The sequence below is a fragment of the Myotis daubentonii genome, chromosome 7 (assembly GCF_963259705.1).
Source record: "Myotis daubentonii chromosome 7, mMyoDau2.1, whole genome shotgun sequence".
In the NCBI taxonomy this organism is placed as follows: Eukaryota; Metazoa; Chordata; class Mammalia; order Chiroptera; family Vespertilionidae; genus Myotis; species Myotis daubentonii.
This window is the reverse complement of record NC_081846.1, coordinates 84,309,154-84,372,513: the sequence shown is the minus strand read 5'-3', so window position 1 is coordinate 84,372,513 and position 63,360 is coordinate 84,309,154. Positions and strand designations below refer to the sequence as shown.

The following is a 63,360-nucleotide window of genomic DNA, read 5'->3' as shown; positions in this document are numbered from 1 at the left end:
GTACTGTGCACAACTGTGAGTCTGGGACCCGCTCTCCACCTCTCCCATCCCCGCCCCACAAGGCAAATGTGGGTCTCCCAGGGTGAGGGAGGAGCTGGCATCTGTTAGGGCCTGGCCTGGGCGTTAAACACAAACCAGAGAATTCTGCCAGATGCAGGTTCCCCATCCCATTCAATCCCAGGGTGAGGTCAGGCCGGGTGCAGAATGCCAGGCAAGCTGTTACCTCCTTCCTCCAGCCAGCTCTGCCCCGCCCCCGCCCCGCTGCCAGGCACTGTGCTAGGGCCTTCAGTTCTCCCCTCATGTCATCCTCCCCAAGAGCCCTGCCCCCCTCCCCCCTCCCCCCCCCCCCCTTCCCCCTGCGTGCCAGGCACTGTGCTAGGGCCTTCAGTTCTCCCCTCATGTCATCCTCCCCAAGAGCCCTGGGAAGCAGAGGTTAACTTGCTTGAAGATGAACCAACCGAGGCCCACAGAGCGAAGGCAGCTGCCTCAGTGTCCCCAGCTGGATTCGAACGCGGGGTACCATGTCCTGCCCAAGTCACTCCAGGAGAGCCCCGAGGTTGGGGTGGTGAGAGCAAAGCAACACGTAGATGATGGGTCCCGGCTGCAGAAGATGGACTAGGACGTGTGGGGACAGGAAAGAAGGGGAATGGTCGCAGGAATTCACTCATCCGCGGGAGGAGTTCCCAGGCCCGCGGAGCCGCTCGGTTAGCCGGGACCAGGGGGTCCGCTGCAGCAGGATTCGCGCGGACTCAATCCCTTCAGGGGAAAAGCAAGAGGGCGCAGCTCACCAGACTCGCTGCCCCGCTGCCTGCAAACGCCGCCCTTGCGGGCCCCTCCGCGCGTGCTCGCGGGTCAGCAGCAGCCCTTCCCGAGGCACCAGGTGCCAGCGCGGGGCGGGCGGCGAGCCCCTTCACCTGCGGGTGCACTTCACAGAAAGACGCGGACCCCGCCTGCGCTCCAGGGGCGCGGTGGCCGCCTTTCTGCGCGCCCCACAGTCCGCCGCCGACTCTCCCCTTGGCCAGGCGCCTCCCCCCAGCGACCTCTTCCCAGCCCCCACCCCAGCGGCGCGGGCAGCCAGTTCCAGCGGTTCTCAACCTGTGGGTCGCGACCCCTTTGGGGGTCGAAGGACCCTTTCACAGGGGTCGCCTAAGACCATCGGAAAACACATGTATAATTACATATTGTTTTTGTGATGAATCACTATGCTTTAATTGTGTTCAATTTGTAACAATGAAATTGGGGGTCACCACAACATGAGGAACTGTATGAAAGGGTCGCGGCATTAGGAAGGTTGAGAACCACTGCGAGCGGACAAACAGCCGCTCCAGGCAGTGGGTAGCCGGCACCGCAGGAGGAGGCCGTGGGAGGGCACCTGGCCACCTGGCACCGCGGAGCCCCGGTCCCTGCCCCAGAGCAGCAGCCGGGGCGGTGAGCGCGAGGCTGAGCGCAGAGCCCGCGGGGGCGCAGCGGGGGCGCAGCGGGCCTGCAGGTGGCGGTGAGGGGCCCCCCTCCCGGTCCGGGGCTGCGGCCGCCCGGTCCGATGCGGGGGATCCCGGCAGCAGCCGGTGTCCAAGCGGCGCGCAGGAGGGATGCTCCCAGCCGCTCCCGGGGCGGGTTGGGGGTTGGAGGCGGTAGTGGGGGCGTCTGGAGAAGCTGCCAAGAGAAGCCAGGGCTGGGCCTGTCGCACGGCCTCCCCGCCTCCCGGTGCGGAGGACCCCCTAACGGCGCTGGTCTCCTGATCTCCGGAGGAGGCTCACAGTCGCATAGGAACTCCAGCCCCACCGCCGTGGGCCCTCGGAGGGGCCTGGGCACGGTTAGAGCTCAGGAAAGAGGGGGGCCGGGCCCCTCCCGGACGGACGGGCTCTGCTTTCCAGGAACCGGTGTAAACCTGAGACAGGCGACCCTGCGCTGGGACATATAACACAGGACGCTCCCAGCCGCGCCGTCCTGCGCCTCCCTCGCAGCGCTTCTGCCTGGCGAGGGCTGGGACCTCGAGGAGTTCACCCTCCGGCTCCGGGCAGAAAGGAGGCGGCTCCTGGCAGAAAGGAGGCGGCTCCTGGCAGTGAGGCGGGGCCTGGGAGCGGAGTGTTTGCGGTCTCGGCCATCCTCGCCCTGCCCGTCATACCCCACCCGCCCCCCTGGCGGGGGCTAAGGTTCCCACTGTATGTCTTCCAGGTCTTCTCCCCATTCAGTCTGGAGTTACTTTTTTTGTTAATCTTTAGACAAAGGTGGAAGCCAGTTAGACTTTTTAAAAAATAGTTCAATCATAACTACCTCAGCCTAAAGCTGCAGGACTTCTGTACCTGGGAGTGGAAGGGAAACAAAGAACACAGAGCCCAAACTGCCCCTTCTCCTGTCGGGGCAGCAGACGGCACACTGCCTTCCTGCTAACACCCTAGGAACAGCCCAAGGCTGAGCAGCGCTTGGGGGAGCCTGGGGCCCTGCAGTCCCAGGGGCAGCGCCCAGAGAGGGCCTTTCTGGAACGGCCCGGGCTGCCCGTGAAGGTGGAGGGGCTTTCTCCATTTGAGCAGCCACCGCTGGCCTCAGGCAATCTTTGGGGATCTGGCCCCCCGCAGTGCAGGAAGCCGCAGCTTTCCCAATTTTCCCAATACTGTAGTAAGAGTGCACCGATGGACCTTGGGCCTTAGCAGGGCTGTGTTGAGATAGTGGTGGCTCAAGGCAATTCCCTAACCTGGTAATCCTTTTACTGTTTACCCAACTTTACCCTTGATTGATGTGACTGTATGCATTGCTAAAGGGCAAATGTATATTCAAGTAAATAAAAGCAGATGGGACCCAGTTTCAGTGTGCTCTTCACGAAAGAGACACGCTGGCCCCCAGTGCCTTCTAAATTCATATCTCTTGTCTAGCATTTTCATTTGTGCGTCCGCCCCTCCTTCAGATCCTGAACCCCGCAATGCAGGTGGTGGCACCGCCAGAAGGACACTCCAGGAACGGCCTTCTCCCTTCCTCACCCATCACAGAGTAGGTACTTCCTGCATACTGCATATGGCAGTTCTTACACACGCAGACTTGATAGCACATTCACGGGCATAAAAAGCAGCATGCCAGGGAGCCAAGATAAAAATACAGGTGTAATTGTCAAGTGATTGACAAAAACATCAGAAACAGTGAGCTATCCAGGGACCACAGAGCTGGGGAAGTGTGGTCAGAGCAGCCCTTACACTCCGAAGTGTAGGGGGGAATGTGGATACTGGACGAGGTGGATGGAGGGCTGCACTGGCAGCAGGGTGAACGGCTGGGGTCCAGGCAGCAGGAGAACAACATGCAGGTAAATGCTAAGGACCAAGGTTTGGCCTTGATCATGGAGAAAACGGAATTTTGGATGGTTTTGAGCAAATTGACATGATGAAGACAATGCTTTAGAGGGAAATGGTGACTAGCCTTTGAAATGGTTTCACAGTTTTCTCCTTATTTGATTGGACAAACATCATAACAAGAGCAAATATAAAAAATGTAAGAGCATTCACAACACAACAGCCAGGTGTGTGGCACGCTTTTATTCCCTTGTCTTTGCTTCTAACCATACACGTTTTTCATGCCTGATACCAGTTTTTCAGTTTGCAGATTTCTCTCAACACTTTTCGCGTTGCTGCCTATTCTCCCCTTGGGTGCAGTTTGCATATCATATTGTTTATTAGGTGCAAGAACGTGAGCAACTTAGGCATTTCGGGACCCAGTTTCCTCATTTTAAAAATGAGGGCAATCACAACTGTTAGATTATTATAAAGCAGGGTTGACTGGTGTGAATGGATGATGATTATTGCTATTCTTTTGAACTTCTAGCTTAAACCTTAGAGTCAGTTCTCTTGTGATCTTTTGATGTGGATCATGTTTCTACCGTTTTAATCTCTCAAATATGTGTAACAAGAAAACACTTTCACTCACTTTATTCACTGATCTTGTCCACACCCTTTTTAGGCATCATAATGTAAGGTCCCAAGACCCCCGGTGAGAGTCCGACGGAGGGGGCGACGACCCCAAGTCAAACGCAGAGACCGAAACTTGATGCAAAAGCAAGAGGTTCTTTATTACAAGCGCAGCGCAGGGGCTCTCAGGCAGACAGACAGCAACACAAGGGAAGTGCTGGCTGACTGGAGCCCTGAGCAATTGCAGGGCATGAGTTTATAAAGGCAAAAACCACACGCAGGTGGCCGGTAAAACAGGGAACTAGGTTAACAGTTAACAGTTGACTCATCTCCTAGGGGGCAGACCTGTGTTAGTAGTTGACTCCTTTCCTAAGGGGCAGGGTGGTCTGTCTTTACACATACCGATCCCAGGAAGAGATAAGATAGCTATGCTATGACCAGACCAGGGCACCAGAGCTTACCGGAAAGGTCAGTTAAAACACAGGAGGAGGGGGGGTTTTCTCTTTGTTCTTACAATAACCAGGGCTTACTGGAAAAGTTAGTTAAGAGGGGGAAGGGAGGTTTCAGCGGCCTTACATTCCCCCCTTTTCTTTGAACTTCCGTCTCAATCATGAGACGGACTGCACTTTTATTTCACCGTCGCTAGGGGCCCATAGTGAGCACACAGAACTATCAACTGAACTATTTTATACACTCAACAAATGGTCAGGTGGAAGGGAAAGAAACCATTTTAGCTTTAACAACTTCTATTGAAATAGGATTTTTCTTCTTAAAATTCCTCCATGGCTATTAAAAAGCCAAATCAAGATAAATTTATTTACTGTCCTGATGTTTGCATAAACACAACAAGAATGGTAACTGACTACCTTTGCTGGAATTTCATGGTTGAACCTTAATGTGCCCCGTAGGGCCAGGAAGCCAAGCCATCCAGCTGCCATCAAGCCTGCCTGCAGTATCTGCTGAGTTAGGTGAATCCCTCACCTGTAGCAACTCTACCTGAGCCCACGCTCCAGGCTTTAAGGCCCATCTCAGTAGCCCTCCTACTCGTTGCGGCCCAGAGTGTGTGGGGGTTCTGCAGGGATGCAGAGGCATCCTTATTGCTCCCCTTCTACTCTTACCAACCGCCAGTGATGGTAGGGCATGGGCCTGACGCTCCAGCGCCAGCCATCTTCAGGGCTCCCAAGCAGGATACCAGGCTTTCTTCGTGGCATTCTTAGTGGCTTCAAGTCTTTAGAGCTCAGGCAGGGCTCTTTAAAACATGATACTCCAGTCAAAGTTTTCCGTTAATAAAACCATTATTAGGAACCAGTCTCATTGGATCTATGCAAAGAAATGTACTTATTTAGCATTGCCAGATTTCGGAGGAATTACATAAGGAGAAAAACATACTGATCTACTCTAAGATTTTCTGACTTTCCTTGCTAATTCCTTTTCATGGGTTTAAAACAAAACAGTAATTGTTGGTATAAAACCTTCTTTCTATGCATAACCATGCCTCAGACTTTCTAGTCTAAATAGGCTTTTTCCAGCTTCACTACCCCTGACATGGGCATGGTGACCCAGGCCTGCAAGACAGTATTACAGGCTGTCAACTGTTAGCTGTCTCTCAACAGAGACCAAAACCTGATGGGCACCCTTCTCTGCCCAGTTGGGCACCTGCCCCCTTGGCAGCTAGGCACCCTTTACTTTTGGGGGTCACCCCACACAGCTCCCTTCCAGGACAGCCAACATACATTCAAACCTGCAAAAGAATCAAAGGTTAATATAACATAAACATAATATTGGCATCATGCCGCTTCAGGTAGCCAAATCTACCACTAAACATGTGATTCTATAAATGGTCCTTGTCTCTTTGGAGCCATGTCCATGAAGATGCAGGCATTATCTAAGTGTATTACACAGTATTGTGGGGGCTCCTGGTGACAGGAGCGATCGCGAGTCATGTTACCGGCATCAGGCAGGTCAAGCACTCCGTAGCTTGAGCTTGAGCTTGAGCAGGTTGGGTTGATTTCGATCGATCGATGCTCCATTTGGTGATGAAGTCTTTCCGGATGGACCCAGGTTGTGATGCCGCCTACCTTGAGAGCGGTGGGGGTCGTCAGCCCCACAATGTAGGGATCCTTCCAACGTGCCTCTAGGGTCTCCCGGCGGTGCCTTCTGATGTAGACCCAATCTCCTGGTCTGTGCTGATGAGGAGTTGGGGTTGGGCTGGTCTCATAGATGGCGCAGAGGCGTGGCCAAATGTCCTCGTGCGCCCTCTGGAGCCCTCTCAAGGAAAGAGATAGTTAAAGAAAAAGCGACCCAGTCCTCGCCAGTCTCTGAGTCAGATTCCTCCTCTCTTGGAGAACTTCAAAGTCCTGATGGCTTCTAGGTAACCCTGTTTATCAGTTACAGCGCTCTGCTTTCTTGCCTTTCTATCAGTTCCCTTTGTGGCAGAGCAGCAACCAGGCCTCTTTCAAGGGAGTGCGCTAGTAGGGGTACCAGCCCCTCCTTTGCTAGCAGCAACAGGTACCAAACCCTTTCAGTACATTTGACCAGCTTCATTCCTGCCCACCGTTACAGATTCTAAGGCCCATTGTTTTCCTTTAACCAGCAAGCTAAATGACACTGGCCTGTATTATTTAATTCAGCACAGGCAGGGGGAAGGGCCCATGGAATCCCTGCCCTGAGGAACTGTGAGCCCCACCCTTAAATGTCCCAATCAGACTAGAAAAGCCACAAATACCTTTTAAATCTACCCCAGAATTCCAAAATCCCAACCTAGCATAGAATATACTTCCACATTTACATGAACAAATAATTATACCCAAGTAGACATACAAACATTAAATAAACATTTATACTTACATCCTTTCAGTGAACAAATACTTTTACAGTCTTGGGATCTTGAGCAGACAGGAACAGATGGGGAGGGCTCCCTTTCTCACATCCACCATTAGTGACCAGTCCCAGCTCACTGGTTTATTATTCATTTAATATATATATTTTTTCCTTTTATTATATCAAGGCCATGCTTTTCAGGTAGCTAGAACTTTTAGCCTTAATTCTTAGGTGATTAGCAATACATTTTAAGAGACACAGAAAAAAGAAAAATCTTTCTTGGGTAACCTAGGTAAAACTTAGGAAAACATTTTCAACACTTAAAAACAGTTCTCAACATAATAGGATTTAGTCTTGACCATGGAATCAATTACTTTTAATTTGTTTATGATATTATGTATAACTGTGGTTCTACTGCTATCATACCACTGAAATTATACCAAGACCGTGATTGCTAATTTATTAAGTATTAAATAAATCCGCGAGGCTAGCACACTTTTTGCCCCATCCGCATTTCCGCAGTAAAACTCCGCCTTAAAACTCCACCTCTGAAATTCTATCCTCCCTTAGTAAGCAGACACTCTTTTTGTGATTGGCTAAGTCAGAGGGTGGGCGGGGCCTTCGGTGTTTCAAGATGGCGGCCCCCAGGGGAGCGGCAGGCCATGCGGCCAACATGGCGGCTGCCAAGTCAGGCAGCTCAAAGTGGCGGCTCTCTACACTGTTCTTTGACAGAGCAAACCAAAACCCCTAAAAGATAGATGACCAACATTATATTTTAGACAAAGAGAAATCTCATTAGCTGTTTATACCTTTTATAATTATCTTAAAGTATATCAATCAAATTTAAACTGTTTTTTGTATTAAAAAAATTTTCTGTTGAGATCATAAAATTAATCCTCCTTTTTAAATCAGACCAATGAGTAACATATTTTGAATTCCTAATCATTTAAGAGAAAACACATTTTATTTTTTCAAAAACAAGTTATACATTAGATATTTAATTAATTTCTCCCGATGCAATTTGCACTTTAAACTTTCAGAGCTTACAAGTCAAATATTAGCAGTTCTTTGATTAACTACACTTTTATATTTTTAAGAATAAATTTTAAAATCTAATAATTAACTTTAAACCATGTTTATTTCTGCACGGGGAAACTGAGAAGCGAACTTGTAGGTATTAACAAAATGACTACTGGCGGAAAGCTGATTTCAAAGGAGCCACCCTCTGGCCGCTTGACCTTTTCTGGGAAGGTCTCTAGCAAAAGGTGTAGCCATTGAAATGCAAATTAACATTCCTAAAGATGGCTGCTGGCGGGAATTGGATTACCTACATGCTAGGGGAAGGGCGTGTCTACCCCTCCTTCCATTAAAAAAAGTATGTAGCTTTAAACTTTTTCAATGGCAAGAAAAGAGACTTTTACATTTAAGGATACATTTCAAATAAAATATAAGGCATTTTCAATTAATAGATTAACTTCTATCATCTAGACTTCATACTAGGCATACTCAGATCAACATTTCAGCATTATAAATCTCAATACTTTATATGATTTGAACTTAAAAGTTTTAAGTTTCCAGCCAATAAGCCTGGCATAACTGCTAAATTTCAAAATGGTCACAATTTTCCTGCTGGGGAAGTCAAGAAATTTCAAAAGAGCTACTTTAGATCGCCTTGGGAAACCAGCCTGTATTTCTTTCTCAGGTTCATCTTTGCCATTTTTAAGACCACAACAGTCTCGGGTTTTTATTCTGTACACAGCAAAAAGTCAAGTCCAGCTCAAAACTATGTGCACTCATTTTTAAACTGGCCTTTTCCCTTTACATGTGCACAGAAATCCCAGATGCATTTATAAATTTGTAAATGCTTTTCAATTACAAGAAGGATTTTAATTTTAGAATACTTGGGGAGGGGGTGACCTGTTTCCACAGACCCTCACTCAGGCGGCCGCCCGACCGCCACACAAAGGAGGGGTGAGAGCAGTCCCCCTCCCTTTACATTTATATACTTTCACCAGATATTCATTCAGAGTTTAAACAATCCATTCAACTCTTAACAACTTCCCCATTCCTGAGGGAGCTCTAAAGCCTCCCCCAATCTCCTTGAAATTATTAATCCAGCAAGTCCACAAAATAAAACGGAAACACAAACAACTAAAGGGCCCAAAGAAATACAGCCTTCCAACTCCATGGAAGCAAAAAACAAAGACAAAAAACAAAACAAACCGAAAGCCAGACGTTGGCTGCGCGCCAACCAGCAGGAGCGACCCGCCTTTTCTCAGATTGAGGGGTTCCTACAGACCTTCCGACTCCGCGGAAGCAAAATTTCCCCTCTTCAGATGGAGGATCGGGGCGCCCCCCGACTCCTCCTGCCTGTCTCAGATTAAGGGGGTGGGGAGTCCAAGAGGAGGAGTAGAAGACAAAAACAAAGAACAAACAACGACGCGACAAGACACCGGATCCACAAGAATTTACCCAGATACAGAATGCCCGCTGAGGGATGATATCCCTCCCTGATGCTAGTCCGGCCGGACACGGGAGTGCCCGTTGCCGGACAGCCCGAACCAGAAGTGACCAAGACCTCCTCTTGGTCACCACCCGTCCCTGGGGCGTCCCCCAGGGTGACAGTTTTTCTGGCCGAAGTCCCTTCGACCAGAGGAGCCGACTCCTTACGGAGCCGACAACCTGTCTTCCCGAAAAACCAAAACTGAGAACGAACAAAAGACAAGACAAACACTGAACGACTCCGGAGTCTGCTTACCTCCAAGACCGATGTCGGCGCTTGAGGGGTGGTCGCCCCAAATCCCGGACGAGCCCCCAAATGTAAGGTTCCAAGACCCCCGGTGAGTCCGACGAGGGGGCGACGACCCCAAGTCAAACGCAGAGACCGAAACTTGATGCAAAAGCAAGAGGTTCTTTATTACAAGCGCAGCGCAGGGGCTCTCAGGCAGACAGACAGCAACACAAGGGAAGTGCTGGCTGACTGGAGCCCTGAGCAATTGCAGGACATGAGTTTATAAAGGCAAAAACCACACGCAGGTGGCCGGTAAAACAGGGAACTAGGTTAACAGTTGACTCATCTCCTAGGGGGCAGACCTGTGTTAGTAGTTGACTCCTTTCCTAAGGGGCAGGGTGGTCTGTCTTTACACATACCGATCCCAGGAAGAGATAAGATAGCTATGCTATGACCAGACCAGGGCACCAGAGCTTACCGGAAAGGTCAGTTAAAACACAGGAGGAGGGGGGGTTTTCTCTTTGTTCTTACAATAACCAGGGCTTACTGGAAAAGTTAGTTAAGAGGGGGAAGGGAGGTTTCAGCGGCCTTACAATTCCCCTTTGCGGATACAGAAACGAGAGGTTTGTAGACTCGCCTTGTGACTGATAGCTGGTCTCCGCTCTTCTGGCCTCCTGTCTCCATTGTTCAGACACGAGCTGCCCTCCACGCACGGCTCGGGTTCAGTCTATTATTCTCCTCTATTGTCCCCATTATAAGTCTTCTTGGGCTTCTCTACCCTCCTTCAGACTCTGCCGCTGCTCACCACACTCCAGCCACCCTGGGCTCGGCTCCCTGAACAGGGCGAGCCCATTTCACACTCAGGGTGCTGGTGCTGGCCTTTGCTGTTTCTTCCCTCTGAAAGGCACGCATCCACGTCCTTCCTTCTGCTCTCGCTCCAGCGCCACCATCTGAGGCCTCCCCTGATCATTGGGCCTGCAGTCCATCACTCTGTCCGAAGGTCTTGTCTATCCCCTATCCTGCTTTGTCTGTCTTCATAGCACTTCGCAGGAGTGGCACCGTGTTAGTTATGCAATTCCTTTTTGTTGCCTGCCTTCCCCATTCAGATGCAAGCCCTTCGCAGGCAGGGGGTCTATTCACCGCTGTCTGCACCCTTCCATCCAGTTCCAGCCAGGCACATAGAAGGTGACTCAGTGAATTTGAATAAGTAGCAGAGGCGTTCTTGGGAGAGGTGAGCCCTGGGCTCTGAGCGCCCTGCATAATCCAGCATGGCATGCCAAGAGCACAGGCCCCGACTGCTTACTACCCAGGCAATTTCTCAAAGTTGTGTTTGCAGCAGGCCACCTTAAAGGATGAGTAACACCCAGCCAGTGTGGCTCAGCAGTTGAGTGTTGGCCCAGGAACCAGGAGGTCACCGGGTTCGATTCTGAATAGGACATATGCCCAGGTTGTGGGCTCGATCCCCAGGAGGGGCTGTGCCGGAGGCAGCCGATCAATGATTCTCTCTCATCATTGATGTTTCTATCTCTCTCTCCCTCTCCCTTCCTCTCTGAAATCAATACACAGTGGGGCCTTGACTTACGAGTTTAATTCGTTCTGAGACCGAGCTCTTTAAGGAGCTCGTTAACTCAAATTACTCTGTTAGGAGAAACCAAGATGGCGGCATAGGTAAATACCGGAGTTTGCTGCCTCGAACAACCACTTCAAAAATACAACTAAAAGACGGAACGGACATCATCCAGAACCACAGGAAGGCTGGCTGAGTGGAAGTTCTACAACTAGGAGGAAAGGGAAAAGCATACCGAGACTCTGAGGAGGCGCAGGGCTGAAGTAAAATACTAAGGTGCGGAGTGCATGCAGAGCGGGCTGGTGGCTGAGGGTGTGGTTGTCATTTTCAATCGGGAGGGAGTCTCAGGCTCTGAGCTCCAGTTCCGGGCGAGTCTCTAGGGACCCAGACTCAAACGGGAGAAGCGGGGGACTGTCTGGCATCACTCAGAACCCTAGGGCAACTTTCTCTCTGTGGGGCTTGCAGCAATTACTGGGACACTGAGAAGCAGAGCCTCTGAGGACAAGACTGAGAGCAGCCATAATTGCTAACCCCGCCCTGTTGATCCTGTGGGACCTGCCCCGCCCAAGCCCTGCAGGGAGGCTTTTGCTGGATAGCCTCAGGAAAAGGCTAGATTAGCACCTCCCTAGATATCCAGGAGCCAGGAAGCCCAGAGGTCAGAGTGGGACCATCCAGTTTGCAGCTTCGTGGAACCATAAAAGACACACTCAGGGGGCAGACTCAGTGAGCACCAAAGCCCCATCGAAGCAAGTCTAGCTCCAGAGGGGTGTCTCCAGCACAGAAGTCCTCCCACTGCAGACACAGCTGATTCTCACAGCCAATTGGCCTGGAGGTCAGTTCCTCCCAGTGATAACTACAACAATCAAGTCTTAATTACAACAAGACTGTGCACAAAGCCCACAAGGGGGTGCACCAAGAGTGTCTACCGCAGGTAATTGGGACACTTAGCACAGAAAGGCACTCTATCGACACAGCGAAGCATAAAAAATACCAAGACAAAGAAACAGGACACAAACTACAGAATTGGAGGAAAGCAAACTGCTGGATATAGAGTTCAAAACCACACTTTTAAGGTCTTTAAAGAACTGTCTAGAAGCCGCCAATAAATTTAATAAGGCCCCTGAAAAGACTGGTGAGACCGCCGATAAATGTAGTGAGATCCTCAAGAAGACTGGTGAAACCCTCGATGTTGTGATAAAGAACCAACTAGAAATTAAGCATAGACTGACTGAAATAAAGAATATTATACAGACTCCCAACAGCAGACCAGAGGATCGCAAGAATCAAGTCAAAGATTTGAAATATGAAGAAGCAAAAAAAACACCCAACCGGAAAAGCAAAATGAAAAAAGAATCCAAAAATACGAAGATAGTGTAAGGAGCCTCTGGGACAGCTTCAAGCGTACCAACATCTGAATTATAGGGGTGCCAGAATAAGAGAGAGAGCAAGATATTGAAAACCTATTTGAAGAAATAATGACAGAAAACTTCCCCTACCTGGTCAAAGAAATAGACTTACAAGTCCAGGAAGCGCAGAGAACCCCAAACAAAAGGAATCCAAAGAGGACCACACCAAGACACATCATAATTAAAATGCCAAGAGCAAAAGACAAAGAGAGAATCCTAAAAGCAGCAAGAGAAAGAAAATCAGTTACCTACAAGGGAGTACCCATACGACTGTCAGCTGATTTCTCAACAGAAACTTTGCAGGCCAGAAGGGAGTGGCAAGAAATATTCAAAGTGATGAATACCAAGAACCTACAACCAAGATTACTTTATCCAGCAAAGCTATCATTCAGAATTGAAGGTCAGATAAAGAGCTTCACAGATAAGGAAAAGCTAAAGGAGTTCATCACCACCAAACCAGGACTATATGAAATGCTGAAAGGTATCCTTTAAGAAGAGGAAGAAGAAGAAAAAGGTAAAGATACAAATTATGAACAACAAATACACATCTATCAACAAGTGAATCTAAAAATCAAGTGAATAAATAATCTGATGAACAGTATGAACTGGTGATTGTAATAGAATCAGGGACATAGAAAGGGAATGGACTGACTATTCTTGGGAGGAGGAAGAGATAGGGGGGTGAGGGAAGAGATTGGACAATAATCGTCCACCTATGGATGAGGACAGTGGGTGGGGAGAGAGGGCGGAGGGTGGGGTGGGAACTGGGTGGAGGGGAGTTATGGTGGGAAAAAAGAGTAATTAATGTAATAATCTGAACAATAAAGATTTAATTAAAAACAAAATTACTCTGTTAACTCAATGCAAAAAATCAGCCGAGAGACAGCTGGTATCTCAAGAAACTCATTACTAGGGACACTTGTAAGTCAAGGCCCCACTGTATATATATATATACGTGTGATAGTGTGTTTTGTGTTAGTGTGTGTGTGTGTTTTTTTTTTTAAAAAGGATGAGTAACCTCTCCCCTGGGCCTCTGGCTGGCTGCTGTTTAACTTGACTATTAGCAGGATTCTTTTTCCCTTTTGGGATGATTTCCTTGATGCATGTTCTCCCAAATTTAATAACTGAGGTAAAATGTAGGGACAGTGTGATTGCTTCCTTTGCATGGTTCCAAATTGTACCTCAGACAGATTTGATGGATGCATTGTTCTGTTGGCACTGGCTTTGGAGAAATGAGACTGACAACCTCACCAAATCAATTTTTATCATTAGAAAAAAATGTTTAATTGGTGTATTATGATGTATTTTAATTGGTTTAATTTGCATTTTTTCAGTGATTAAAAAGGTTGTATGTAATTTATTATCTATGTATCCTTGTGTATAACCTTTTTTTAAAAAAATATATTTTATTGATTTTTTACAGAGAGGAAGGGAGAGGGATAGAGAGTTAGAAAGATCGATGAGAGAGAAACATCGATCAGCTGCCTCCTGCACACTCCCTACTGGGGATGTGCCTGCAACCAAGGTACATGCCCTTGACTGGAATCGAACCTGGGACCCTTGAGTCCGCAGGCTGACGCTCTATCTACTGAGCCAAACCAGTTAGGGCTGTGTATAACTTTTTTATCCCCTTTTAATTACTTTATACAAGAATCCGGGTACTGATGTTATGCATATTGATCAGTTTTCATATCACTGGAGAGCAGATTCTCATCAGTGTTGTTGTCACCTACTTCTCTGACACTCCATTATTGCATTATTTCTATTACATGTTGTTGAGTAACTTTTTCTTTTTTTTTTTTTTAAATATATTTTATTGATTTTTTACAGAGAGGAAGGGAGAGGGATAGAGAGTTAGAAACATCGATGAGGGAGAAGCATCGATCAGCTGCCTCCTGCACGCCCCCTATTGGGGATGTGCCCACAACCAAGGTACATGCCCTTGACCGGAATCGAACCTGGGACCCTTGAGTCCGCAGGCCGATGCTCTATCCACTGAGCCAAACCGATTAGGGCAGTAACTTTTTCTTTGATATAGTAGAACATATGGATCTTGTCTCCATCGATGTCCTTAATTTACTCAGTAATTACACATTGCTTTCCTTCCCTTTATTTCTGTTTTTAAAGTTTATGAATAGGTTTCCAATTTAACTTCGATTCTTCTGGAGTCGCTGTGTGATGTGCCGGGAGGTGGTCACTGGGCTCCTGGTCGGCACCCACCCCGTGTGATCCCACCCGGGGAGGCAGCCTGACCACTGAGCACATGGCAGGGCGGGCGGAGGCGGGAAGATGCTGCTCTGACCCCGGGAGCTGTCATCCACCAGAGGACAGTGTGTCTGAGAACCAGACGCAGTGCGTGTGCCAACAGCGATTAGAAGTATCAACGAAGGTTTCTGGTCCCGCTGGGGAGCAGTCCCCTCGAATGAGAGCACCAGAGAAGCCCTCTTGAGGAGGGCAGCTTTCTACCCCGATAGTAGAGGAGAGGATTTTCACGGAGAGGTGGGGCGAGAGGAGGAGGGGGTGTGTTTGGGGAGGAAAAGAGCAAGCAAAGGCTTGGAGGCCAAAGAAGAAAAGATCAAAGACACCAGCAGAGAATGATCAGGACGTGCCCAACGTTGACTGAACCACCATTCATTCACTTCTGGCTTGTCTGGTTTTGCTTTGTACTAGTAAAGAAGACATGGGTAGCCCTGACAGTGTGGCTCAATTGGTTGAGCATCATCCCATGCACCGGGAGAAGGTCACCAGTTCAAATCCAGGTCAGGACACATGCCTGGGTTATAGGCTTGCCCTCTAGTAGGGAGTGTGCAGGAGGCAGCCAATCAATGTTCTCTCTCTCTCTCTCTCTCTCTCTCTCTCTCTCTCTCTTTCTCTCTCCCCCCCCCCCCCCCTTCCTTCCTCTGAAATCTATGAAAACATTTTAAAAAAGAAAACCTGGGTAGCTCTTGCAACTTGGCCACCGACATGCCATCCAGACTGAGGAAGACCCGCAAACTTTGGGGCCACATGAGCCACAGCCACGGCCACATCGGCAAGCACAGGAAGCACCCGGGGGGCCGCGGGAATGCTGGCGGCCTGCATCATCACAGGATCAACTTTGACAAATATCACCCAGGTGACTGTGGGAAAGGTGGAATGAGGCATCACCACCTAAAGAGGAATCAGAGCTTCTGCCCAACTGTCAACCTTGATAAACGGTGGACCCCGGTCAGTGAGCAGACACGGGTGAATGCTGCCAGAAGCAAGACTGGAGTTGCTCCCACCATTGATGTGGTGCACGATCGGGCTACTACAAAGTTCTGGGGAAGGGAGAGCTCCCAAAGCAGCCTGTCATTGTGAAGGCCAAGTTCTTCAGCAGAAGAGCCGAGGAGGAGATAAAGGGTGTTGGTGGGGCCTGTGTCCTGGTAGCTTGAAGCTACATGGAGGGGAGTTCATTAAAATGTCCAAGTACTTTTGTAAAAAAAAGAAAACCTGGGTAGAACATTTCTATCTTTAGTCAGCTGACCTTCCTATTTCTCTTTGGTACTCAACGTATCTCCCACGTACGGTTTTTTGTTTTGTTTGTTTTGTTTTTATTAAAAAGCATTTATTCTTAGATATTATTTCCCTTCTTTTCTTACAGATGATTTTTCATATCATTTTATCAGACTCTTTTTCTGTTGGTTCATCGAGTCTCAAACCAAGTGTTACCTCCTTTAAGAAGCTGGTCCTGATTGCACCTCTGCCCGATCCCCAGACTCAGCTGATAGCCTTGCTCTGGCTGCCGCTCATACCAGTCCCGGGACAGGGACACACGGTCTCTCCGCTAGACGGCAGGGTCGTGGGGATATGGCCGAGCTTCTCCCCTTTTCTTCCTCCCAGTTCCTGGTGTGCCTCAGTAAACCTGCACGCATGCATGATGAGTGAAGTGAGGGAGATAGCCAAGAGCCAGGTCACTGAAGGTGGAGAACAGCTGAGAGCGTTTCAGGATACTAGGGAGGATATCAGATCATAGAAAGTGAGGAGCAGGGATCTGCTAATCACAAAGCCACGCAGAAGTGAAGACACAGCAAAAGAGGAAGGAAATACAGAGTCTCAAAAAAAAAAAACAACCCTGAAAAAACAAACATGTTTGCAGTCAGGGAGGCAGTGAGGACACGGCTGAGAAGAGCTGCTGTGTCACAGCTTACACAGCGCCGCCTCCGGAGGGGCTAACGCACCAGTTCTGTGACTTTGATGTTCACCAGCCGCCTGGAGGGCTTGCAGAAGTGCCGGTGCTGGGCCCGTTCCCCGTTAGGTCTTTGCCTCTCTACGGAGCTCCCAGGCGATCTGCTGCTGCCACACTTCGAGAACCACCCGTCTACCATAGGTTCCCAGCCAGTCTCCATCCACTCCCCCCTTTCTTACACACCCTACTGACCCTTACTGCATGGCAGGCATTGTTCTAAGCACTTTATCTAAATTAATACATTTCATTTCACAACCTTATGAGATACTTGTGGCAACTCCATTCTACACATGAAGGAAGAAGCAAGAGAAATGGAACTGTGCTCGGTAAGCGCCAAGCCTGTGGGCTGTGAGAGCAGTTTTAAATGCCATCAAGCAGTCAGACTAGGCCTGTCAGCTGTTTTTTCCCCTTTTTTCTGGGCTTTACAGAAAGTCTGGTCTCTGGATACTCTCACTTTGAGCAAACTTAACTTTTACCTTTAAAAATACAGTTAGTGTGCTAGATTATTTTCTTCTGTGAATTATTTCTTTCTGTCTCTAAGGGTTACAAAGAGAGCAGTGCACCCCTGTTCCTTCAGCATCTCAGGTACTTCCTGAGCAATGACGATGCTCCCTGTGCCAGCTGAGCAAAGGGGACTCAGGAGCCTGACAGGCTTGGATGCAGAGGCAGCTCAGCCCACGGCCAGCACCGCGCCTCGGGTCAGGACCGGCACTGCACTGCACAGGGGTCTTCTTGCCTCCTTGCCCTGCCCTCCCTAGTACGGGAGGGCCACCTTCTCACATTCTGCTCCAAACAGGAGCTGACAGGTAACAAGGGAACTCCTTTCCTTTCTTTCCCCTTCGCCCTCCATTCTCCCCCTTTCTCTCCGCACTTCCTTCTTAAGCAATCAGAGTTGACACCCAGATCCCCCTTTAAGACAGAAGGACTTGTTCCCTTGCCTGCTGGGGAGACTGACACAAACAGTCCTCCACCCCCAGCTTCTTTTGGAATTACCTCCTCTTAAGGGAACCCCTTGCCCAAGGTCGCAACCCCTTCGAGAAGCAGCCATCAGCCATGATCAACACGGAGTATCGTCCTGGCCCCCTTTTCCTGAGGGGTCATCTCAGCTTTGGAACCCCACAGTGGGCTTAGCTGAGACTTTTATTGAGACTACATCAGAACTCAGCTTCTACTTCAGCCCAAACCTCTCATCTTGTTCCCTCCTAAGTCACACCCCAATAAACTTCCTGCACACTAGTCTCCATCTCAGCACCTGTGTCCTGGGGAGCCCCACCTGCAACAGCCTGAGGAGGTGGGATGCAGATGACACAATTTGATGGACAGAAGAAATGCACATTCGATAGGTTGACAGCAATACAAGATGATTACTAATGAAGAGTCATAAGTTACCATTCAGAAACCACATCCAACAGTCACAGGAAAACATCAGTGGGGCAAGTAGGGAGGGAGACTTCCTGGAAGAGGAGCAGGGACTCACTGATAGATGTGATTGGAGAAGGCGGGGAAACAACGCCGGGAGCTCCAGGTAGAAGGAGTTGCTCAAGTGGTTTGAGAATGAACATCCCTACTTTGTGAAACAGGAGTTTTGTGTGGGCAACGCAGACACTGTTGGAGGGTGGGAGGGAGCTATGGCTGTGGTGTGGATCAGCTAGGTTGTGGTTGGATATTAGATTTGGGAGAGCTTTGAAGGTCCGCTGAGACATCCAATATCCACAAATGGTGAGGGACAACTGGGCATAGTGGAGCAGAAGAGGGACACAAGGAAGTACATGTAAGTATAGGTGACCCTAAGGAATTGTTGGGGCCAGTGGGGTGGAGATTTCATAGTAATACTTGATGCCAATCATTGAAAACCCTACTGATTTTACTTATTTTAACAAAACCCAGTAGTTTTCACTTTGCTGTAAAGAACAGTGACCTGCCCTAGCTGGTTTGTGTCAGAGGATAGAGCTTTGGCCTGAGGATCAAAGAGCCCCGGGTTTGATTCCAGTCAAGGGCATGTACCTTGGTTGCAGGCTCCTCCCCAGCCCTGCCCTGGTCAGGGCGCACGCAGGAGGCAACCAATGGATGTGATTCTCTCACATCGATGTTTCTCTCTGTCTTTCCCTCTCTCTCCATTCTCCCTAAAAATCAATGGGAAAACATCCTCGGGTGAGGATTAACAAACAAACAAAATAACAGTGACCCAAGTTTCACCACATGTGCAGTGGTTTTATGAACTTTGACCGACTGTCCCATTGCACTTGCCCTTTCCCCTCCTGGGCATTGGCACGTTACGGACGGAGCTTGAGAGAAGGTGCCAGGACATGTGCCACCATCCTGCCCCCGCGGGGTTTGAGTGTTTGGAAGTATTATCTTACCAGCAGTTTATCGGATGGGTTAGCATTGGGACCAAATTGGAGGAAGGACACTAGTTGGGTAGCAAGTTCACTGATGCAAATGGGGGGTGAAGGGTGCTTGGACGCAGGTGGGAGCCACGCGTGTAGCACTTCTTTTCATAGCTGGATAACATTCCATTGACACATATAAACTACATTTGCTTAACCATTTATCTGCCCAGCTGCTCCGCCTTTGCCCAGCTGCTCCCTCCCACCTCTGCCCAGCTGCTCCCGCCTCTGCCCAGCTGCTCCACCTCTGCCCAGCTGCTCCACCTCTGTCCAGCTGCTCCTGCCTCTGCCCATGCTGCTCCACCTCTGTCCAGCTGCTCCTGCCTCTGCCCATGCTGCTCCTGCCTCTGCCCAGCTGCTCCACCTCTGTCCAGCTGCTCCAGCCTCTGCCCAGCTGCTCCCGCCTCTGCCCATGCTGCACCCGCCTCTGCCCATGCTGCACCTGGTGCCTAAACACCTTGTTTCCTCCCCTCTTCACCCAGTTGCTCCAGGTAAAGCATCCTGCAAGGCTCAGCGCTGATGTCTCACCTCCCCAGAGCGGTCCTCCATCCTTTAGTCCTTGGAGATGGTTATGCTCTCTTTTTAGCGCACTGTTCCCCCTATTTGTTTCATCTCCCTCTCACAGTAAGCTTCTAGAATGGAGGTGGAATCACCCCGAGCCTCCTGTTCTTTGTTTTGTTGTTAATCCTCACCTGAGGATAGAGAGTGGGAGGGAGAGAGAGAGGGAGGGGGAGAGAGGGAGGGGGAGAGAGCGAGAGCGAAAGAAACATCGATGTGAGAGACACATTGACTGGTTGCCTCCCACATGCACCCTGACTGGGAGTGGGGCATGAACCACAACCCAGGGGAATCCAACCCGCCCCCCTTCAGTAGCAGGCCGAGGCTCTAACCACTGCACCACCGCCAGGGCGTGTCCTGCCCTTAGTACATGCTCAGATGGGGTGTTGCTTTCCCTCAATCAGAGCCGCCAGGCAGCCATGCTTACTGCGCACCAGCCTCTGCCCTCGCCCAGCACCCGGAACCGGTTTGGGTCAGGTTCCCAGGGGCCTGCGCCTGGGACACCGCACCCCTCCCGGGGAAGCAGGAGCCCCCAGCCCTGGAGCTGCCCCACCGACGGGACCGTGGTCTCCAGGCCTCCGGCCGCCTCTGAGCGACCACGGACCCTCTGATGCCTTCCCCTCCTCTTCGTAACATCCGGACACGACCGTCCGGGGCGGGCTGAGGGAGGCTCCAAGTTCAAGTGTGGAACGCAGGGCGCCTGAGCCTGGTCTCCGGGTCAGAAATCCCCGTGGCCTCCCCGGGCCTGCTCTGAGGACCGGCCTGGCAGCCTCGGTCCCCGCTCTCGCCCTCCGCGGTCCTTCCCTCCAGGTGGGGCGAGGACCCCGGGAGCCCTCCTCTGCCAGCACAAGACCCATCCACCCCCAGCCCCGGACCCGATGTGGAGGCGCCCCTGGCCGCACGCCCTCTGCTGGGAGACTCAGGAACCACAGAGACAGACTCCAGACAGGGAAGCCCTGGAAAGCGCCCTTTCCTTCTTTCCCGACGCCCGCCCCCGCCCGCTCCCCTGCATTCAGGTAACAGCGTCAGCAGCTGTCATCTCTGAGAGCTGACGTCCCGATTCTGTGCTGAGTGTTCCCAGGGCATCAGTGCATGTCATCCTGCAGATCCCAGTACTTGCTCCCTTTCTACAGACGAGGAAACTGAGGCACAGCGAGGGAAGCAACTGCTCAAAGCCTCACAGGGGTGGCGGAGGCAGGATTCACACCAGCCCCGCCAGGCCTGGACCCGCTGCCCTGGAAGGTCCGGTGACGGCCCGCCCTGCCTCTCCGCGCGGACGCCCCTCTGGAGGCTGAGTGAGGCCGAGGGCCCACGTCTTCCTGCCCCCACCCCCACCCCCGACCCAGACCGGCTTCTCCTGGAAGGTGGGGCTTGACTTGGTCTTCTTTGGACACATCCCTGCCCTGCTCCAGATCAACCATTGCCCTGGGACAAAACCAACCACCGAATTCCAGTGGGAAGGAGCAGTGTCCTTCCATCAATCAACCCCCAGGCTTAGCAACAGCCGGACTATTTCTCTGTGCATCTGCATCTATCCCACTTGGAAAACAGCACAATTGTTTCGGCACCTCTGTGCCTCCCTAGACTGTAACAGGCTCCTGAGGGGCTCAGGCGTGTGTCCCCTGCACCCTTCCCAACAGGCGTTCCCTCATGGAGACTCAGGGTTACCCGCGCGCACTGCGTCCTTCCCTCCAGACACCCAGTGACAGTAGCCCCGGGAACAGCATTCACCCACGTGGTCACTGCGTAGGGAGGTGCTGCGGGGCTGGAGCACTCTCTGAACCCTGGGTCTGATCTTCAGGATCCTGGGGCACCCAGACGGTCACAACTCCTGTCTGTGCTCCGAAGGCCCACGCTGGCTCAGGACTTGGGGTGGGTCCCTGTCCCTGATACTGCTGGGCAACCAACGTCTCATGCAGGAAGTACATAGTAACAGGCAGCGAACAGGTGGGCACCTGGTGCCAGGCCCTGCCCTAAGCACTTTATGTTGGCGCATCCATTGGCACCACCTTGTAAAGCCGGTTTATTGCTGTTTTACTCCTTTAACAAGCCCAGAAAAGGAGGCGGCACAGCTGGAATTTGAATCCAGTCACTCTGGTTCCAGAGTGTTCATTTAAGCGCTACATACAGCTCAATAAATAACCCGCTTCTGGGTACCTTGAATTCCGCTCTTACAATAACCTGGCCTGTTAAGATGAAAATAAGTTAGATATAGCGATGACTTACTGTTTGCAGCCCGGACGACCAAAGGTTTCCTTTGCATGTGGTCTGCTGGCTCCCGCCCAAGCTCCTGGCCAACGCCTCAAGCCTGCCTGTCAATAGCCGCACACCTGCCTCAGCACAGGCACCCGAGGCGCCTCCTCCTCGCACAGGTAAGTCTTGCAGGTGTTGCCCAGACCTCCTATCTGACTCCCTCAGCCTGAATCCTGGCCAGCAGGCTCAAGCCTGGGTGCCCCACCTGGACCATCCTGCCAGCAGAACCTCACACAGGACTCTCAGGAAGTACCTGAAATCAGGTACTTTATTATAGCAGGAACCACCTTTATCACAGTAAGTACTACCTTTCTATCTTCTCTCACACTGAGATAAGGTAACCAGTCTGGGACAAACAGATATCTAGAACCCAAATCCTGGCAGACCCAGCATGGTTAACAAAGCATCTTAATAAATGAAACAAAACTGATGCAATTATTTAATGACCTGGGAAAATAACGTTATAAAATAAGCTGGTCACAAATAGTGGGTAGAGAATTTCACTTTTGATAAAAACATTTAATGTATATAAAACACTGGAAGGATATATAACAAAATATTCAGTCTTTATTTATGTTCAGTGATTAAATATTCTTCCCTTTACTTTGTATGTATTTTTGAAACGTGATTATTTCTGAAAAGAAAAACAAGCTACTGGATAGAGAAGCCGCTGTTAAATGTCAGGAGTCCAGCAGTCCAGGCCTGCGCCCGTGAGGCCCGCGACGGGACAGCGGTCAGGCCGGCCGCAGGACCCCACTCCTCCCGGCCCCTCTGGGCGCTCTCCATCCAGCGGTTTCCTCTCCACCTGACGTCCTCAGTGTCCTTGTATTCCACAGGAGTCTACAATATCAACAGGCACAACAGCAAGCGATGCCAGCCACTTTGGTTTTAAATTGGAATAACCATTGGCAGTTATGGAGCATAGAAATAAAACATAACACACAGATCAGGAGTCCCACAGCAGAAAACCACATGTGACTAAACTCCTGCCCTCTCTGACCCCTGCTCATATTTCATGGATCTGGAAAAAGCAATTTTTTTTCTCCAAAAGATGCTTTACCTGCTCAGCAGTCGAGTTGGAAGAGCTCACTAAACCCCAAACAAGCCCCACCGGAAACAAGGCTGAATGGGTGTTGTCACTCTGTCACCATTTGTTTTAAAAGGTCTTTGCTAATCACATGGAGCAGCAGACACCACACCTGCATCGGTGTAAACAGGGCCAGAAATCTCAGCTCTCCCCCAACTCCAAACGGGCAAATTTTACTCAAAGCACACCACCTCATGTTTCTTGCTCTTAAAACAAAATGGGGAAAGGCTGTTTTAAAATCTGGCGTATATAAAAACCCTGCCACCTTTAGTTGAAGGTGCTTCTTAGGTACTTCAAAAGCTCTGTCCTTTCACACGGCAGCAGTTTCAGGAGGGATCAGGAACTACCGTTAAGGTCTAAGAAACAACAAAACAAAAAACCCAGACAGTTTCCTGCACTGTCACCCCAAACCGCCTCCAGTGTACTGGTGACCTGCCCGTTTCAGCAGTTGCTATAGCAATTCATGTCACAAAAATATTCAGACACCAGAAGAAAAGGTACAAAAAGAATTAAAACAATGACAGATGAGATTAAAAAAAAAAACTTGACCTCAAAATACCCTTTAATCACAACAAAGACCAAAAAACCCCCTTTGCGTTGTCCTTGGGAAATCAAGAAAAAATGAACTTGTTTTTGTTTTATGACTCAACATAAACAAGACTTGCTGGAAATAGTGCTCATTGCTTGCACTCCATGCCAATTTACACTCTTGTTAGATCAGTCCCAATCCTACAGTCAGAAGTCCTGGTCAGAGCAAGAAAATCCACTCCTCTCAGGACTAAGCCCCCGAAGGTGGAAGGACGTCTTCAGTGAGAGAACTGCCTGCCGCCGGAAGACTTCTTGCTAATGTGCTTGAAGATTTTGGACTTCTCCACTTTCTTGGGCTTCTGGTAGCCGAACCCACCGCCGCCGCCTCTCTTCTTCAGCTTGCCGTCATTGCTGTTCACGTCTGCAGGTGCACGTTAAGGAAATCAAGCAACACAAAGATAGCACTCCAACCTGACAACGCCACGGGGGACCAAGCAGCACACACCCTGCTGTCCCTCCACCTCACCCTCCCTGAACCACGGAAACGTGTGACATGAGCCTACACAACACATCTGCCGGACATCAGGAGTGCCCTGTGACTGTGGACTAAAATTAGGGGAATCAGTGTAAGTCCAGTATATTAGTCATTCATTATTTTCTCCACACAACAGAACTCAAGACAATTACCTGTAAGAAATACAGAGGGAAATCAGCAAGTTTACAGGAACACAAAATATACTTCCTGTGTCAAAACAAATGACTTTCACCTCCACTGGGGCTGACTCAGGAATGCTTGACCAAGTGAAGATTCAACATGCCGGCGCTTACTCAACGCCCACAGGGATGCAACCCAAATCCGGCTTTCTCCTCTAGGAGCTACGGTCCAGCGTTGATGAACAGGCCTGCTTTAGCTGCTGTTTCTTCTGATGAAAATGTGATTATAAATTACAACAGAAGCAACTGAGATACCCCCTGTGCCTTTTATCTTGCGTAGCACTTAACTTTTCCTCTCTTTTGCTGATCCTGCAACTTCCTTGTATGAAATCCTTTAATGGCTCTAAGGATAGAAGCTCTTTGAAAGGTTCTGTCTTCTCCCTTCGGCTTGAGGGCATCCTAACCTCCAGACCTCACACAGCTAACCGGAACCTGTACAGCAGCCGAGCCTGCAATCCCCCGCCTCTCCCCAGACTGCACAGCTCCCTCGGGCTCTGCCAGTGAAATTCCTTTGACTTTTCTAAAGGCCCAAGGCATAACTGCCATGTTTCTGTCAATCTCACTCGCGTCACTATCCCTGCCTGACATGCAGTGACCAGGCTGAGCACCGTGCCTCCATTCCCAGCCAGAGCACCCACCCACCCAGGGCTACGCCCACATGCCCCATAATTCCTGCGCCAACTCATCACAACAAAGAAAAGGATACTCAGATCAACAAAAGGGGGCACCTTGAAGCCAAATGACAGAGCAACGTGAGGCAAATTTAAGTTGTTAACGTTAAAGATTTGTTTCAGAGAATGGGAGTCATACGCTCGAATGTACGACTTATATGCTTCCTGGGCTGACTTATGAAGGAAGTAGTTCTTTTCGATCAATTTTTCAAGCTGAAATGGAAAGAAACATTGGTTTTAATAAAACAGCAGATTTCACATATATTAGAAAAACCACCCTACAAAAACATTTGTGCCAATGCACTTGTTCCCAGCTTGGCAACATTTGCAAAATCATGCCACAGTAAGAATAATGACAAAGTTCCCGTGTGGCCTGGCCTGAGACGACGCAGAGCAGATGTGTGGTAACCTGCCCAGCGAGAAACCAGACTGACCACGGTGCACACTTCCCAGTGATAAGGGACCCCAGGAGGCAATGCCCACCAGCAGGACACGCAGAGGCAATGCTGGGACGAGCTGGGGCTGCCGGAAGAAAGCATACCTGGGACTGAATGTCAGAAATTTTGGACCAGGAAAACTCAAACTCACTTAACGGGACCTAGAAAACAAAAGCGTGAAGGTCAGTGAACTAGGATGGCTCACCACTCACATGTATAGATGAAGAGAAAGTGGGAAGTCCTACAAACAATGGAGGAAAGGTGAGGGATTTTACAGGCATGCGTCATCGAAGCCCTCTCTCTAAACAGGCTCCAGGGGATGGAAAGGCCTGGAGCTCTAGGCAGAGGACCCCAGCTCTCTATGCCAGAGCGGCCCCATCGCCACCCCGCCCTCTGACTGAGGGTGGGACACCAGGTCACGATGACCTCAAGCTCCCAGGGAAGGCCCTCTTAGTAGCCGTCACTGACTAGGTAAGTGGAAGGGGGCCAGACCTGTGCTGGGTGATGGGAAAATGCAGCTGCCAGCACAGCTGTGGGGACATGGAGGTCAGGGCTGGCTTCCCAGAAGACACAGCTAGCTGAAGCCAGAGGCAGTCTAGAGAACCAGGAAAGGGCATTCCAGAGAGAAAGTGCCAAGTCTAGTGGCAATTCTGGAAAGCTGCGTGGAGTTGTGGAATGAGGAAAATCCACCTGGCAAGACTGCAGGGGGCTGACAAGGAGGCAAATGCAGGGACGAGCAGGCCTGGTGAGCATTCACCACATCCAGCAACGGAGGCCACTCACAGTTACAGTGAATTCAGGTTTGGTGGATGCACTGGACACAGGGTGAGTGGAAAAATGGAGAAAATATAAACCACGAATCAAAATGCAGACAGAAGAAAGGCAACAGGCAGTAGCCAGGCTGGAGGGGTGGTAGGAGAGTGGGTTTCAGGCTGAAGTTATTTTTCTTAGTGAATGACTTGAGCTGGTAAAGAGCGACTGCAAGGGAGAGACTGAAGATAAACCAGCTGACGAATGAGGGACAAGAGGAGGAGGAGCGAGAGGAGGAGGAAGGGGCAGGAGTGAATGAGGACCCCATTGCTTTGGGGAGGTAAGCAGGAAAGATGCTCGAGAAAAAGATGCAGAGAAGACTGCGGGGAGGGGAACAGGAGGCAGCGACGGTCAGGTGTGAGGGGTTTAACAGGAGGGGAGGTGGTTTCTAACAGGCCACAGGACTGGGAGGAGGCGAGGGACACAGGCTGACAACACGGAACTCAAGATTAGGCCACAGGGGTAGTCCTTTCAGTTCACATTTCCTGGGCCAGCCCCCCAAAACCTCATCTGTTCCACATCTGTAACAACTGTTCCAGGAGCACTGCAATGACTCATGACTCCTCGACACTTCGAGGCCACCTGCACTGGCCAACAATTCCACAAAGAGGATCTGTTCCAACTTAAGACTCCCAAGCAAAGACCTTTACCTTGGATTGCTTCAGGTAACGAAGGAAACCCAACTCTTCAGGACGCAAGATGAGCAAGGCATGCCCCCTTCCGTTTAGGCCCCTGGCAGTTCTTCCCACTCGATGAATGTATTCCTTTGGTAGAGAGAGAGCATCTGAGTTCACACAGCCTGACAGGCACCCGTGACAGCCTGCATTCCCGGGACTAGTGGTGGTGGGCAGGTCAGCATTCTTTATGAGGGGGTGCCCCTCCCCGTCAATTCCTTCTGCATCCCCCTTCCCCAAAGAGGTTATAGGACGATGACCGAGGCCAAGGGAAAGCTGGATGTGAAATTCATATTAGCTCTATGGTCTAGTTAGTAAAATGACCAGTAAGTGTGCCTCATCCTCAAAATGGCTTTTTGGAACATTTTTAAATGCCAGTTGACAATTATATAATCTACTAGAGGCCCAGTGCATGAAAATTCGTGTACTGGGGTGTGTGTGTGTGGGGGGTTCCTCAGCCCAGCCTGCGCCCTCTTGCACTCCGGGATCCCTTGGGGGATGTCCACCTGCCGGCTTAGGCCCGCTCCTTGGGGGGGAGCAGGTCTAAGGTGGCAGTCAGACATCCCTCTGGCAGCCTGGGAGCACTTGGGTGATGTCCGACTGTCAGCTTAGGACTGTTCCCCACAGGGAGCAGGCCTAAGCTGCAGTTGGACATTCTTAACACTGCCAAGGAGGCGGGAAAGGTTCCTGCCACCGCCGCTGCACTCGCAGTCATCAGCCTGGCTTGTGGCTGAGCGGAGCTCCCCAGTGGGAGCGCACTGACCCCTGGTGGTCAGTGCGCATCATAGAGACTAGTCGTTCTGCCATTAGGGTCAATTTGCATATTACCCTTTTATTTTATAGGAGTTTGTTGAAAATACTTAGTAAACTTATTTTACTACATGTATTAGTCTTTTTTTTTTTTTAAATATATTTTATTGATTTTTTACAGAGAGGAAGGGAGAGAGATAGAGAGTTAGAAACATCGATGAGAGAGAAACATCGATCAGCTGCCTCCTGCACATCTCCCACTGGGGATATGCCCGCAACCCAGGTACATGCCCTTGACCGGAATCAAACCTGGGACCTTTCAGTCCGCAGGCCGGCGCTCTATCCACTGAGCCAAACCGGTTTCGGCTATTACAGTCTTATATATAAGCAAATTTCATTTCCTTCTGAAACCTACCACTCTTAGCAAATCATTCCAAGCATATAATAGTCCTAACTTAAGTTTCACTGATGCCTTTCAAATCTCCTTACACAGACAGCCTTTTAGGTCCTGAAAAAGTCCTAAATACTATTTTTTCCCCTAAATTTGACAAATACTGCACAGTCATGTGCAATGAAACACGACTTGCATAACTAAAGGATAACCTCTGACTCTGAAATGCAGTATTTCTCAGGGAACCAGGAGAACAAGTGCGCTCTTCAACGTACTGCCACCCTGAGACACCCGAGGAAGCCACTTACCTTGGGGTCATCTGGAGGGTCATACTGAACAATCCAGTCGACTTCAGGAATGTCCAGCCCTCTGGCTGCCACATCCGTGCACAACAATATGCCCGTATCCGCGTTGCAGAACTGGAAGAATGTGGTCGTACGCTTATTTTGCTTCTGCCTTCCCTAGAATCGAATACAAACATCCGTTAGAGCTGGAAACCGGAAGCTGCTGGGAGGTCCAGATGTAGAACCCCAAACTGGAGCTGTGAACCTGCCTTACTTCAAGTTCACTCCCTGGCCTGTGTCCTGTTTTCCAAGTGGATGGTGTCTCTTATTCCTTGTGGTTCTCATTCCTCAAAACCCAGCCAAGCCCCCTCCACAGAGGACCACTCACCAATGTTGACTGACCTGGGGAGTCAGACCTCAAACCCCACAGTCTATACACCTTGATAAGCACAACCTGTTTTTTTTTTTGGTGGTTGTTGTTGTTAATCCTCAACCAAGGATATTTTCCCACTGATTTTTAGAGAGAGTGGAAGACAGAGGGAAAGACAGAGAGAAACATTGATGTGAGAGAAACACATCGATTGGTTGTCTCCTGCACTAACCCCGACTAAGGCCTGGCTGGGGAGGAGCCTGCAACCGAGGTACGTGCTCTTGACTGGAATTGAACCTGGGACCCCCCGGTCCCCAGGCTGACCCTCTGAGCCAAACTGGCTAGGGCAGCACAACCTGATTTTAATGAACTTCTCATCATCACTCACATGAATGGCCAAGACAGGCAAATCGATGTAGTTCAGCAACTCATAGTGGTATTTCACGGACATGCAAGATGAGAAGAAGACCATGAGTTTCTTCTTCCGGTTCTTCTTAAGGAATGTGAAGAGCAGGAGGAATCTTTTCTCGGAAGGACAAACAACATATCCCTAGAAGTAGTTCAAATGAATAGACACAAAGTAACCAAGTGGACATTTGCAGCTCCATGAGCCAATATGATGAAGAGACACTGCCCACACTCTGTTGTGCTTTCCCTACAGTAAAATTCCTGCCATCATAACACAGCATCCCTACAATAAGACAAATTTAAGCTCTTTAGATTCCTTTAACAGGCTGTAACCATTGGACACTGAATTCTTTTCATTATTTCTGAGATTACTGGTTATCAACAGTACTTGCAACCATAATATATTAATATCTCAACTAACTGGAACTCTCAAGATATATCAATGATTCATTTTTGAAAACTCTTTAATAGCAACATCTCAAATAATCACAGCTTACATACATAGTCCAAAACAAGAGCACAAAGATGGGTGAATATATTTAAAAAACAAACAAAACACCAACGAAAGGTTTTTAAGCTGAATTGTTACAGAATATATTTTATTCACCAAAGACTCGATCTTCAAGTCCAATTTTTTAAAATATTTTTTTATTGATTTCCTAGAGGAAGGGAGAGGGACAGAGAAACATCAATGACGAGAAGCATTGATCGGCTGCCTCCTGCATGCCCCCTACTGGGGATTGAGCCCCCAAACTGGACATGTGCCCTTGACCAGAATCGAATCTGGGACCATTTAGTCCATAGCCTGAAACTCTATCCACTGAGCAAAACTGGCTAGGGCTTCAAGTCCTATTTTTAATCAACCTAGTTTAGATCTCTGTCACCTCATTTCTAATTTTCCACAGCTACATGCCTGAAACCAGTCTCTCCACCTTCTAACTCAGAGCAAGATCCCTAAACATTTTAAAATAGTGGTTAATGATGCTTCCTAAGTGGTTAGTGGTATTAAGAGACAGTAAAGAGAGCTAATTAAATTATTCAGAGTTCAAGTTACGTTATGCTAGAAGAGCCAGCGATCCAATACCCAAGTTCACTATATTTGAATTAAAAGTTCAATAACCCACAGCTTTCTGGATGATACTCCAAACAATTACAAGGAAACACACGTACCCAAATTCATTAACATGTAAGGTATTGACAACAATACCTGCTCAAGACCATCCACTGTTGCATTAGTTTTATCATCATCGACACCAACATACAATGGCTCCTTTTTCAGAGAAATCCTCGCCAGGTCCTCAACTCTGCGAGTTTGTGTGGCAGAAAAGAGCATGGTCTGCCTGCGTGCTGAAACACATACACGTAAGAGTAATCCGAACCTTTCAGGGGACCCGCAGAACTGCCTCACAACTACAAATGCTCCTAAGCAGGACTAACAGGAATGGGAGATGCGGTAACACTACAGAGATTGAGGGAATATCACAAACAACTTTATGTTCATAAATTTGACAACTTAGATGAAATGGACAATTTCCTTGATTGAAAGACAAACTGCTAAAGCTCACTTAAGAAGAAATAGAAAACGTGACTAGCCTGTACCTATTAAAAAAACTGTACTTAAAATCTTCATGTAAAGAAAACTACAGCCCTAACATCTCCAGTGGTGAGTTCTAGCAGACTTTTATGGAAGAAATATTACCGATTCTTCATTTGCTCTCCAGGACACTAGAGAATTTACTTCCCAGCTTATTCCTTGAAGCCAGCCATTACCCCAACATCCAAACCCAACGACTCATGAGCAGAAATGCAAAATTTCTAAACAAAACTTGAGTAAAGTGAATCCAGCAATATATAAAAAAGGATAAGGCATGGCTAAATAGGGTTTATTCTGTGAATGCAGAGCTGGTTGCTTTAACATTGGGAAATTAACCAATACAATATACCATATTAACAGAGTAAAGGAAAAGATCTGATCATTTCAACAGATACAGAAAAAGCTTTTGACAAAATTTACCATTTATTTCTGATTTTAAAAAATCTAAGCAAACGAGGAACAAAAGGGGTCATCCTCAATCTGATAAGGGGCACTTACAAAAAACCTACAGCTAACATACTTTATGGTGAGAGACTGAATGCTTTCCCCACTAACCTCAGGAACAAGACAAAGATCTTGTCTCACTACTTCTATTCTGTATTGTACCTGAGGTTCTCGCCAATGCAATCAGGCAAGAAAAATATTAAGCGAAGAATTTACTTTTTTTATTTGTAGCTGACATGTCTGCCCATGAGGAAAATCCAGGCTAGTTTCATCTGAAGGTTCACAATGAACAATCCAGATGAACATAGAAATAATTACTTGCCAGACATAAAATGGATATACAAAAATCAACCGTATATGTACATACAATAAACAATTTGAAATAGAAATTTTAATGAAGTACTTAGAAATTAAGGAGCTAATAAATGGAGATATGCCTTATTCATAGGTTGAACTGACTCAATATTGCCTTTCACCAATGCTCTAGCCTATGTAATAAAAGGCTAATATACAGACTGTCCCCACAGGCGGGAGTTTGACCAACCAGGAGTTAGATGTGCACTGACCACTGGGGGCAGCGTGGAACATGGCCGGGGCGGCAGGTGGCCGGGGGAAGAGAGGCCCCGGCCGGCAGCTGCTAGGGACCCTACCCATGCACGAATTTTGCGCACTGGGCCTCTAGTATTCAATAAAATCCCAACCAACCAGGTATTTTTAGGGAGTAGAAACTGACAAACTGCTTCTAACACTTATACAGAAATGCAAAGGAGAACAGCCAGAACAATTTTGAAAAGAACTGTTTGAAGTTCATCCTAAGACTTAATAGGTAGAACTGGAACTTCTATACACTGCTGAAGGATATGAAAAATGGTACAAGTTAAATAACTAGTCACTCCACTCCTCAGTAGTTACCAAAGAGAAAGAAAATATGTGCCCATAAAAAAGTTGTAGATGAATGTTTGTAGCAACTTCATAAATCTCTAGAAAATACAAACACATCTACAGTGACAGAAGGCAGATCAACAGCTGCCTGGGAGAGAGATGTGTGTGAGCGGCTGCTGGTTGTTGGTAGTAGGTGAGGGTTGCTCCTACAGAGGCTGGGAGGGAGTACAAAGGTGCATGAACGCACTTTAGAGGGTTATGGAGATGTTTACTATATTGATGTGATAATGGTTTCATGGGTGGAATGTGAACATTTAGCAAACCGAGTATTTAAAATATGTACAGATCATGTCAATTACCTCCCAGTAAAACATTAAAAAACAAATTGTATAATGAATGGAATCATGGCCTTATTACAGATGTAAGCAGTTTATGTTACAAGTACTATAACCAAGCTATGCACAACTCAAACATCACACAGGAGGCTACAAGTCTACGGCTGCCTGGGAGGTGCCAGGTGAAGGTAAGAGGGGTGGGGGGGTGGGTGGGAATGAGACATATGTTTGGCTGTTTAACTTGCATTAAACCTCTAACTTGGCAAAACCACTGTATTAAGTTACTAATACGTTTGATGTTTATATTGCAAACTGCCTCTAAGGTTAATTGGCATAGCGACTTCACTTGGCTATATTAATACATTGTGGACCAGTAGTTTCTTTTTTTAAAAATATATTTTTGATTTCAGGAAGGAAGCAAGAGGGAGAGATAGAAACATCAATGATATGAGAGAATCACTGATCAGCTGCCTCCTGGATGCCCCCCACTGGGTATCGAGCCTGCAACCTGGGCATGTACCCTTGACTGGAATCGCACCCAGGACCCCCCCCCCGCCCCCGTCCGCAGGCTGACACTCTAACCACCGCGCCAAACCAGCCAAGGTGGGACCAGTAAATTTATTGCTGGCTTTACCCAGTGGCCAGATAAGTTTCTATTGAACGAGTACAAAAACGTTTTACATGAATGTTAAAGGCACGCTTTCAAATTAAATACCCATTGCATTTTGAAGTTATTTATTATGTTCTTACAAGCTAATATCTTTTAAAATTATGATACTTTGTAAAACACTGTGTAATATGAAGCGAAAATTCTCGTGATCTGTCCGCAACGTGTTAAAATTCTGGTATTAGCCTTAACCGGTTTGGCTCAGTGGACAGAGCGTCAGCCTGCAGACTCAAGGGTCCCAGGTTCGATTCCGGTCAAGAGCATGTACCTTGGTTGCAGGCACATACCCAGTAGGGAGTGTGCAGGAGGCAGCTGATCGATGTTTCTCTCTCATTGGTGTTTCTAACTCTCTATCCCTCTCTCTTCCTCTCTGTAAATAATCAATAAAATATATTTAAAAAAAAATTCTGGTATTAATAGTTTTGATATTGAAACAACTCTCACTGCTTCTAACAACCACTTTGCAAACTACATACAGATACTACCCACTTACTTGGCAGAAGTTTAATAATTTGCTTTAACTCCTCTTCAAACCCAACATCCAAGATACGATCAGCCTCATCAATAACCAGACACTGCAGGTTTTTATACATAAACCCTGGAGTATTCTAACAAGACAAAGAAACACGGTCAGTTGTAAAGTTTGTCTGGCACAAGACACGAGACAGTACTACACACTGTCCTCTCACCTGCATGTGGTCCAGGAGGCGGCCTGGTGTGGCCACAATGATGTTGATCCCATTAGCAAGCTTCTGTGCCTCAGCAGACCTGTTGCTGCCGCCCATTATCAACCCGTATGTGTGAACGTGGTGTGTCATCAGCTCTTTAAGAACACCGAAAGTCTGCATGGCCAGTTCCCTAGTAGGGGAGAGAATAAGAACTCCAGTTCCTAAAAGGCAAAAGAACGAATATGGAAAAAGTCAAACTAATTATCACCACGAGTTCATAAAAGCTGGAATGAACTTCTAGCGAGACAATGGCAGAAACAACTGGATCAAAGGCTTACCATTCCTGGGCATGAACTTCAACTTAACAATGAGTTCAACTGCGGGGATGAGGAAGGCCAGGGTTTTGCCACTGCCAGTTTTTGCAGCTGCCAGAAGATCCCTAAATGTTAAAAAGGGAAAGGAGGAGAGACACTCAGTATACTCATTCACCAAGTACTTACTGAGCAGCCAGCACGCACAGTCACAGGTGTTTTAGGCTCCAAGGCTAGAACAGGCTCGAGAAAGATAAGTTTCTACCTTCTCTATCACTGAATTCAACCATCTGAGTAAAACACCTAACTCAGAAGTAAGAATCGCGCCAGGAAACAGAAGTGAACACTTTTCTTCCAACACCAGGATGTAATTTAAAGCCTTTAATGCAGGTTGGATATGTAAACCAACACAATACACATCAAAGAACACACTGGTAGTTCCTGGGCAAACAACTAGCACTACAAACAGATACTAATGCCAAGCGTCCATGTGAATCATACCTGCCTTCCAGAAGTGGTCTGACACTTTTATGCTGGATTTCGGTCATGTTTGTAAAGCCCATTTCTTTTATTGCCCGGAGAGTGTTCTCATTGACGAGATTAGAGAGAGAAGCAAACGAAGTGTCCTCGAAAGCCCCTAAACGGAAGACAGTTTGTCATTAGCAAATTTATCTTTTTTAGTGGCTAATTCAGCTAGATTGTCCAAATTAGTTTTGCTGATTGAAAGCATTACTGAGTTGCAGTCAAACTTATTAGAGCTTCTTCCACTAAGACAAAATCCCAACCATTCCCATGTAATATTAAGAAAAAGACCCTATACTTTATTTTTTTTTATTTTTATTTTTTTTAAATATATATTTTATTGATTTTCTACAGAGAGGAAGGGAGAGAGATAGAGAGCTAGAAACATCGATGAGAGAGAAACATCGATCAGCTGCCTCCTGCACATCTCCCACTGGGGACATGCCCGCAACCCAGGTACATGCCCTTGACCGGAATCGAACCCGGGACCCTTCAGTCCGCAGGCCGACGCTCTATCCACTGAGCCAAACCGGTTTTGGCAGACCCTATACTTTAAAATGTCTCCTCTGCTGATGGCTGCGTAATTTAAAGTCCATGTTCAGAGCCCCTAATGTAACAAATAGTAAGGGAGAGAGGAAGTACAACCAAGGGATTTGCAGGAAATTAAAATGTCAAGGGTGGGGTTGGGGACAGGAGTGCAGAGAAATAAAATGTTTAAGAAATCTGAAATAAAAAGTGAAAATACTGAGGATAATAAAAGCCAAGAGTGAAGTTAATCTCACTCTCAAAAGACAACCGAGTCAGATAGGGGCGGACCGTTGGACTGGACCTTGGTATCGGGTGTGCACTCCTCAGCAGGGAGCGCCAACGCCCTCGCCTCCTCGACCCCCCACGCGGGAGTCCCTGCTCCTCACAGCCTGGGAACCGACACCTTGGGCTGGAGAGTTCTGTTGCGAGAGGCTGTCCTTTATACACAGGATGTTCTGCAGATCCTTGACCTCTACCCAGGGGATGCCAGTAGCCTGCCCCAGTTCTGACAAAAATGTTGGTGGCCAACCCTGATGATTTCCCTGGGAGAGAGGAGGTTTATGAGATGCTGGGCTTTCAAAGCTAAAACTGGTGATGTTCTGGGCACACCAGGATGAGCTGGTCACCATGCCTGGGAGACAAAATTGCCCTGGATGAGAATGCTGCCATCTTTGCAATTCTGATCAGGCAGGTCTGGGGCTGGGCCTCAGTATTTTAACAGAAAATCCAAACCAAACAACTCAAGTGACTCCTAGACATTTTTGGTTAGGAGCAACTAATTCTAGTCTAAACTCTTGACTTTATAGATAAAGAAACAAGGGCCAAAGGGGGTTAACCTGGCACAAGTTCTTCGATGTTAATTCCTGCCTCCCCATTCCTTCTTACTAAGCCAGTATTAAACCCCTGGTCTCCAGGCTCTGGGCCAATGATGTTCCCCCCACAACATGGAATGAGCTTTAGAAAATGATAAACCAAAGGAACAAAGGACCCCAGAAGCTGTTGGTGTGCATTCTTAAAATACTGTCAGGAATAAAGGAAAGACCAGAGAAAGAACAAAAACTAGGGCACCATATGGAAGATAAAAGCTGCACTTAAGATATTATCCATTTCTTGTCAGTATTTACTTCTCCCAGGCACAAGTCACAACTTGCTTCACATCTTATAATCGGGAGAGGCGCGGCATTTTAAAGATCTGGGGACCGTGCCGGGTTACCTGTCAGTCCCAGGGGCAGGCTGGGCACCTCGCTCTCCTCTTCCCCGTCGCCTGGCTTCCCCACGCTGGTTTCGGTTTCTCCAGGGGCCTGGGCACCTTCCTCTGGCTCCACTTGGTCTTCCGTTTTTGCTTTTTTGGTATCTTTGGTTTGAAAGAACAAATCCCCCCATTTTATTTTCTTCAAATAAAATAGCAAACAAGATCACAAAATAAAAGATGTGTGACACAAAAAGGTCTATTTTCAAAAGCTTAACATTTCCAGCTTTAATTTGCTAAGGAATGTCTCTTTCATAAAGATTTGGTTATATTTATTTAAGAGCCCAGGGGGACGTGCAGATTTGCCAACAAAACTTTGTATTTTAGGATTCTTAATGTATTATAGCATCTCCAGTAATCAGCTTTTAAAAAGTCTAACTAAACCATTTAAGTATTGTAATTACACCAGGTTCTATATACTTCACTGAGTTTTTAGTCTCTATAAAAGCTAACTTTGTTGAGAGATGAACAGAAATACCAAAGGCTCATGTCACTGAAGACAGACTCCAAAGCAGGGCGACATCCACGCAGCGGGTGGCAGGCACTGGGCGTCCCTGGACGTAAGTGGTGAGGGGCCGAGAGGAAGGCCCCCGCTCTCACTCCTCTACCCCCACGTTCACCACGCTCGTCGATGTTCCTCTGGGTCACGTGGGTTAGCCACCACGCTGGGCTTCTGTCCATGTATGGTGGTTCGTGAGGCTAGTTAGAGCAGAAGGACCCCGCCCACAGCTCAGGACTCTTGTACCCCAGGACTGGCCTCTTCCCGAGACTTTACTACCATCTTTGTGGGAAATGGCCCGCTCTGCGGGACCCACAGGTTCGAAAGCCATGGATATCACCAGCCGGTCTTCACGACTGATCACTTCTGTTTTCCTTAAGACAATTCTTAAAGTTTACCCATCGAGTTAAACCCCCAGCCCTGCAATTCAATGCTTGAGAAGAGAAATAAATCACTATCTTAAGCAACTTAGAAAAAGAATCCTAAAGAGGCTAGTGATTTTAGAATCGAATTACAGTCACTTTAAATAAAAACGGTAATGTCTTATCTTCATGCTTTTTTCTATCTGGTTTCACTATTTAAGCAATTTCTCAAAACCTACAAATGTGCTAGTCCGTAGGCAGCATGAAGACAGCTGTGCACGTTTAGAAAAGTTCAAAGCTCCTTTCTAAATGAAAGCTTTATTTCAGACAAGACAGACAAATAGTAAATTCTAACCTAGGTGCTGGCAAAACTTTTTCTTAAAGGGCCAGATAGTAAACATGTTAGGTTTTGCAGGCCACATGGTCTGTCACCATGAAAACCAAGTAAACAGTGGGTATTGCAGCATTCATAAAGCTTTTCTCACAACGATGGCAGAAGGCTGAATAGCTGCGCTTCTACTCTCCCCTGAAGTCTCAGCTAGCTCGCACCTCAATGCAATGCCTCTCACCTAAGCTTCCTCACATCCAATCACCTCCCGAAAGAAAACGGCACTTCCCGCAACACTGCCCTGGTCCTTATACTCGCTTGGAAGTTAATGTTCCATTTACTCAGAAGTTTTCTAACTGCTATTTGTACACTTTGCACATCCAAATAACCACCAACTCTTTTTTTCAGAAGGGAGGAATTTATGGTAGGAAAAGGAATGGGGCAAAAGAGAGGTAAGTGAAAAGAATCATTCATGCAAAGGCCAGAAAAGTAGATTCTACTACCTGCCGGTCTTTAGCACCAGTAATTCCACAGCTGTGGGCAAGCAGGTAACCCTAAAATGTGACGCCATAGTATGTTCTATCAGCAGGGGAAGAGCAAATGTCTAGGCATCTAAGGAGATTCTTCTTTAAGTGAGGTCTTATTCAAGGCTGTTAGGGAACGTACAGGCATGACAAATATTTTGAGAAAAGTTAAAGTGTAAGCCCTCTCCCCAATGTTTCCTTGAGCTCGTCGGGTAGTTTCTGGAAACTAGTGAGTATCAGGGGTCCTTGCATGTCATGTGGGCACAATAATAAAGAAAGGAGAATGATAACGAACGGAAAACAGTTTAAATGGATTCAAATAAAAGAAAATGAAGAACTTACCAGGCCCAGCATTATCCACCATTTTTCTCTTTTTCTTTTTCTTCTTCTTCTTCTTCGATTCTGAACTGGGAGAGTGCACTGCTGCTTCCCCGTTGGTTAATATGGTAGATTTCTTGGGGGACTTTTTAACTTTTACATCTTCCACTGTTTCTTTAGCTATATCTCCATTTTGGGCTTCTGACAGGCCCTTATTCACAGACGGCTTTAGGGATTTTTTAACTTTCCCACCTCCCACTGTTTCTTTACATGTATCTCCATTTGGGGCTTCGGACAAGCCCACATTCATGGACTGTTTCAGGGATTTTTTAATTTTTCCACTTGCTACGGTTTCTTGAGACACATCTTCATCTTGAGTTTCTGACAGGCTCACATCCCAGGCCCCTGTTTAACACAGAACACACTGTATCAAAGGGGAAGTTCACTCAGAAACAGCTGGAATCTCAAGTGAGAAATTCCATGGCTTCCAGAACTGAAATGATTTAGCTTTTGCTTCCCTTTCAGATACGGTTAAGTCCTCACTCAATGCCAATGGTAAGTTCCCATGGCATCTCATTAATGTCACAATGAACGACACTGAACAGGACGACACTATTCGAGGACCCGCTGTACATTAAAACCACTTCGCCCGGGCCAGTGCGGCCGGTCCCACACACCCAGAGGCTGCTGGTTCCATTCCCGGTCAGGGCAAAGGCCTGACGGGGGCTTGCCCACCCCCAGTGGGGGGCCTGCAGGCGGCAGCGATCAACGTTACGTTACGCCCTCACATAGATGTTTCTCTCTTCTCCCGAGAAAATTTCTCTCTAAAAGTCAATAAACTACATTCTTTAAAACACTTGCAATTTTATGGTGTAGCAAATAAATTCCTCTTAAGGAAAAATGCTGGAAAAAGGAAGCTGCATTTCTTAATTTCAGAAAACCATCTCTGTCAAGAGTTAAAAGTTTGGAATAAGAAAACTTTAAGAGGTTAAATTTTTAAACAGCTGGGATGAGACAATGGTAGTTACAAAATACGCATTTAATATAGACATTAATAATATACGACTAACAGGCATATTAAAAACAACTTACATGTTATTCACACAACTACTGCTTCTCATAAATACAACTTCAAAACACTCACCCTGAACTTTCCTAGATGTTAGTGAACTGGAAATTGTTGATGAAACCACTCATTTGTCCCAATAGTTATATATAAATAGCTGAAAATGTCTTTTCAAAACCTTCCATGTTTATGTATAAAAAAGATTACATCGTCTTTTATTGTAATCAATGCCTTTACCGGAAAGTAGTTAGTAATGCTGAATTAGTCTATGAATTGGAACTATAAGGGAACCGCGGAAACCTACAACGCTTGCTCCTCCAGGATTTCTTCCAATCAGCTAATCTCTGTTGAAAACCAATTGGGGTGACACACTGGACCTCAAAAATCGCCTTCGCGGGTTTCCATCTTATGACACAGGACCCCGAAAGCTTAACCTGCAAAGCTTTAAGACCTCCGGCTCACCGGCAGAGGGCAGGGCTGCAAACGAGGTCGGCCAGCAAGGTGACGTGCAGGTAAGACCCCTTAGTATGTATCTCTGTGCAAGATGCAAACACGCAGGCATTTATAAACTCGGGCTGGAAGTGCTGGAGCACAGGCTGGAGGCTTTGCATCTGACGCTGAGCTGTCAGTGCAGGCGTGCCACCGGAGGAGGGGCGGGGAGCCTGGCGGCAAGGGGACAGTGAGCTTCCGGTGGAGACACAGACACTAAGCTGGTGATGCAAAAGCAAGGTGCATGGAGGGAGGTGCACGTGTCTGCACGGAAACAGGTGAGGTGGGGACGAGGTGGGACCCGCAGGCAGCGAGGGAGGCAGAATAGGGGAGGGAGACAGAACAAAACTTAACTTTCACATAGGTCAGAAAGGCTGGTTTAGCAGGAGGACCGCCTGGAGGCCTGGAAGGAAAGCCTGGGGGCTCCTGCCTTAAGTCAGCGGCAAGGGGAACCCGATGGCCAGCGTGTCAGGCAGACTAAGGCCCCGGGCGAGTGGGCGCCGGCTCGGGACCCCAGGCCGCCCCGCACACGTGCTCTAGGGACGCTGCCCGCCACGCCGGGGCCCGGGGCACGCCAGGCGCGCCACGGCCACGCGGGGGCTCCAAGCGCCGCGGCGCCGCGAGGCGAGCCAGCTCACCCTGCAGCTTGAGGTTCCTCTGCCGCAACTTGAGGTTCCGCTTCTCGATCTTCCTGCGCAGGAGCTTCATCGGCAGGTGAGCCATGTTGACGAAACGCTTCCCAGCGGCGCCGCAGCCGGGCTTCTGCGCGCTCCCGGGTAACGTCACTTCCTCTCCGTACGCACGTGAGCCGCGCGGCCAACAGCATATACGTCACAGGAAACGCTAGCGGCCTGTGGACCGAAAATATGTCCCGGGTGGAAAGGCTTCCGGGCGCGTGCGCCGCGCTACACTTGGCGACCGGATTCCATGCAGCGCCCCCTGGTGGGTTGGAGGCTCGAGCCTGCGCCGGGTTCGCATTGTGCCAGAGCTGGCAGGGCATCTAAGCACCTGGGGTGGGGGCGTGGGGTGGGGGGTGGTGTGTGTGTGTGTGTGTGTGTGTGTGTGTGTGTGTGTGTGTGTGTGTGTGTGTGAATTTGGGAAATTGAACAAAACCTAACTTTCACATAGGTTTTTTCCACGCTCCTTAGTGAGAAATACACCTTCCCTGGTTACATAAGTATAACATTTCTCAAAGCAACACCCTTACTCTTGTGTTTCATTCATATTTTTCTTTCCATTCCATTCATTCCACCATAAAGTACTCCATTCTGAGCCATTAAAAATTCACATCACTATGCCTTCAATTTCACAGCAGTATTATTGGGTTAGCTGCAGTTTGAAAAACAGGTTTATAATTATAATTCCCCAACACTCACCCATGGGCCCTGTAGGAGTCCAGAGCATAAGTTGCAGTTTGGCTACCTTGTAGGCCTCTTATTTTCTTTTATTTATCTATTGTGTGTGTGTGTGTGTGTGTGTGTGTGTGTGTGTGTGTTGCACAGAGAGGTGCATAGAGTGTTTAAAAATAGAGTTATCGCTATTAGAAAATTGGGATAGTTCATACTGAAGTTGATATTTTTCTTGAAAAGTTGCTTCAATTCCTCTTGGAAGTAACTAGTTTGGGCTGAGCAATCCCCTGAGAAGGGTCAATGAAACCTGCATTCGTTTATTTATAGAGAGTCAGGGAAAGAGCTGATGGGGATTAGACATGATTATAGGGAAGAAGGGAGAGGGAGAAACTTGGGGGCAGTGGTTCTCAACCTTCCTAATGCCGCAACCCTTTAATACAGTTCCTCATGTTGTGGTGACCCCCAACCATAAAATTATTTTTGTTGCTACCTCATAACTGTAATTTTGCTACTGTAAACTATATGTAATTATATATATATGTTTTCCGATGGTCTTAGGCAAACCCTGTGAAAGGGTTGTTCGACCCCCAAAAGGGTCTCGACCCACAGGTTGAGAACCGCTGGACTTTAAACAGAATATGAGTGAATTGACTGAGAAGTCACCTTGAACTGGGCTGGAAAACCAAGACAAACGAACAAATCCTGGTGTGCCTAGATTGTTGTTGGTTAGGCAGGCTAAAAAATGAGATTTAAATGGGCCCATGGTGTGGCTCAGTGGTTAAGCATCAACCTATGAACCAATAGGTCACAGTTCGATTCCAGTCAGGGCACATGCCCAGGTTGCAGGCTTGATCCCCAGTGTGGGGTGTGCAGGAGGCAGCCGATCAATGATTCTCATCATTGATGTTTCTATCTCTCTCTTCCTCTCCTTTCCTCTCTGAAATCAATAACAATATATTTAAAAATAATAATAAACTGGTACACACACACACACACAGCTGCACATGCATACACACATATATCTCAGTTTAAACAGATATAAGTTTAAATATATATGTCTATACGGTATACACATTGTGTTGTTTATATTTTGTATATTATGATAATGTTTAATAAAAAAAGTTTCTGCCTGGGAAAGATTTTAATTCCAAGGACTAGCCAATTCTTAGAGATAGGGAAAGACTCAGCTAGGAACATGCTTTTGATTTGCAAATTTATCAATTGTTGGAGGAGGCTATTAAGAGGACTTGACCCCCCTGTTGACCCTGGAGCTGGACCCGGGCAATTGGAGGCTCCTCACCCCCCTTCACTGCCCTTGGAAAGTTTGATCAGTCCAACATTTCCACAGTGGGAGGCATTTTCAAGGATGAAGCCTTGAAAGAGCAATGTGCTGTGAGACCATCTGAAAGCTGTAAGCGACTGAACCCCATTAAGGCCCTGCATCAACTTTTAAGATTCTGGTGGGTGGGTGCAGAGATCTATTCACTGTCCGGCCACCTAAGATTCGCTTCATAAGTAGGTTCCCTTGCTTAGTAAGCCTGCCATCTACCAATCTGGAGTGGCTGCCTCTTTCTTCGGTCTCTCCTTGCTCTCTGCATATGGGCCAGTTTCAGATCTCATTCGGGGAACTCCTGAGGCCTTGAACCAATGTCAATCCAGAGCCATACTTTCTCCCTCTGGCCAGTGCACCCCAGGAGGCAATATTCTTCTGCCTTAATCATCCCAGGGCCAGGTACTAGGCAACTAGGGACCGCTCCAATAGTTTAGAGCCCACCTAAATTATTTAAATTAGCCAACCTAATTTCAACTGTTCCCCTGCCCTGCCTTGCCTTTTCTTATGGAATGCCAATAAAGACTGTGGCCCTGGCTCTCCCCTTGGTCTGGTTCCTTCAGCCTCCTCACAGATGTTGGTGCTTTCCCATGGCGTGGTGTGCCTCCTGTTTCCACAACCCGTGATTATAATAATCTGTCTTCCTGAGCCTCTCCTGTGTCTCTTCTAGCCACACCTGACTGATCATCACACAAAAGAACAAAGAATACACAATACATACCTACTTCTCTCTCTCTCTCTCTCTCTCTCTCTCTCTCTCTCTCTCTCTCTCTCTCTCCAACTATATTCACGTGATTACACACCTGAGTACTGGGTCTGTGACTTTGAAATTCATGCCCACTACTAGGTACAATAACTAGTATGTGGTCCATCTAGAAAGTGCTCAAAAGTGTTATTTTCTTTCTGCTGTAACTTTAATGTGTGGGTCTGAGAATGCTTTGGCAGTAGTAACGGAAGGCAGTCCCTTCTCTCCAGCTAATAGTGAGATTTGGGAGTCATCTCCATAAGACCATAGGACCCATGGCTTGAGTATGTTCAAGATGTTTAAATCGGAAACGCTGATCCCATAAGGTGCATGGAAAGGATTTATTTTAGGGATTGATGCCTTTCAATAGTCATAAATAAGGCTACTGATGTCAGCTTTTCTGGATTCTTAGGAGAGGAATGAGAAAGGATAACCTTGGATTGACTCTCAAAATTGGGGGTGGGAGTTATTTTAACAAAGTGAATTTCCAAGACCAGGTCTGGTAAACAAATGAGTGTCGTTAAATTGTATTTCAGAAAGTATCTGTGAGGTTTGGGGAGGTGGTAATGAATCATGTGCCTCTGAAAATCCTGTTGCCCCTCATTGTTAGAGCCCATCTTAGTATCTATTTCATAAATGTTTAAGCTTTATAACTTCTTGCAGGAGCTCCCCACCCCAGACATCTCCTGCCCAGAATACATTCATCTGCCAATTCACTAATTTAGCAACTACTCTGTGAGTATATTTATGCTAGGAGTATGTGATAGCTGTGTGCTAAGTTCTGGAAAGAGAATGGTGGGTAAAATCAACACAGCTCACCTTTATGGGGCTTACAGAGCTTACACGGAGAAGACAGAAATGTAAACAATTATGGTAAAGTATACAGTGATAAGGGAAACACAGGACCCAGTGACACTCTATTTTGAGCTAGAATGGAGTAAGTTAAATATATTTTATGAGAAAGAATGAATGTGCCGGGGCTCACCAGCAGACCCTGAGTGATGGATGAATGATTACTCTGACACACGTTTCTGTAAATAGAGGCTAAGGGACTGCTTGGCTATAGGAACCAAACAGCCCCATTCACCTGCCTCCTTAGGCTTTTATTGTAACAGCAGCTTGAACTAAAATGAGCTATTAGATACTATCAGTAGGATAAGCATCCTTGAGAAGACACATGCATCTGCAGTGTCCTTTAAGTAAGGACGTCTAAAGACTGGACATAGAGATTCTAGTAAAACACCCGGGGGCTCAGACTTGTTTGGAAAAGTCAAGGCAGTGGCTGCCGCCTTTGGCAAGGTCCCCCTGGAGGTCCCCAACCTTTCGGAGATTCCTTCTTACAGACTTTCCTACCAAGTCCCTTGCTTCCCCACAACTGGGTAACCAATTGGATGTGGAAGTAAGAGAGAGAGAGAGAGAGAGAGAGAGAGAGAGAGAGAGAGAGAGAGAGAGAGAGAAGTGAAGGATGCAGCTTTGGATGTGTTATATAGAATATAGGAACAGGGAAAAAAGTTTGGAGGATGGTGGTGATAAGGAGGAAGGGAAAAGAGAAAATTAGTTAAGTGGTGAATATTTAGTGGGGGCAGAATTACATGTAGTAGATAATTCACAAATATGCCTTGGGTGAGTGAAGATAGAAATGCATCCCTACCTGAGAATGTACAGACATATCGGGATGGACTAAATGGGGCTAAGGGTTTTTCCATATAAAATTCCGAGTCTGTGATGTCAATTTCCCAGATGTTTTGGCAGCTGGAGCAGGTAAGGGAGAGCCAAGAACATGTATCGCAGGAAGGGTCTGAAGCATGGGTGGAATTTGTTTGGGGAATGGTGTAACAAAGGGGTACGGTGGGGTTGAACCTCCTGTCAGCAAGTGAGTAGACTCAGGAGTTTTTGAGGAGAGTTGGGAAAGTAATAATGAAGATAAGGAAATACAGAAACAGACCACACATAGGCCCTTAAGTAACAGGCTTCAGTCTGGACATAATTTGATAGTTTATGACAAAATAGGCTCTTGAGAAGGACAGAGGGTGTGATCAAATTTATGCTTTTGGAGGACTTATCAGCAGTGCTCAGGTGCACTTGCTTAAGGGGAAGAATTGAGGCCAGCTGGTGGCTATTTCAATAATCTAAGAAGGAAGTGGTGGGATTTCATGGTACTTGTTCCATGCCCCCATGTGGTCTCCCATGCATGGTACATCCCCCCTCCTTCACTGTCTTCACTCAGTCTTGTCCACCTCATCCTTCAAGACTCAGCTTCCACACTGCCCACTCTGGCGAGCTCCCTAACCCCTCCCCACCCAGGCCAGGGCTGCTCACACCCTCCTCAGGGTTTCTTGTGTGTTGGGTATGATTTCTACTGATGCTCCTTCCACCCTGGATGGTACTGTATTTCTTGAATCTTTCTTTTCTAGTACACTGAAGGACAGACATATTATCCTTCGTTTCCAGAACTCTGCCTAGCGTATAGTAGTAATTCAGTAAATTGATTTCAATAAATTAATGACAAATAAATTAATGACAGGGAGAATGGAAAGGAAATATTGAATCCAGGGTATATTTGGGGGAGGAAAGAACTAAGGTTTACTGATTAATTGAATTAAAGAAAGAAGAGCTATCACTTACAGAACTGATGCATTCATTGAGGGTAGAGTGGGGTGGTGAGCTTTTTGGGAATAACAAATTTGGTGTGGAACAGCATCATATATATATATATAGAATACATAGTAACATATATATGCTTACATAATATATTATATAGTATACATAATTAAAATTAAATATATAAAAATTTACATATGTATAAATTACATATATTTTTTGCCCTTTACATACATATATACCCTTTATATATATACATTTAGTTTGGAAACTATAAAATGCTAAATGTTTTGATTCCAAGAGAAAAATTAAATTTAGTGTTTAAGGGCTTACATTTGAGTAAGGTGGATATAAGCTTGAATCCCACCTCTGCCATTTTACTGGCTATGTTACTTTGAGCAAATAGTTACCTCTTTTTAGCCTCAATTTCTTTATTCATAGAAGCGATATAATAATCATCATCACCTCATGGAATTGTGTGAATATTCAATGAGTTTACATATGTTAAGTACATTTACCTTGATGCTTAGCTTTTATTAAACAACAGTTTTTGCTGGGGTCCAACCCCAGCAGGTCCAGGGGTCCCCAAAGGTGTGGACGGAGTCAGCGAAGAAGGAATGACACGGAGACAGCGTTCAGTTGATCAGCAGCCTAGCCAGGATCTCTAGCCAAGTTCTGGTTAGGATCTCCAGCCAAGTTCTGTAGCCAGGTTCTAGCCAGGATCTCCAGCCAGGTTCTGTAGCCATGTTCTCTCGCTAGGTTCTGCAGCCAGGTTCTCCAGGTTCTCCAGCCAGGTTCTGTAGCCAGGTTCTGTTCAGGATCTTTTGCCATGTTCTCTCGCTAGGTTCTGTCTCTAGGTTCTGTGTCCTGTTGTCTTGTTACATCTGTATTTATACCAGTTGATTCCAATTCTATCAATCTCTATTCCAAAAGTTAAGGTGTTTCTTATCTCCATTCCAGGGAGTAAAGATTATGTAGCTTAAGCATGATTGTTCGTAGTTAAAGTGATTAATTACCCGCCTGGCACTTAGTTAAGGGGTTTTATTCCATCCCTAACTTCAGGGGAAAATCCCTACCTGGGGAAACAACCTTTCTCGGAGAGGTGACCTTGGTTAAAACACAGAGCGCCAAGAAGGTGAGCAAACATATTAAGAACAGTATGCCATATACGCCAGGTCCCTTGAAACATATACTGTGCAGATGTTTTTTCCCTGCAGCAACTGTGTCAAGCAGCAAGGATGGACTGGCTCCCAGCAAGTTTTCATTATTATTTATGCACATGAAGCAGAATTAAAGGAGAGTTAGCTAGGAATAGGGATAACCAGTTAAAACCAATAACAGTGGGCAAGCCCTTGAGCTGGGGACTGGAATTTCAAGGTAAGAAAATGAGGGACAAGGGAAATGGATCTCTCATACATTCATGTAATCACTCTTGAGTAAGTTTAATTAAACAGTACTTATCAAAGCCTCTCATTAAATAATTTTTATATTTTATACAGGAAATTTGGGATGAAATAATAACCACACGGATGTGACTAATTGGGAGGAATATGGCCAAGTCAGAGTCACCTTCCTGTATCAGAGGAAAGATAGCCCAGGGTCTAGGGTTGTAATTATTGGAGCTCCATATTGGAAACGGATTCCGTACATCCATGCCTAGCACACAGAGAAAGACATATGGTTATCAAAAGGCAAAAGCAGTATCTTCATGTACCTTAACCGAGCATTATACTAAAAATATGAAATGTGTGAGTAGCAGGCTTGATTCTCCATCTACGACAGTGAACAACCTGCTACAACTTCCAGAGGTTTCTTTGCTTGGGTTTATGTAAAGACGTGCAGAGACTAACTCATCCTACTTGCCAGAACGTCTGAGTTGAATTCCTAAACAGGAGATCTGGGGACCTGATCTGGGGTAAGGAAAGGTAGAGGTACGGTGTCCAGAGGATTCATGGGATGCCAGGGCTAGAGGATTCTTGGGGTATCAGCACCCCAGAGTGGAGGCTCAGGGAGAACTGCAAAGGCCTTCCTCCTTGGGCTGGGGCACTCAGGGGATGCAGCTGGGTGCCCTCAGGCATAAACATCAGGCTTGATGGGCGCAGAAAACTTTGAATAACATATGTTCTTATGTTTCCCACACAGGTTGGGAGGAGGCAGTGAAACAGCTGTCACCTGCCTGGTTTTTAGGCGAGGAAAATAATTCCACCAAAACAGAGGCCCAGTGCCCTCAGTATGAAGGAAGTAGAATTAGGCCCAATAGTAGTGGGATCTCCATGCTTTGCCCTGTACATTTCCTTTAGATAATGTAATACAGTAGTCTATTTGTTCATAAATGTTACTTCTTAATCACTATTCATGAAAAATATGAACCAGGATATACCGAAAGAAATACCAACGAAGGCTCCGTGGCAAGTCTGGCCCAGGATTCAGGCACAAATCCAAATAGTAATCATTTTTCTTTGAAATTATGATATTGCCCATCTCATCTGTCACATCGGCATTAATTGTTCATCTCTGGTACATGCTGGACATATTTTACATCATGTATTTATTAATCATATTAAAAATTATATGTTTTATATATAGTATACATTAATGGTATTAAGATGTTTATAGCCATTGAGTTAGCCTCAAATTTGAATTGTTTATCCTAAGATATTACAAAAGTGTCTCATTTTGGGGGACTGGGATAGTTTAAGATACACCTTGAAATTATTTCTATAGTAATTGATGATTTCCCCCTGTCTCAATGCCAAGTCAACCTGTAACTGGTTTGATTGAGGGATCTTAGGCTTATTGGGGGCAAATGTTGTAGTTTGACTTTTTAATTCTTATCCTACACTGTTAGATTCCTGTGCCTGTTGTGTTGTGAGGTCCCTTGATTATCTTTCAGTTTGATTTTATACTTTTTCTGTCATCCTTAGTTACTAAAAAGCCTAGCCTACTGCACATGTCAATCTCACATTCAATTCAAACCTTGCTGTTTTCTTTAAAGCAGGTGAGCATAGATTTCAAGTGGAGGAATAAGGCATTTGCTTTCTTCCTCCTTCCTCTTTCTGTGCCTGTCCCTTGGTCATTGCAGTAAGAAGAGGAAAGGGAACAATGTAAAGAGCCATTTGATTTCTTTATTTTTTCAATGTGACTTTGTTCTTTTCTTTGTTGGTTCAAAGTGCTTTCTTCTTAAACAGACAACCACATATTGGCGCTGTGTAGGTGACTGTTTTCCCAGTTGCCATCCCTCATTTCAGTTCTGTGCCTCAAGACCTGGACGGGGAGGCTCCAGCAGGTCCATGGACAAGCAACTCAGTTCATAGACGTTCCCAGAGGCATTGGTGGTCCTTCTGTGACCCCGGGTGGCAGCCCCATTGTGTCTTCCTTCATACCCAGGCCCCATGTGCCATGCAGATGTCTCCTTAGTCTACAACATCAATCTCATCTACATTTTGTTGGCCTCTCCTGCAATGGCCATCTTCCTCCCAGTTTCTTAGGTAAGACATTACAATGGAGCTAAAAGTACTGGAAAAATGAAGCAAACAAACAAACAAACAACAACAACAACAACAATAACAACAACACACACACACACACACACACACACACATTCACAGTTAGTTATTTTCCTTTTCCACTTTCTTTAAGTTTTCTTTCCACTTAACCTGATAATAATAAGTCTTATACTTAGTGCTTCATTATCATGATCTTGTTTTGTAAGTAGCTATTTATGAAATCACAAGCATGAGACTTCCTGAAGCAAGAGGACAGGTGTAGACAAAGGAAGACCTGACTATGAACATGGTGTGTTAGCTCAGTGCATATCTAGGTAGCTGTATTGATGGTGTTTCTCCTCTTTACCTTGGGGAATTCCCTTGACTCTGAAACAAGAATGTCTTTTTAATTCTCTTCTACCTTTTATTTGGTTTGGGTAATGTCTGGATGAGAGGAATAAACAACTGACATTCCTAATACCTACAAAGTCTTGGAGTCCAGTTACTTAAATTTTTGTGCTTTGTTTCCTTATCTGTAAAATTGGGGTGATGTTAGTAGCTACCTTGTGGGGTTATCAGGGAGAAAATGAATGAACATATATCAAATGTGTAGAACAGTCCTGTCACATAAGAAAAACTTGGTAAAAGTTGGCTAATGTCAATAAGATGTTCCTTTGGCATGCTATTTTGTGTCTGTAAAGAAAGCCTTATGCAGGGCGAAAGTAGCCAGCCAAAGAACTCGTACAAAATGTGTTTATTTGGCTCAGAGGTCTTGGTGCCAAGAGAATCTATACTATTTTCATAGTCTTTCAGCATGCAGTGTGGTGCCTGACATGCGGTCAGTACTCAGTGGGACATGCTGAATGAACGAACATGCTCTCAGTCCTTCTTTAATCCTTGTACACACATGTGAGCCACATAGTACATCCCAGAGCACAGACCCATTGGCTTGAAATTCTCCAAAGGGCAGGGGGAGAATGAAGCCACTTAGAGGCACAGAATGTAAACCATAAGCACCAAGAACCTGTTTTATTACATCACCTCTGCACAGCCCTTGCCATATACTTGGAACACTTCAAAGAGTCCTGTTGAGAATCCACATCCATATTTTCTACTTGAAGTAGCATTAGCACTGCAGATCTTTCTACATGCTGTCAAGGCTAGCAAGTAGGGTCAACCGAGTAATGAGCAGATTAATCAAAACTTCAGTCACTGCCTCTAGCTCATAACTTATAGACAGCAGGCTCATAATCTTTAAAATGCCATTTTCCCCTGGGACACAAAGCTTTTCTATAATAACTATTCTTTTTTTCTTTAACATGAAGGTTCTCAATAAAAATAATACAATCTCTTTTCCTTCAATTGCGTGCACATTAATTCTTTAATCCTATTCGGCTAATGTGTGTGTGTGTGTGTGTGTGTGTGTGTGTGTGTGTGTGTGTGTGTATTTAAAGAAGTCATGATGATGGCTTCCAGTCAAGATGGTGGTAGAGGTAAATGCAGTACTTGAATCCTTCCACAACCACATCAAAATTACAACTAAATTACAGACCAACCATCATTCAAAACCTCCTGAAATCTAGCTGAATGAAAGTCCCACAACCAAGGATATAAAGAAGAAGCCACATAGAGACTGGTAGGAGGGGCAGAGACACGGCTAGTCCACACCCAAGTTGTTTAAAATAGGGAAGAAGCCCTAGCCAGTTTTTCTCAGTCATTAGAGTGTTGGCCCATGGACTGAAGGGTCATGGGTTTGATTCCAGTCAAGGGCAGGTACCTCAATTGCAGATTAAATTCCCAGCCTTAGGGTGCATGAGGGAGGCTACTAATTGATGTGTCTCTCTCACATTGATGTTTCTCTCTCTCTGTCTCTCCCCCTACATTCCACTCTCTAAAAATCAATGGGAAAAAATATTCTTGGGTGAGGATTAACAACAACAAAATAGGAAGTGATATCTCAGTTGCAGAGATCCCCCCCTGAGGAGCAAGCAGTCCCAGCCCCATACCAGGCCTCCCAGCCCAGGGTTCCAGAGCCAGGAAGAAAATTCCCCATAACTTCTGGCTATAAAAATCAACAGGGATTGAGACTGAGGGAGATGAGGGCTGCTGGAGTTCCAGGCATTCCTCGGAAAAGGCTTACACATGGACTTACTTGGACTCCCTCTCTCTGAGCTTCAGTGCTGGATAGCAGCTGAAAAGGGACCAGGGACATATAGGGAGGAACTGAATTGTCTGGCATCAGGACCAGAGTTGAAGGGCAGCTTTTAGCCAGACAAAAGCCAGACAATTGGTCTCAGGCAGAGACCATTGTTCCTTTTATGAGGCCCCACCCAGCACAGAGCTGGCAGGTGGGTGCTATATCTGAGTCTATCAACCTGCCTGACATTGTTCACCACACCATGGTGGTTCCCTAAGACCCTGCCTTACCCAACTTATGGGCTCACCTAAGTCATTTCCAGTGGCTTTTCCATACAAATGGCCTCTCTTTCCTCATGCTTCAAACTTTCCTAAAATCTCTCAAACAAGCATCACCTGGCCTCTGTGTATCCCATACCTCTTGCTAAGTAAGTAGCTTCAGGCCCAGCACTACTGGCAGCCAGCCTTGGTTCACAGCTTGGCCTCTCTTGGACACCTCCAAGGCTAGCATAGTAGCAGCCATCTTCAGATCACTATGTAGGTTATAGCAGGTGGCCCCAGGTACAAGTGGGGCCACCCACTAAAACTTCTCAGGAGGCCCCAGAGCTAGTGTCCCAGGTTCAGATTCATGCCATATTACAAATCTACCACCTCCATGAATGTCACACTCAAGTGTCAGACTTGATGAGCACTAAAGTCCCATTGATGCAAGTCCTGATCCATAGGGTTGACTACTACACAGCAGCTCCTCTGCTGTAGTTACAATTGGCCTGGGGGTCAATCTCTCTCAGGAATGCCAACAACAATCAAGGGTCAACTACACAAGGACAGTCCACATAGCTCACACAGGGTTGCTCCTGGAGCACCTAGCCCAGGTGGCTGGGAAGGCTGAGCCACTGGACCGTACAGAACACCTACTACACAAGACCATTCTACTAAGTCCTGGAGTCATAGCAGCTCTACCTAATACATAGAAAGAAAAATAGGGAAGCAGCCAAATTGCAGAGATAAAGAAACAGGTCCCAAATGAAAGAACAAGAAAAATCCCCAGAATAAATGAAATAGGGGCAACCAAACTACCAGATACAGAGTTCAAAACACTGGTTATAAGGTTGCTTGAGGAACTTAGTGAGAACTTCAAGGAACTTCTTGAGAACTTTGATAGCATGAAGAGTCCATAGAAACCATTAAAAAGAACCAGTCAGAAACGAAGGATACACTGATTGAATGAAGAATAATTTACAGGGCATCAACAATAGAGTAGATGAAGCCAAGAATCAAATCAGTAATTTGAAATATAAGAAAGCAGGAAACACCCAATTAGAACAGCAAAAAGAAAAAAAGGATAAAAAATATGAAGATAGTGTAAGGTGCTTCTGGGACAACTTTAAGCATACCAACATTTGCATCATGTGGGTGCTGGAAGAAGAGAGAGGGCAAGAGATTGAAAACATATTTGAAAAATTAATGATGGAAAACTTCTCTAACCTGGTGAAGAAAGTCGACATGCAAGTCTAGGAAGTACAGAGAGTCCCAAACAAGAGGAACCCAAAGAAGCCCACACCAAGACACATTATAATTAAAATGCAAAATGTTAAAGACAAAGAGAGACTTAAAAGTAGCAAGAGAAAAGCAGTTAGTTACCTATAAGAGAGCTCCCATGAGACTGTTAGCTGATTTCTCAACAGAAACTTTGCAGGCCAGTAGGGATGGCAAGAAATATTCCAAGTGATGAAAGCAAGGACCTACAACCAAGATTACTCTACCCAGAAAAGCTATAATTTAAAACCAAAGGACAGATAAAGAGCTCCCCAGACAAGAAAAAACTAAAGGATTTCATTACTAACAAACCAGTATTACATAAAATGTTAAAGGGTCTTCTTGAAGAAGAGGAAGCAGAAGTAGAAGCAGTAGAAACAGCAGCAGCAGCAGCAGAAGAAGAAATATGAACAATAAAATGGCAATGAATACATATCTATCAACAATTGTATCTAAAAAATAAAATAAATGAACAAGCAGAAAAGAAACAGACTCATAGATACAGAGAACATTTTGACATTTGACAGAGGGGAGGTGGGGTTGGGTGGTTGGGTGAAAAGGTGGAAGGATTAAGAGGTACAAATTGGCTGTTACTGAATAATCATGGGGGTGTAAAGTACAGAATAGGGAATATAGTCAGTAATATTCTAATAACTATGTATGGTGTCAGATGAATACAAGATTTATCAGTATGATAACTTAGTCATTTCTATAATGTCTAATTGCTGGGTGGTATACCTGAAACTAATATAATATTGTATGTCAACTGTAATTGAAAAATAAAAAAATGATTAAAAAAGATGATTTACACACATATACACACAAAGAGATTTATGGGTAAAACCTTAGACTTAGCTCACTGTTTTCAGTTCATAAAGTAAATTACGGCCAAGAAGTTATTCAGGAATGTTGTAGTTTGCCATTAAGCCATTATGGCAGTGGGTTTAACGTTTTTAGTTCACAGTCTACCTCTAAACCAATTTCTGAGAAAAACAGCCATCATTGATCAAGTTCTGCAGAGTACTGAAGGTCTTAAGAATTTGGATTTTTGTGACTGAAACAATATATTCAATCACATTGTTTTTAAAAAATATGTTTGTATTTATTCTAGAGAGGAAGGGAGTGGGAAAGAGATGTAGAAACATTGATGAGAGAGAAGCATCAAATCAATTGGCTGCCTCCTGCATGGCCCCTACTGGGGATCTGGGAATCAAGCTTGAAACGTGAGCATGTGCTGTAACTGGGGATGGAACCTGTGACTTGTTCGTGCATGGGCCAGTGCTCAACTACTGAGCAACACTGACTGGGCAAATCACACTATTTTTTATCAGGATTCAGAATGGGATAAATATGTTATTTAAATGTTCATATGGCTATTAGTCTTTGATCATGGACCTTCTCAGAAGCTTAAATATTGTGACATTTACAATGAAAAATAAATGTCCCACTCTAGTGTTAATCTGATGGCAGGTTCTTTTAACTTTTTAAGCCTTCTTCTGGTAGATACTAGAGGCCCAGTGCATGAATTCATGCATGGGTGGGGTCTGGCCCTCTGGCCCAGCCCAATTGGGCGGATTGGGGCTGGGCCTGTCAGGAAGAGGAGATGGTGGGAGGTTGGCCGCCGGCCTGCCCCATCAGGGCTGGGCCGGCTGGGGGAAGGGGTTGAGGGCAATTGGCCTGTGGGCCCCACCCCTGATTGGGGTTAGGGGGCCGATTGGGGGCCAGCAGCCTTGGGAAGGGGCCATGGGTGGTTAGCCGGCCAGCCCTGGCCTTAATCAGGCTGGGGGGGGGGTGCGCTGATCAGGAGTGGGGCAGCCAGGGGGAGGGGCTGCAGGAGGTTGGCTGCCCAGCCCTGCCCACTATTGGGGTCAGGGGTGCAATCAGGGGCAGGCAGCTGGGGGAACGGGCTGCGGGCCTAACGAGGTGGGGCAGGCTGATTGAGGGTGAAACTGGGGTGGGGGGGAAGGGAAGGGGCGTTTGGCCCACCCCACTCTTGATCAGGGTAAGAGAGTCCGATCAGGGGTAGGCCAGCGGGGGGGAGGGGCCTCGAGATTGGCCGGTGGCCCCACCCCCTGATCGGGCTGGTTTGCTGGCCACAGTGGGCATCATAGTGACTGGTCGTTAGGCCATTATGGCCATTGCGGTAGCTGGCTTCTTATATATTAATGGAATTTCTCAGTAACTTACTTATTGCTATAACTTAAAATTTTTTGGCTTTTCAACTTTCTATATTGATAAGCGTCTTTCCCTCTATTAAATAGGATCTCCCCTTAATCCTTCCTGATATAGTTGTTACTATTCTTAATTGTTAATTAACTCATACATATGCAATTATTATTCATGACAGAAGCATGCAACTCATTTTTTGACATTTTAATAGTCTTGCTTTCATTTAAATAGTTTATTATCCATATTAAAATAATTTTGAAACATACTGTACTATCATGAAAATTTTATAACCATGAAATTATCTTTTTACCTAGAGCCATTCCTTCTGGAAGTCTACGTTATTGCTGCAATATTGCTTGTTTGTCCTTTGGATCCCGTTACCTGATGCTAAAATTATCAATAAATTGGGGCCGATTTATATGGCTTAACAAATATATCCTTGTAAATCACAAGAAGTGTATTGGGAGGAGAGACTTAAATATATATCACTTATAATGAGGAAGCTCGTAAGATCTGACACCAAAAAGTATTTATTCTCATGAGTGACTTGTGTTAAAACAAGCTCTCTCCTTATTTTAACAAATCTATCAGGTTTTTGGCTAGTTTTCACAAATCGAGCAGGGCTTTGGCTAGTTTTCAATGGGTTTGTAACTTGGAGTAACCCAGTCACTATTTCTGGTCTTAATAATCACACATGAAATAAAGTAATAGTGATCTGAACATATTTCTAGGTGCCTAATGGCCCTGGAGACTTGTATGACTGATGAATAACCTGCAGGCAGTAAATTGAATTGAAAGCTCTTTTGACACCTCTTCCAGATCAGTTTTCATAACAAATTTGTATTTCTGGTCCTTTCACTACTAGTATATTACAAACTGTGTGGTTTAGCTCCTACTCTGGCATTGCTGTAAATGAAAGTACAAACTTAACTTGACAGCTCTTAAGAAAAAAAGAGAAAATGTATTAAATTTAATAGATTTTATGGACTGGATGTTTGTGTCCCCTCCAAATTCATATGTTGAAATTCTTCCCAATGTGATGGTATTAGGAGGTGAGGACTTTAGTAGGTGGTTGGGATTGAATGAGGTCATGAGGGTGCAGTCTCATGAATGGGATTAGTGCCCTTACAACTGTCTGAGCTCCCTTCCCCTCTCTTCTCAGCATGCGGGCATCCTGATCTTGGACGTCCAGCCCCTAGAACTGTGAAAAATAAATTTCCACTGTTTATAATCACCTAGTCTATGGAATTGTGAACTGACTAAAAAAACAACAGGAAAGCTACATATGAACTCAATCAAGGCAATCAAAATCCCCATTGGCTGTCCCGAATTCCTGTTCGTGCCTTTCCTGGCACAAGTGCACAGCCAGGCATGGAGCTGTCTGCTCTTCCAGCATCCAGCACTGGAGGGATCACGTTCAATTATTCATTCTGCAAAATCCACTGAGTGCCTATTGCGCTGGCGCCATGCAAAGCAGTTGGAACACAATGAGGAGCAAAATTCGGGCATTTGGTTTTCCTGTGCTCTGAGTCTATGAAGGCAGCAGGCATTAATTGAATATTTACACATGGATGAACCACTATGAAGGAAAAGCATGGAGTGTGTACATGCTAAAGGGAAACGCTCCTGTTACCTGCCTCTCATGGGGGCAGTTCTGCCATCTAAGAGGAGTTTGGAAATCTGTGGGAGCATTTCGTTTGTCCCCACAAATGATGGAGGCACTCCGTGGAAGAGGACAGAGTGTTAGGCATCCCACAGCTCAGAGGACAGTCCTCTCCACAAAGTTCTGTCTCCCTTTACCCATGACTTTCCAACATCCTTCTGGATGCTCATGTGTTTCATTCTCTGAGATTGGAATTCAACTCCACTTTACATTGGAATAGAAAGTGTTTTTGCATGATTTTAACAAACAGAATTTCCCAAGAATGTAACCTCAGTGTAAATTGAGAAGAGATTGTAATTTATTTTGTTTTTGACTTTAATGAGAGTTATTCATCATTTTGGACAATCATGTCACTAATGGTAAAGCTGCTGATCATGTTTAAGTCACAGTACAACAAACCTGATTGGTCTACATTTGGGTCTCATTCATTCACAGCAGTTATTCTATATATAAAATCATGTGCCTGTGACTACTTTATTGGATCTTTTCATGTAGTCATAACAAATCATTTATATATTGAAATATATATTACCTGTTATTATAAATTACTTTCACTTCTGCTTTCTATAGTAGTTTGGGCACTACATTGATTTGTTTTTAACTTATATATGTAGGGAAGTTATATGGTCTGTACATTTAATTTTTAGGACACTAAAGGTGACAGTACAAAAGATTTGTTATAAAAAAAAAGTGTTGGCTTAGGCCAATGTGGCTCAGTTGGTTGAACATCATCCTATATACCGAAAGGTTGCCGGTTCTATTCCCAGTCAGGGCACATGCCCAGGTTTTAGGGTCCGTGCAGGAAGCAACCAATCCATGTTTCTCTCTCACATTGATGTTTATTTCTCTCTCTCTCCTTCTTCCTTCCTCTCTCTCTAAAATCAATAAATTTTTTTTTTAAAAAAGTGTTGGGTCTTAAGAAGTTGAGAAGTATCAGTGTGTAACAAAGAAGTAACACTTCACTGGTGGCTGAATGAGAAGCTGAAGTTAATTAGGTAAAGGTGAGTAGAGGGGTGGGGTGCATATAAGACCATATGGGTCATGTCTTTGTGATGGATGGAGCCAGCAGAAATTAAGCAACTGAAAGAAAGCTTGTATGGCTGGTGCTCAGAGAGCGAGGCAGAGAACAGCATGAACTGAGGCTGGTGCCTTCCAGCACTTGTGAAACAAGCTAAAGTAGATTTTGTTTTTAATTCTAAAGCCAATGGGAGGTAACTGAAGGGTGGAGAATGATATGATCAGATTTTCATTTAAAAAATTATTGCCTGTAGTATGGGGAAAACAAGGAAGGGCAGGATGCCCCATAGTGAATGTGGGGGAACAAGAGTCCAGGTGAGAGATGACTATGGCCTGGATTAGGGTAGAGGTAGTGGTTATGAGAAATATGTAGGAGTTAAAGCAGATAGACTTTGGAATGAATTGCCTGTTGGTTATAGGTAGAAGGGAGAGGGTAGTGTCAAGGATGAATCATAGGACTTTGGCATGTGCAACTGGATGGTGAAGCCATTCACTGAGTGATGGAATAGGAAGAGGACCTGGTTTGTGTAGGGTCAAGATCACAAGTCTGGAAGGTTGTGATCTTGGAATGTTGAGATGGTAACGCCACTGAGACCATGAAGTGGAGATGTTGAGTAGGCAATGGAGCTTAGAAAAAGCTTACAAGAAGTCTGGCTAGAGATGGAAATCTGGGTCATTTGTATAATTTAAAAGTCTTGGCAATAACTGTATAGTAGGAGAGTGTAGCGTAAGATGAGAAGAGAGCCCAGGATGGAGCCTTGAGGAACTCAAATATGTAGCATAGGATGATGGTTCCTAAAGTGTGGCCCCACGCCAGTGGCAGTAGCATCACTGGGGGAACTTGTTAGAAATGAAAATTCTTGGGTTCCACCCCAGACCAACTAAATCTGAAACACGGGGTGGGGCCAAGCTATCTGTGTTTTAGCAAAATCTTCAGGTGATCCTGGTCTCCTTAAAGTATGAGAACAACTGGTACCGTAAGTCCTCCCTTAATGTCATAAATAGGTTCTTGAACTATGGCAAATGACATATAACAAAACCAACTTTACCATAGGCTAATTGATATAAACAAGAGTTAAGTTCCTACAGCATGTCATCAATATTGCAATAAAATGACATTGCCCTGGCTGGTGGCTCAATTAGTTGGAACATTGTCCTGTACACCAAAAGGCTGCAGGTTCAATTCCTGGTCAGGGTACATACCTAGGTTGCAGGTTTGATCCCCGGTCTGGGTGCTTTCTCTCTCACATCGATGTTTCTCTCTCTCTCTCTCTCTCTCTCTCTCTTTCTCTCTCTCTCTCTCTCTCTCTCTCTCTCTCTCTCTCTCTCTCAAAATAAATAAAAAATACATATCTTAGGGTGAGGAGAACAACAACAACAACAACAGAACACACAAAAAGATCCCCCAAAATAACATTGAACAAAACAATGTTATTCGAGTACCTGCTGTAAAAGAATACGAGGGAGTAGCTAGAGAGGTTGGAGGGGGGAAAAACTGTGGTATCACAGAAGCCAAGGAGAAAATAGGTTTCAAGTAGGCATCATCCCACAGCAAAATCCTGCTGAGAAGTTCACCAGTAAATTTTAGTACCTGATGGTTCAGAAACATACAAAAGCTATAACTCAGCAACTTTATAACTCCAAAGCTTTTTTCCTGCGCAGTTCAGCTTTTATAATTTCTGTGACTATGAAATTTTAAAATGAATAATTGACTGTAACCCAACATATTAAATACTGGATAGAGTTTATTACTCTCTATGTTACAATCTTGCACATAATCACGAAAAGGGAGAAATGGTAGAAGCAGAGAAGAGTGGGTCTTGAAAGTGACCCCTTGTATCCTGGACTCAGCCACAGCAGACATAGGACCAGTGCCTTGCCCAGTGGCCCTGGGAAATGTAGTGGTTATCGGCTTGGCTATCCCTAAGCATGACCCGGGGAGTGTTCACAAAGTACTAATGTCCAGGACTCACTCCAGGCCAATTAACTCAGGGTCTCTGGAAGCGGGCTGGCTTCTTCAATGTTTAATCAAGGGTTGTGTATCTTGGAACAGGTTCTTTGGTGAACACATGTTCTATGAATTGGGCCATCTACCTTTTAGGTAGATTTAGAGGAGCAGTTTATTAGATCAATCTCACCTGGCCAGGTAGAGCATTCCAAATTCAATAGGCCATTGAGTAGCTGCTTTTTTGGATTGCAGTTCCTGATGAAAATTAGTTATATACAGTTGTCCGCATTCCAACCCACCCCTCTTGTATCCCTGGGTTTTGCATGTAAGAATTCAACCAACAGCAGATTGAAAATAGTATATTTGATCCGTGGTTGGGAATCTGCAGATGTGGAGGGCTGACCATATACATTGATCTATGTCATCCTATATAATAAAAGGTTAATATGCAAATAGACCGAAAGGCAGAACAACAAAACAACTGGTCACTATGACATGCTCTGACCACCAGGGGGCATGCGTGGAGCATGGTGGACATTGGCCACAGCTGGATGGTGGAGCAGGTGAGCAGGGATGCCAGACTGAGGTGGGGTGCTGGTCGGGGTGAGCCTCTTGTGGTTACTGAAAATTCTTTGCTCCTGTGCGTCCAGTCCCACCAAGGGCTTGCACCTGCTGCCTGCATGGGCCCTGCTTGCACCTGCTGCCGGCGTCAGAGCCGCTGCTCGCACCCACGGCCGATTAGCGCAGTCAGTGGGTGCAAATGGTGGCTGCTGGTCCCGATAGCCCCTCAATGCTTCTCCACCCCCTCCTGCTCCTGAGGGGTGATTGGAGCAGCAGCCACTGCTCACACCTGCTGCTGGTGCTGGCCCCAATCGCTCTGCGCTGTCAGCGGGTGCGAGCAGAGCCCGTGCTGTCAGTGTGTGGGAGCGGCAGCGGCAGCGGCAGGAGTGGGGCTGCAGGCAGACAGGGGACGGGGGAGCCATGGTGGGAGGGGCCAGGCAGGGGCACAGAGGATGGGCCGAGACCCGCTCCTGTGTCCACCTCAGCCTCACAGCCCACAGTTCCTTTCAAGGTGCACGAATTTGTGCACTGGGCCCTAGTTTGATATAAAGGACTTGAGCATCCTCGGATTTTGGTATCCGTGTGTGTGTGTGTGTGTGTGTGTGTGTGTGTGTGTGTGGTGTACATGGAGTCAATCACCCATGAATGCCGAAGGACACTGTACTCTTCTCTATCCAGTTAAATCCACCACTCTGAACAACATATTGACACTTAAAAGATTTAAGCCATGGTAATTCTTTTTGGCAGTGCTAAGAATGAGTAAATAGATCCCATGCAGATTTATGAGTTTGCATTGTACAACACTAACCATAGTGTTATACAATATGCTTTTGGTTAAAATTATCTGAAGAGGGTGAGAGGGAGGGTGGCAAGATACTAAATGCTCATTTTTGTTAGGTTGCAACAAATTGAGAGAAAAGACAAACTATTTCCTTTGTAGGAGACGATATACGGAGAGAGTGACTCAACTGTGGTGAGATAGATAAACTATACACACTAAAGCGCTAACCGTCATGTGGCATTAGTGTTTAGAACGTGTTCTTGGCCTTGGCTGCCTTAGCTTATTCGATTCCCGTCATTGTTATCTGACAGCCAAGGTTTATACATTACCAGCAGGGGGCGCCAAAATCGTTCCTATCAGATTGAAAGGCCCTTAGTCTTTCATTCAGTGACTACAGCAGATGAAGTATCTCCAGTGCAAACTGGAGGGGAGCCTTTGTCCCTGTTTAAAGTTTGGCTTTCTCCCACCGGAGGTTTTCACCCAGAATATAACAGCAGCTGCTGAAATGGCTTTGATGTACTTGGTGTTTTATTTTAAATAAAATTTTTACTGTAATATTGCATAATCTTTTAAAAATATTTAAATTCTTTATTGTTTAAAGTATTATATGTCTCCTTTTTCTCCCATTGACCTCTCCCCAGCTGCTCTCACCCCCAGCACATGCCCTCACGCCCCCTACTGTCTATGTCCATTGGTTATGCTCATATGCATGCATACAAGTCCTTTGGTTGATCTCTTCCATTCCCGCGCCGGCCCCCCCGCCCCCCCCCCGCCCCTCTCCGCTAGCCTTCCCTCATAGGTTGGATGGTCTGTTTGATGCTTCTATTTTTGTTCGTCAGTTTATGTCGTTCATTATATTCCACAAATGAGTGAGATCATGTAATATTTCTTGAATAATCTTTTATGCCTTGGTTTTTTTTTTTTAAGGACTAAGGTTTTATGTAAATTTGATATTCACTGTAGTTTAAAAAAGAGGTTTATTTCTTCTAAAATTAAAGGCAGAAAGAAAAAGTCACCTTTGTTTCTTTTCCTTTTCACTGAACTAGAATAACTGAGGATTTTCAAGGTCTGTGCTTAGTATGTGGTAGATTTTCTTCACATCTCAATCTTTTACTAGATTGGCCCTGAATTTTCCTTTAGATTTTCTGTTTCAAGAATCCTGGATTATTTTCACATGAATAATTAATTGTGGTAACTACAACTTTCAGTTGCTCAAAAGGGATATAATTTTTTAAAATTTAAATTCTTTATTGTTTAATGTATTACATAAGTCTCCTTTTCCCCCCATTGACCTCTTCCCGGCCGCCCCCAACCTCCAGCACATGCCCTCACCCCCCCACCCCTCCACCCCTTCACCCCCTCCATCTGTGTCCATTGGTTATGCTCATATGCATGAATACAAGTCCTTTGGTTGATCTCTTACCCCCTCACCCCTGCCTTCACTCATAGGTTGGACAGTCTATTTGATGCTTCTATGACTCTGGTTCTATTTTTGTTCATCAGTTTATATTGTTCATTATATTCCACAAATGAGTGAGATTATGTGATATTTTTCTTTCTCTGACTGGCTTATTTCACTTAGCATAATGCTCTCCAGGTCCATCCATGCTGTTGCAAATGGTAAGAATTCCTTCTTTTTTTCCACAGAGTAGTATTCCATTGTGTAGATGTACCACAGTTTTCTAATCCCACTCATCTGCTGATGGGCACTTAGGCTGTTTCCAGATCTTAGCTATGGTGAATTGTGCTGCTATGTACATGGGGGTGCATATATCCTTTCTGATTGGTGTTTTTGTCTTGGGACATATTCCTAGAATTGGGATTACTGGGTTAAATGGAAGTTCCAATTTTAATTTTTTGAGGAAACACCATACTGTCTTCCACAGTGGCTGCACAAGTTTGCATTCCCACCAGCAGTGCATGAGGGTTCCTTTTTCTCTGCATCCCTCCAGCACTTGTCATTTGTTGATTTGTTGATGATAGCCATTCTTACAGGTGTGAGATGGTACCTCATTGTTGTTTTGATTTGCATCTCTTGGATGATTAGTGACTTTGATCATGTCATATGTCTCTTGGCTTTCTGAATGTCCTCTTTCGAAAATTGTCTATTTAGGTCCTTTGCCCATTTTTTTTGGATTAGATTGTTTATCTTCCTTTTGTTAAGTTGTATGAGTTCCCTATAAATTTTGGAGATTAAAGCCTTATCGGAGATAACATTGGCAAATATGTTCTCCCATGCAGTGGACTTTCTTGTTGATTTTTTGATGGTTTCTTTTGCTGTGCAGAAGCTTTTCATTTTGATGTAGT

The 63,360-nt window shown here is 46.1% G+C and overlaps 1 protein-coding gene and 1 pseudogene across 4 annotated transcripts; one reads left to right on the top strand and one right to left on the bottom strand.

Moving 5' to 3' along the window:
* Positions 1-15,371: 15,371 nt before the first annotated feature.
* Positions 15,372-15,884, top strand: LOC132238016 (large ribosomal subunit protein uL15-like; annotated as a pseudogene).
* Positions 15,885-22,244: 6,360 nt separating this feature from the next.
* Positions 22,245-40,526, bottom strand: DDX18 (DEAD-box helicase 18). Of its 4 annotated transcripts, XM_059704653.1 has the most exons (14): positions 40,368-40,526; positions 38,199-38,579; positions 36,108-36,248; positions 34,346-34,481; positions 33,872-33,972; positions 33,555-33,754; positions 33,359-33,473; positions 30,151-30,290; positions 28,924-29,085; positions 28,190-28,342; positions 26,717-26,830; positions 25,361-25,417; positions 24,855-25,032; positions 22,245-23,855 (listed from the first exon to the last, which is right to left on the bottom strand). In XM_059704653.1, exons 1-14 carry the CDS (start codon positions 40,450-40,452, stop codon positions 23,713-23,715), a joined length of 2,106 nt encoding a protein of 701 aa, XP_059560636.1. In that variant the 5' UTR covers positions 40,453-40,526; the 3' UTR covers positions 22,245-23,712. The 4 variants fall into 4 exon arrangements, with proteins under 4 accessions (XP_059560636.1, XP_059560637.1, XP_059560639.1 ...); XM_059704654.1 differs by lacking the exon at positions 25,361-25,417; XM_059704656.1 differs by lacking the exons at positions 22,245-23,855; positions 24,855-25,032; positions 25,361-25,417 and adding an exon at positions 26,038-26,070 and having other exon boundaries at positions 40,368-40,525.
* Positions 40,527-63,360: the final 22,834 nt, after the last annotated feature.

What these genes read in the sequence shown, in the direction of transcription:
- DDX18 (XM_059704653.1), bottom strand. Translation starts at nt 40,452, where the DNA reads ATGGCTCACCTGCCGATGAAGCTCCTGCGCAGGAAGATCGAGAAGCGG. An exon ending in GCCTCCTGGACCACATGCAG is followed by an intron (nt 33,474 to 33,554) that starts GTGAGAGGACAG and finishes TTGTCTTGTTAG; the next exon opens with AATACTCCAGGGTTTATGTA. An exon ending in ACCCTCCAGATGACCCCAAG is followed by an intron (nt 26,831 to 28,189) that starts GTAAGTGGCTTC and finishes TCTCTACCAAAG; the next exon opens with GAATACATTCATCGAGTGGG.